Consider the following 61,118-nt stretch of genomic DNA (forward strand, 5'->3'; position numbering starts at 1 on the left):
GAGAAAGGGATACAAACTATACAGAAGGGGAAAGATTTTGGACAAAAAAAAAATAGAAGGGATGTGCTGAGCATCTGTGGCCATGAAATAATCAATTATTCTTCTTTACAAAGGTAGGATAAATCATGACACGGTTCTGTGCCCTGCCCCATCCTGCCTCCAAAGTGAAATTTCCACTGCAGCTTTATTGTCGTGTGAGGTAAAAGGTTCCTGATTTCCAGCCCACTGTGGAAGTAATTATTGATATATATTCTTATTTGTAGCACACTTTGGTATCTTTGGGAAAAGAAAGACAGCAAATGCATGCAGAATTTGGTGAATATCTGTAGATTTCATATTTTCTGGATGAACAGAAGGAGCAGTAGGCTACTAATCACGTCTATATGAACCTTTACGTTTGCTCCATCTCAGTCTCTTTGGTGCTCATTATTGATTTCCCTTTCTGCTGCTTGATACAATGAAGTAGACCTGGACATTTTGTGATTCCTTTAATAGGCTCAGTGCAGCCAACTGGTTTCAGTTTACACATGTTATTTTGATTTCAAGAAAGTAATGGCAAAGTTAGGTGCATTTTCAGAAAGAAAAACAATTTTTAACTGTTATCTCTAAGACTCCCTAAATAACTTACCTTGAGAAAATTTTTCCTGAGAGCTCTGGGTAGGTGTACTATTATTATATGCAATTTTTTGTTGGAGTTTCTGGTTATTACAATGCTCAATCAATTAAAAAAGTAATCTTGATTGTTAGTACTTTTGCTGGTGTCTTAGGCCCCAGCTTGGCAGTGGTCTCTGATTGGACCCATCCACATGAGACATTCCCCATTGCAACAGAGCATTTTTGGTAAATAAGAAGAACAAAACCATAAACCAATAGAAAGTCCATTATTTGACAGGATGAGAGGAAATTACCTAAAGTTGCACAAGGGGAGGTTTAAATTAGATATTAGGAAAATTGTTTTCATTGAAGGGGTTTTAAAGCATTGGTACAGATTGCTCAGGGAAGGGGTGTAGTCACCATCTGTTGAAGTGTTCCAAAAACATGTGAATATGGCACTTGAGGTGCTAGTGAACTCATGGTGAACATGGAGGTGGAGCTGGGTTGACATTTAGCCTTGATGACCTTAGTGGTCTTTCCCAACCTCAAAGATTCTATGGTTCTATACAAATAAAGCCTGAGTGATAAACCTGGCTCTTCTTTGTAAGGATGTAATCCTAAAATGACTTATTCAGAGGCATAGTTTCCAACACTGGGAGCGGACTGCAATGGGAGGTACTCACATTGTTGCTCCGTCAGGAGGTTGCAGGTTTGGGGCCATATTCTCAGCTGAATTCTCAGCTGAGGCTGTAGTCTCAGTGAGCATCACTTCTTTACAGCCAGGCCCAGGCAATGTCACCTAAATCTGGTCCACTGTCTCTTCTCAGATGAGTGCTTAATTTTTCCCCACTAATTTTCTCTCTCTCTAAACCCCCATACAGCTTTATTCTTATTGGTATTTGAGAAGGATGGTGGGGATTGCTTCAGATGTTCTTCCAACTCCTTTTGGTATCCACTGGATGTTCCTTCCCAACAGGCCTGTCAGGACTGTACCAAAGTGAAAGCTTTTATCACAAGTTGAATATTTTATTGACCCCTGCATTTATTTGCCACACAGATATTTTGGCTTTGGGCAAAGTCAGTCAGAGGCTTTGGTGTTTTTTACATTACTCCCTTTCCTTGGTGATCCAAGTCACGCATGAGAAATAGGGGTTTCAGTGTAATTGGTTGCTTAATGAAGCTTGAAATTATTGGTAGTGTCCACTGATGAATGAACAGTGGACATTGATCCAAATCATGAAGTTTAAGCCCTTTTTGTTCAGCAATTCATTAGCAACAATTAGCATACAGCATGTGGGACATCAGGTGTTCTTCACTACAGCAATCAGTTAACTTTCAGTGCAGGCTGCCAAAAAACTCATCAAACTACTCTGACAGCACAGGTAGAGACTGGTCTCTGTGTGAGCACAAACCAGAGGAGCTGAGGAGAAGGGGGCAGGCACAAGAACCTGATCCTGCATTAATGAGACAATTGCCATGCAAACACCACTTTGCTCATTGATGAGAACTACATCTAATCCAGAGCATCCTGGACATGCCTTTCCTTGTTCTCTTCTGCATTTCCTTGGGCTCTCCTGAGCTAGTAAGTAACCCCAGGCATCCTAAGGTTTACTGTGTCCCCACACTGTGACCCAGTGCAGATGCCTGGCTGGGCTTTGATCTTCAGAAGATGTGTCCCTCCAAACTCATAGGTCAGCACAGCCTAATTTTCATGCCCAGTGTCAAAATTAAGATGAGAGGACTCAGCTTTTCTCCAGTTCAACAGATATGAGAGCGACTATTTCCCAAAATGTTTCAACAGTGCTGAAGCATTTGAGATGTGCACACCAGATAACGTGCCAGTGCTTTTCTTAACCTCTTCCCTTTCCTGTACTTTAACCAAGAATGCATCTTTAACCCCTGTGCATGTTGCTGTCTTCTTGAATGAACACCTTGCTCTGTTGGAAATCTGGACCTTAATTTTGTTTCACACCATACTTATTTTCAGTTAGTGAGAAGCTTGATTCAGCACAGCCTGGTGTACTTAGCTGGCCCCTCTCAAGCAGTACACAGATCAGACCATAAAATATCTGTTAGAAAAATGTCCATTTGTTGTGGTTATACACAGCAATCTCAAATAGAGCTCTTCCCACAAAGCAAACATTACCAAGAACCTCAAAACATAAGATTAGACCACTTTAATTGACTGTGCATGAAATACAGAAAGCTGCCTGTGTAATGAATTTCTTTGTTCCCTCCCGAGGGGAACCACTAATTTCTCTCAGTGCTGAAAGATAACCAGGCAGAAATGACCATGACCAGGCAGCTTCCTGTCCCTGCCCATAACTCTTTCTCCAGACCTTTCTCCTTCCTCTTGTCTCTCTCTCTCTCTCTCTCCACTCCTTCCTCGCACCCTGCCCTGGGCTCTGCAGCCCTGCAGCAGCTGGAGCTTGGCCATGCCAGGTGCCCTGTCCGGATCCACATTTTCCCTGGCAAGTGGGAGTGTTGAAGTTCAGGGCCAGAGCTCAGCTCCAGCCAAACCCAGCTAATTGCTTCTTGTCTGCAGCATTCATGGTCCTGCAGTATCAGTTAGTGGGAGTGTACAAATCTCACTGCATCGGCCTAAAATATCCCCAGACAATCTCTATCAATATTAAACACACTGCACAAGGTTTATCTCAGAGCATATCAAAGTGGTAAAATAATGTCTAATGCAGAAACAACATTTTTTTGTTTATCTACAGGAATTAAGCACTCAATTAATTTAGAGTGGGTCTGAGTTAATGATATTGGAGGCTGGTCAGGCCCAGCCTCTAAAAGAATCCTCTGCTTCAGGGTGCTGCAGGTCACAGATATGTGGGACTCAGGACTAAGAAATGCTACCAGAGTGGTTTTTGCTGTCCCTATAGAGAGTTGTCCAGTAGGAGCCTTGAAAATACAAGTTCCCAGAAGCTGTCCAAGAGAGAAAAGATCACCAGATCTTTCAAAAGACACAAACACTTCCAAAGTTCTTGTGGCATTAGAAGTTGTGACATCTTTTAAGAAATTATGCCATTTTGAGTTTCAATATTTTTCATATGATTTGGCTTCGAGCAGGAGCTCAGTCGGGGAGTTTGAATGTGTTAACATTATATTTGCATGGGGAAAAAAGGAAGCAAAGAAAAAAAACATTATGTCTGTTAATGTCTAAAATCTTAATGTGAGCCTAAAGTCCAGGAGTGTTGTTAAAGATCCAGTACAGCTCTGGAGTTTTGCTTTTCTGGCAGGCAGCCAAGCACGAAGAAAGATGCTGGTGCCTTTACTGAAGCTTCACTATTTCTGAAGCTTTTAGAGAATCATACTTTATCTCCTGAAAACCTGAAACACAAGATGATGGGTAACAAAGGGTTTTGCAACAGCAGAGTGTTGCAAGGTTTTTTAAAAGCCTCATTATAAAGCCCCCTTCCTTATCCGTCAGGCAAGGGGCCATGTGCTCCTGTGCTGGAGGATATTTTCACAGTTGAGAAGCGACCCATTGGAAAAGCAAATGCCTTGGCTTTTCCAGTCAGCCTGTCAGAGGTGGCATGGAGCCAGGTCACAGCCTGCTCTGCACCTGGGTGCTGCAGGAGGCAGTCCCCCAGACCCAACTCAGCTGCTTTCCTTGGAGAGGCTTTCCCATGTGGTTTGGAGGCAGAGTGTCCAGGGCACCCCAAGAGCTGCCCTGCTATTTGGGACAGTGCCCTCCTTACTCACAGCTTACTCACCCCTCAACAAATAAAATCCCTATGGTGTGTGCATCCCAAGGAGTCTGCTCAGGAGGAGTGGAAATGATCTAATCCATCGCTGATCCAGTGTGTGAAGACACACATTGCCAAAAACTAGTCAGAAAACACCCCACCCCACCCCAAAATCAATCTGACAAAAAGCACGTGAGGAGGGAAGAGGAAGAGGGAAGGGGAGATGTCCAAAAGTGCTGTTACCAGAGGAGTCATTGTGAACATGATGCAGGTGTCTCTGGGAAGCAAGAGCAACTGTCAGGGTGGGAGGGGAGGTGGCTGAGGTGCAGGTACAGCACTTGCCCTGCTGAAGGGGTGTAAGTCCATTACAAATGGCAGACGGGCTAAGACAGAAAGAAGCTCTGGTCAATAAGAAGACATGGTCAGACAAGCTCCAAGGCTGGGGAAACAATCCAAAATACTGTCTTTCCATTTTGTACCTCAGAGGCCTCTCCCAGAGAGAGAAATTCTCAACCAAAATAAAGTTGCAACCAAAAAGCTTTATCCTTTGCTTTCCCAGACTGCCTTTTTTCCTTTCATTTACTGCCTTTGAAGAGAAATCACCTGACTTTGAGAAACAGACAGTGTATTTTTACTGCTCCACAGGTATCCAGTGTTATCAGAGTGGCATCTACTTTGCATGTTTACTCCTGGGCAAGCAGGGCAATCCTAGGACATGACTTAGTAGCCACCAAGCTGTAAATCACAGCCCAGCCTGATGACAGAATGGTTTGGGCTGGAAGGGATTGTTACAGACCATCTAGTCCAACCCCCTGGAAGGAGAAGAGACATCTGTAATTAGATCAGGTTGCTCAGATCCCTGTCCAATCTTACTTTGAATATTCCAGGGATGGGGCATCCACCACCTCTCACTGGTGAGAGGTGGAACCTCTCACTGGTTCCAGTGTTCACCACCCTCATCATAAGAAATATTTTCCTTATATCTGATCTGAATCTACCCTCTTTTAGTTCAAAACCATTACCCCTTGTCCTATCACAACAGGCCCTGCTAAAAAGTCTGTCTCCGAATGTGGGAGTCAAGTACAAAAAACTGGAAAGAAAGAGGCAGTAGAGTGACTTTATATTGTCACAGTTTAAGCTTAAATATCTTCCTTACTTTTAATTGGTGGCTAGGGTTTACTGCTGAGATTTTTATTAATGTTCTGGAAGTAGGAGAATTAATTCAAGCCAGCTATGTTGGACCACAGCAATGTTACATTTCTTAGCCTGTGAGATATCTGTAATCCACTATTCCAGGTCTGTCACAAGGAGCACCTACAGCCCCTGATGTTAGTTCTTTAGGGTAAGCTTAGCCAGCTTATGGTTTTATCTCTAAATATCTACATATAAGCTACTGGACTCCGTTGTAATGGTGGCTGTCACAGAAGCACATACCCTGTTCTCCTTCTCTCTCCAACTACAACTGAGATTGTAGACTCCGTTGGGAAGCATCATGATCTGGGCTAAATCTTTGCAAAGACAACCCTTTCTGGCATGTTTAAGAATATGAAGTCTATCGCACTCCTGCTCATTGCCATGTTTGCAAAATGTCTCTGTTAAATGCCGCTGAAGCGAAGGAGTTGAGCATCACTATTTCATTTGACAACTTTTGCAAAAGACCAGCAAAGTGCAGTGCTGCTGGTGAGATCAGCAGCCTCAGAAAGCTTGTTCCGCTTCTGTGGCCCTTAGCATTCAATGAATTCAAACAGAAACAGATGTGGAACTCCACCTCTGACTCACTTTCCTCAGTAGCACTTGTCCTACGCCTGGGCCACTGCCTCTGTCCTGAACGCTGGAGCACCCTGAGGAAGTGACATATTCAGTGTCCAGGCAGCCTGGAAGCCTGGTCTTGCTGCAGTCCCTGGGAAATAACCTGCCATTTGTTGTGCCAGCTGTGTCTGTCCCTGCCAGGAAAGTAACACCTGATCTATATTACATTTTACAGTGCCAACACTGTGCATTAACTGGATTTTGCATAACATATTTGCAAATGTTGTACAAATATTTCATTTATAATCCAGCCTGTGTTTTGGTGTGGAAAGAAAGAAGGAAAATATTTATTACAGAAGAGTATTAGTACAAGTGCTACATAGGTATGGAAGGACATCTGTATTTCTAATTGTCATAAAACATCTTGTCTCCACAAGCTTGTTCCTGTAGGTGCCATACATTTTTATATAAATCATTATGCTTGGACAGAAATCATAATTACACTATTGGAAATGCTGTATTTTTGTACCAGCTTCCTCAGGGCTAACTGTATGGAAACAAGAATAAAGAAAACAACCATTGAAAGCTCAGGATTATTCTTCCTAGAGCCATGCCAAAAATTTCCAGGCTTTTCTTAAAGTTACTACAACTGTTGGATTTTCCATACAACTGAGATGCACAACAAGCACTGCCCATTCTTCTGCCTCCACCAAACATCTCATGGTTATGAGAATTTGTCATTAAAGCTTTGCATTCCAGGTTCTTAAGATGATATACAAATCTTGGACTGTGTTGTTATTAAAGAAGCACGTTTCTGCTGTTCATATCTGCAGGGAAGAGGCTGCACCTGTAACTTCAGTATAAGCTAACCATGCAAAAGAAATAGTAGAAATACCCCTTTTCCTTCTAGTGTTTTTCCTTTGTTCCAAAGAGTTTTAAGCCCATTTCCCTTTTTTTTATAGGGCCTGTCTGATGGTGCTTGGATATATGCCACCCTCCATCCTGGGAACTGTGAGAATGAAACCAAGTGTACACCATGATTTGGAGGTAACTACTGCCCATGTTGTTCCCTTCGGTCACCTGCCTACACCTCTGGTCATCAGGAATTGTACATCAGCAGGTGCCTTCAGTTTTGCCTTCACAGATAACTGGAGAGGGAGTGCTTAGCCACGGAGAGGTCATTTCTAACAAGTCAGATGGACTGGAGTAGTTGTGCAAGGAGAATGCCACATATGCAGACTGCTGGGCTTCAAAAATGCTCCTGGCAGCACTTCCAGACCATGGTGAGGGAGGTACAAGAGTCTCTCTGCAGAGTCTCTCTGAGGCTTGAGGTCTCTGATGGTCACCTCCCTTCTCTTTCACAGCACACAGTGGGACTAAACCCATTTTTTGGAGCTGCTAAGACTCTGGGAGGAAAAGTGAATGCTGACTCTCGTGAGAAGAGCCATCTTACCAGTATCTCAGCTTTTATATCCTGTCCTAATCAGATGGAGAGTGGCCAGAGATGCATGAAAGTGCAAAGCAATCAGGGAGAACTATGGCCTTTATTAACCATGAAGGCTGAAATCATCATAAAGTCTAACCTTAACCTTAACCCTTTGCCTATCCTACGCAATTTTCAGAAACCAGAAAGGTTTAAGAAAAATATTTTATCTTGCTTGCCTGCTTTTGCAGTGAGTGTTGCAGGCACCTACCTGCTATATATGAAAAGAAAACAAAGTTCAGCAAACTGCTGTATTAGCTGTAAAAAAAAATATTCTACAGCTGCTAAAAAAAAATCAGAAAATTCAGAAATTACTTTTAGGAAATTAAATCATCAGTTCATATTTAACAGATACTCCAGGACTTTGCTGTTTTCTACATTCACAGGTACAATCCTACACAAGAGAAAAATATCCTCACTCTTTTTCTTCTTTTCTTTCACAGGTGTTTAAAAATACCTGCTGCCTTTTGGAATGGATTTCTTCTAGAGAGCCAGAAAACACATTTTTCAACTTCCTAAATATTCTGTTTGTTAATGCAATGGTTTATTTTTAATAGGTTTCTCCTTTTCTGAATTAGCATTTTCATTTTCAAAGGCTTTGTCAGCTTCTGGTGTAATGGATTGTGGAACTGATCTTAGCACGTGGACCTTGTTTATATTAGATTCCTAATGAGCAGAGGGTAATGTGTGCCTGAACCTTCAGAACTTTGTATGCTCGTGTGTACACATATATGTATTAATAAAAAATATTATACATACACAAGTCCTCTGTTAAAGGATCTGGGAACAAGAATGAGATTTTGGCTACAGTCATCACTGTCAAGAGCTTGCTAAACATACTCATCTGACAGATTTTGTGCTGCAATATCAGCAGGTTGGTGGCTGGCAGCTGTCAAAATGCAGGTCAAACTAGAAGCATGAAATCTGGATAGTTACCTGAGCTGTCCACATATCTCAAACTAAAATCCAGATGGTCTTTGTATATTTAGGCAAACTTGGTGATGGGCTTAATAAGAAATTTCCCAGAGGGAACACATAAAGTCAGCACATCTGTCTTGGGGATGACAAAATGGGACAGTTTTCTCTTGGGATCTCAACAATTCTTTTTCCAGTCTCAACCATGCCAAAGAAGCACTGAAGTGTGCAAAAACATAAGTAGGAGCCCTGATACTGTGTCTTGTGCTCGTGCATCTCATCATTCTACGTGCCCAAAGTGACAGTGAACCTAGAGGCAGCATCCCGACCTGCTGTGAAGGAACTCATCTGGTCCATGGCATTTCCTTTCCAGTTCTAGTTGCCACCAAAGGAAAGTTCTATTTTTCTGGGGGTTTTTATATTGCCTACCACTGCCACACATTTACCTGTAAGTACTATTTGGGCTGAATAAATTGTGCCTGTGAAATACATCCCTCTCCCTCTGAACTATACAGACAACCTAGATGCCTTCTCATTAGGTCAAGCAGGAGAGATGTGTTGTACTCAGAGCCACTGTCTCCTTATTTGGCCTGACAATAAGGGATGCTTTTGGTTACGGGTGTCCCGGAAATAATGCAGTAACGTCTTTTCACCTGCAGGAGGCTTGAAACTGTGCAGTCCACCTGGGTGATTAAGCAAAAGCCGTGCAAGCAGGAGATCCAACTTCTTCTCCAGGTTTGGAGAGCAGGAGCCAGGCAGCCACCACGCCCTGCAGGTCGGGATCTGCTTTGTTAGGAACAACTCTCACACTTGCCTGCAACCTGTTTAGCTTGCCATTGGCCCCTAGACTGCAGCTTTTTTTCCCAAGAGAGGGAAAGCCCCATGTTAATTATGGATTGAAGTTTGGGCTTAAGACCTGGGACCTTCCTACGGGGGTGTTTCATGTGGTGCTGGCAGGGGACACAACTGAGGGGAGGTGGTACAGACATGGGCTACCAGATTGTCACCTCCATGTCACAGCAGCTCCATGGGATCTGTCACTAAATGGGTCCAAGCCTGCAGCAAGTTGACTGGGAGCAAGTGGCTCAGCTGCCCAGACACTCAACCAGGAGGACCAGAAACACCACACCATGCCTGGGGCAAGGCCATGAGGAGGACTGCATCAACCCTTGCATCTGGAAGTTGCTTCTCTGCTCAAGTCTCCCTGTAAAGCTGTCCTGGACAGCCAGAATCCCCCCTTCCTGTGCCATGGCTGTGGGTGATCACTGCAACGTGTGTCCCAAATTCCAAGGCTGCTGCATCCAAATGGACATTTGTTCTCAGACAATATTAACCTGCCAGATCCACATGTGCACTGACCACTGACTGCAGCAGTCAGGATAACCACAGCATTTGTAACAAGAGGGATTTTCTACTGTATTGCATAGCATGATGATATATATATATATAAATTTTAAAAAACACAGATAATCAATATGGTTTACTCCATAAGTATCTGAATTACACGGCATAATAACAGATATTTTTCTTCTGTGGAAAATAAGATAAAAAGATCTAGCATAGTCCTCACAGAAGAATATTTAATAAATAGGATCATTTCCCCTCAGATTAGTCACTAAGGGATCTGAATGTGATCACCACACCTTACACAAACAAGGAGTCTGAGGGGATGGCAAACATAAACTAGAAAAGAATAGTTATTAAAATTAAAACAAGCACAGCTCTTTCACAAGCTGGTGGTTTAAAAAGGCGTGGAAAAACATATAACAGAGTGTTTTGGGAGTGGTTCACACCAATACCTATGTCCTAGCCCACAAATACACAGGAATTGCACACCTAATACTTTATTGTAACTTTGTTTATTCATTTTCTCTCCCAGAATCTCCTGTCAATAGTCATTCCCTTACCACAGAATTGCTTTCTCAGGAAAAAGAAATTATAACTGGGTATTATTTCTTTAGAAATATATTTGAAAGCAGTCAAACTGCAGAGGAGGTAGAATTATACTTTCAAAAGACTCTATGATTCACCACTGTGTAAACTTCAACACCTGCAAACACAAAATGTCCTGCAGATAAAAAGTCCAGGCAGATATAAAACATCAAGTTCAGAAAGTGTACTTTCACACTAGAGAGCAAACGCAATGAATTGTTTATTGCTCTAGGCTGCTTTTGATGGCTCTATGGCATTCAAGATAGTAAAACTCAGATCTGCCAGAACTCAAAATCCAAAGAGCACCAAATAGGATATTTGCTTACTTAAGCACTGTACACTGACACACAGAAATAGTCTTTACAGTGAGGCATTAGGTAAGGCAAGCACCCAAAATTACTACAGGCTGGAGAAGCTGCAGGAACTTGTCTCAGGTGGCTGTGTCATGTAGACAAGAGAAAAAATCCAGAAAGGGAAATTAGGATGCAGAAAAATACGAAGTGAGATCCACAGTCAGAGTTCCTGCTGATGGTGCTTGCACCCTGCGGTTTGTCTGGGCATTTCAGCCTGTTCTGTCCTCCCCAGACCCTGCAACAGGTGAAGTCACAAGCTTCCTCAGAAGGGGCAGAAATCAGCTTTTGGAGGCACCGTTTTTCTTCTAGTTCCCTTTTAATGCATTGCAAACACACAAGGGAAGGTGTTGTGAATGTCTCCTCTCAGCCCCAAGCCTCCACTTCCAAATCCTAGAGTAGGCATCATGTCACCCTAGACTGATGATGCTGTCCCCTGTCCCTGCTGCCTCCTCTGGCACTGGCTATCCAGCCTGGCGGGCAGAGGGGTTTCATGGTGAGAATTAGCCCTGTTGGACCCTGCTGATGGAGCCATGCACATGCCTGTCCAGACTAGCATCAGGTAACTTCTTCTTTCTCACTGTGAACACAAAGTAAACATACACTCTCATGTGTGGTTTTTCCCTCAGTCCTCTTCTCACAAGTGTAAGATGAAGATTGAACTCATAATGATGCCTGTAGCTCATAACACTACTCACAAGACTTAAAACCACTTTTACAGTCCCCTAAGAAACACCTGAAAATATTCAGAAAATCGCACCCAATCGCCCTATCTCTTAAATGACCCATTAAGAAAATAGACAACAGACAATGCATTTTCCTAATTACTCTGGAAAACAAGGTGCTTTGCAAACCTGCCTGCTGCTGCCCCCCTCATTTCCACCTCAATGGAGGAATGAGCAGCTTCATGGTCTGGTGACAGTGAGGACTTTGCCACCCTGCCTGGGCACCTGCACTGGCAGTAGAAGTACAGCACTGTACTTGAGTGTGTGCCAAAGGTGTAAGCAGAATATAAATACAGCTGCCTCCCACTGCCGTAAATCACAATTACATCCGTACTTGGTATTTTGGCTAGAGGTAAATCAGCACCACTGAGGCAAGCAGCAAGCAGCTCACATTTGAGGACGGCTCTCCTGTCCTTCCTCTCTGTTTCCCTGACACTACAAATTGAACTCTGATTGCTTTGCTCTGCCTGTATCGTGTATAACCCTGTGAGGCCCTGCAGGCTCACACTGCTTGCTGTGTGCAGGTGAATGCAGCAAGGCTGCATATGTATTTATTAATCAAGGAGGTGTGTGTAGGCAGGGATTTGCATTTGCCTTCTGGGACTGTCTGGAACAATCTTTTTGAAGCTGGTGGTGACTACTGTTAAACTATGCTATGATGCTATGATGTGACTTACATTGATCAGAGATCATTTTCAGTTTGAGGATTTTGGGGTTTTTTAAATCTAGATCCAGATGAAGACATTTTTTCTCTGAAGCAGTCAAAAAGTTTAATATGTTACTAAGTTGCATAAAGCAGAAGTAATCAATAGTATTCTAGAGAATGTTTGATATCACCAGATAAGCAATAATGACTATCATAAACACTGCTGAGACAGTATAGTTACATCAGAGGTCAACGAAATTACTAGCAATTCTCATTATTTTAGTTGTAACCAATTTATTTAGAGTTCTTGATCACAAAATCTGCTAATTCATTGCCCTGGCCAATTTCTAATAATTGTAAGAGGAAGAAGGATGCACTTCTCTCTGAGTCAGTCTTAGGATCTCAGGTGTTCTATTTAGATTTGCGAAAGGAAAAATGGGTAATTAACTTTTTTTTTTTTTTTACTGCAAGCATGTGGTTCCTTGGGTCACACTAGAAAGTGTGCTAAATCTACAGGGTGACTTCCAGTGAAGGAGTTTAAAGAAAAGAAGAAATGGCACCTTGAAAATGAGCCCTTCTGTCCTTCTCAGTTCATCTATCTGACAGGGATGGGGGTATGTGTCTGATTTCTACCTGATGGAACTTAGGGCTGAGTTGCCAAGTTGATTGCCAAGTGCCAGGTCACTGCACAGTCAGAGGAGGGCTGGCAGACAGGTTTGTTCATCTCCCAAACCCCTGCAGTAAATTTGCTTCTCAGGAGGAGCACTGAGGGGTTTAGGTGTTCAGTAAAGTACTCAATAACCTAGAAGAGAGATGGAGCTGTGCACAGGGCTTCAGTTCACTGCACCCTGTACAGGATTTGCAGAGAAAAACCTTTATTCCTTTGGATGCTTTCTGTAGGCTCCCAATGCTGTTTTACCTGATAGACAGTGAGAGGGCATGACAAATTTCTCTGATCTAGTTATAACCAAGCTTTTTGATGTCTTTGGTTATTGTATCAAAGGCTGAAGTTTGATGGCTCTAAGTGCATTATTTATTCCTGCCGGTGTTTCCACCAGGCTTTTTCTTGCTCCGAGACCAAATCTGATTGTACTTCTTTAGCATTTAGATGTCTTCACTAATGATCTCCACTGATCTCTCCATATTACTATAATGGCAGCTCTACTTTTAAAAGCCTGTTTGAACTACAGCCAGGCTTTGTGACCTATAACCAATACTTGTTCTCTATCACATTCAGATTGTTGTTATCTCTTACACAAACTCTGATCTTACCTCAGATGGTATCAGCAATCCATGAGCTATATACAAATCACTTTTTTATGGAGTTGGTAATTAAAGGACCATTTAGTAAATACCAGTGAAAGTGCATTTTAAAATCTGATGCATAAAAATTATCTAATAGTGGGATGGTGGTGAAGGGCACAGAGAAAACTTGATAGCAGCAATGGCACTGCACAGTATAAATCTGCTTCATGTGCTTTAAAGAACATGAGCAAAGTTCAGGCCTTCACATAAAGTCCTATTCACTAGTTGGGGCATTTGTTGTGTAATACCAACCCTTTCCCCTCCAAAGGTCAGAAGGCACTTGCACTCATATGGTGTCTAAAGCCTGAAAAACGAGTCTGGGCAAACTAACAGGAGCTGCTAAACTAAGAATCGAATTAAGTCAATTTAATAGGCCCTCAGAAATACCACAGGGTGAGTCTGGTACACAGTGACAGAGTCAGAGGCCTGAAGTGCACAGGTTGAACGTTAAACCCATGACTGCTCAGGGGCTGAGTCCAGGAGGGAAGACACAGCAATTTTTCCCCATTTCCAGAGGCTGAGGCTGCTCTGCCATGGCTGTTCCTTGTTATTGTCTATGCATCTGCTTGGGGTCTTTGCACGACCTTTGGCCAAAAATCTTGCAGATATCTGCTGGCAGCTATTTGGGCAGCTACTTTCAAAAGGGAACCCCTGCTCTGAACTGTTTGCATGGTCACTTTGCCTCCAGCTTGCTCCTGCTGTGCAATGAAAACACCACGTGTGCTGCCAGCAAGGTCTTCCCCCACCAAGATGGGATGAGCTCCAGAGGTTTGAGGAGTACCTGGAGCCCTTTTTCTAGACCTTCCTTGCAGTCTCTCCCTTATTGACTTCATACTGACCTTCTGTTGAAGCTGAAAGTGTGAGCTAAACTAAGGTTCCTGAAGGATTTATTTAATTTAAGCTTGTTGAAATAATTTCAAGGCTTCTTTTACTTGAAAGCAAATAAAGACATATACATATTTCTTAAATCCTCATTACTGCAGTCAGTGAATGTGTTTTATCTCACAGTTATTACAATCAACTCCCTTTATAGGCAAATGAGTCATGAAGATAAATTAGAGAGAAAGGGAAAGACTTCATGTCTGTCTTAACACTGGCATTTGAACTAACACACATAATTAAAGACAAAAAATCGTGAGCTAAAGAGATTAAAAATGAGTTACCAGCATAATCTTTTTAGTCACGCATTCTAACTTTAACTTGAATTACCTCTATTTATTTTATTAGCAACAGATGTATCCAAAGCTATTTTTCATTCACATATTCTGTAAAAAAACCCCACTCGCATACAGGGGGCTTGTGTATTTTTAAAGGCAACAATAATATTTTGTGATCATCTGGTACAGCCCCCAGGAGATGTTTATCAAGAGGTGGTCTGGAATCTGTTGGTGCCACTGTAATGGAACTTTACTTGCTATGAAATTACCCAGATCTCTAAAAATCATTGTTTTCTTTCAGAAAAGCTGTGTAGGGGAGAAGTCTGAGTCTGGAGAAAAAGTAGGCTTCTGGCACTTCACGTACTTCTTCCTGAAGTACTGTGTATATATATTCTGATAGCAGGAAACAAACTCTCCTCACTCTGCCTGAACATATCTGGCTTCTGGTACCTAGAGGTTTGTGCTTTATTTCAGCCACTGATGAAGCTTGCCTAATGTTCATCAATATGATGTTCAAATTTTCAAGATAATTGAAAAATTATTGTAATTTAAAAGTATTTGATAATTCTGAGACTTAGACAAAGAGCAGCATTTATTGCTGTTAAAAGATCAATAACTCTTTTAGTCAGACTGCACAATTATGCAGAGAAGTTACTTTAAAAATTTTAATGAGGTAATTCAGTCTTCTTCTCAAATTATCTTCTGAATTATTGTACCCTGCATGCCTAAGTATGTTATATTATAAAATGAAATAAAGAGCCAGAAATATTTTACAAAATTAAATTATTGATGATCTCCTATCACAAAAAGAAAATATTTACCTAATTCCTTGGTGGCTAAAAAGTACTTAAAATTTTATTCCTCATTACGGTAGAGTCAAAATATCTTTTGGTGTTTTGAGGTAGTGAGACTATATCTGGTGAATACATAACATGTTTCTCTGGGGAAACAGAAAACTTCACAGTTCACAACAGAAAATTCCCCTTTAGGGAGTAAGTCTCAACTTGAATTTTGTTTTTCTCTTCCCAGGTGTAGACGAGCACTTTGAAATCTGGATGAATGTTTTAAATATATTTTAGCAGATTTACATAGGGACATTATCATAGAATCATAGAATCACAGAATCACGGAATATGCTGAGTTGGAAGGGACCCATCAAGATCACGGAGTCCATCTCCTGGTCCTGCACAGGGCACCCCAAGAATCACACCATGTGCCTGAGAGTGTTGTCCAAATTCTTCTTGAACTTTGTCAGGCCTGGGGCTGTGACAAATTCTCTGGGAAGCTTGTTCCAGTGCCCAACCACCCTCTGGGTGAAGAACTTGTTCTCGATATCCAACCTAAACATCCACCAACGCAGCTTCAAGGCATCTTTTCAAGTCCTGCCACTGTCACAGTTGTATAGATGTAGTTGGCCTTTTCTTCATGGCTTTAAGAAGATTCCTTACATGTAATTGCCTGTTTTTCCCATACCCAAAATTTCCACACCCCTAAATGCAGTGCAGTCACATGAATGATGCCGTCTGCATCCAGGGCTGTGGAGGGGACCAAGGTCTCAGGAGTGACAGAGGGGATGGAAAGTGAGTAAGAAGGTCTGGTGTCAATTGGTCACTGAAGAGCAGAAGCTCTGCCAGTGATGGGGGCTGGCTCAGATCATCCCACTCCCCACATCCCCTTCCATGTCCCACTGCCACCTTCTTGCACGTGGGACAGGCACCACACCAGAAGGTTTGTTGGATGCTCAGTAATTGAGAGAGTGGGAAAGATGAGTCAAGGAGAGGGTGAGCAGTGAATTTTTATTGCCTGTGCTTATATTCCAGAAGAATCCTGGTTGTGATTATAGATCAAGATGAACTAATCAAATGTTAATAGCCATGAGTGATGATTATTTGCTTCAAGGTGCTTATTCATTGATTAAAGTTTAGCACAGTGCCTGAAATAGAGCTAGTCAGGAAGCATGAAGTCACTAGAGCTGTTGAAAATACACCAGTAAAAGTGAACAGAGGTGAATAAATATGCCACAGCCACCTTTGTGTACAAAAGCAATTTTCATACTAGTGAAGGCTGCTTTACAATATCAGGCTGGTGATTGTTTCTTGATGGTTTTGAATACACATCTAAGGAAGAAAGTGATCTTGAAACCTAAGAATATACATCCTAGTCTATAAAAATTAATACTCTACAATGCCATTCACAGCCTACCAATCTGATTCTTGCCAATTTTTACCAATATGTTGCACAATCTCTTTATGAATCCCCAGCTGGTACCATTCCATTGCTCTAGATAACCACCTGTTCAGTGGACCAGAGAGAGGTGGAGAGATTACAGTGTTCCCTAAGGGACTCACTGGGGACATGGGATCATGATGTTTTACATTCAAGACCTACTGTGTAGTGTCATGGGTTTAATGCTTCTGGAAATACTTCCAACAGAAGAGGTTTCAAAACAGGAAGAACCCAGAGTGCCCTGTGATGTAAAAGGGGCAACAAGCACAACCTGGAGACACAGGCAATCCAAACCCAATAGGAGGGAAAAAAGGGTTCACTCCGAAGGTGGTCAGACCTTGAAGCTCACAGAGGATATGGAAATTCCATCCTTCAATGTATTCAAACTAGAAAAGTCCTGGATCTGCTTTGGGCAGGAGGTTGGACTCCCCCTTCCTTGCTGCTTGGGAGTATGTGTTTTCTCTCTTTCCTCTTTCATGCAATCCTTGGAGATACTTTGATCTGGGTTTGGTTGTTTGGAATTTGTTTCAGAGGAAAGCTCTCTGACGCCTGAAACATTTTATAGTAAGTTTTATAGTAAGTTTCCTTTTTTTTCCTACTTATGATGTGCAATATTGTCTATTTCTGTGTGCTACATGGTATTTTTTCATTTCTATTATTGATAAAGTCATGGGCAGGGAGGGGGGAAGGAGGAGAAAACCACAATTAGCAGTGTAAATTAACTGTTGACTCTAAATTCAGCCTTAGATAGTCAAAGATACTGTTCCAAAATAGAAAATTGTTCTTAGAAAATACAGTGGCACCTACAGCTGAGGTTTGAAATTAGTCTATACCATGTGCACTCTTGCCCCACAAATGGACTGCCCCAAAAATGAACTACTGAGTCTGATATCTGGGAGTGTTTGGGTTGTTTTTCACAGTTTTTCGTATTTCAGCTTGATGCAACCCAGAGTTGTAACCATATAATTATGAGAATTAAAATGTGTGCAAAAGTAAATTTATGTGATTCAAGCCTCGCAAAAGGGTCTGGTACTCTCTGGAAAGCTCATCTTTGTGCCTGCAGAGTGGAGTGCTAATCAACACAGATGATGAGTTAATGGCAAAAATTTCAGCTGACAGGAACACTTAAGATGACATGTTCTACAGTATTTTAGAGAAGCTCTGTTGATATCATTAAGATACAAGAACTATGTGATTTTAGATGTGGCTAAGTGGTGGTAATTATGACCTTAAAAATTACAATCAGTCTTCTGGTGATAATGCATTCTTGCCTTACAGAAATTAGGTTCTATTTACCTCTCAAAATACATTCATAAAACAAATAAATAACTAAAAAGTCTGTACTGGATACAGTATGTACATGTATGTACATACCTGTATTTAAATGTGTGTACATACATGTATGTACAACAGATAATATTTTTTTTTATTTTTACAAAAGCATTTTATTTTAATGTTAGGGATTTTCCCTTCATTTGTGTTCCAATTTTCAAATGCATCAGCAAAATAAGTAACAGTGAAATCAGTAAGGAATGAAAGACATATGTGTCTTTGGCAATGATTATGACTGATTTAACTCATCATTTGAGCTACCAAGCAGATATAAAGTAAAACATGTAACTGTGACTCCTGATGGCATGACCTGAGAAGTTTGACTTACTTGCATCAGTAGCTGGTAAAACTAAAATCAAAACAATTGTAGCATAATAAAGGACTTGGCGATGCCACTTTTACCTTTGGATATTTTCTTCATGTTCTTTGATCATTGATCTATTTTTGTCCATTCTTGGGGCTACTTGACAATTTTTGGTTTTGCTGACATGGGTGTGATCTCTAGTGAAAGCCTTTCTCAGGGTATTCCACTGTATTTCTCAGCAACTTTCAGTGTTTTCTCCCTGGTAAATTTGAAAGTCTGTGCCAGTCCTGTGACTTTCTATACCTTCACATTAATGATCACGAACATTCTGCAAGCTCAGCAATTATTGCTACAACTCACTCACTGAAGCAACTTTAATCAACCAGAGAGATTCCTAGCAAATGGTTTCAACAACAGAAGCTTCCATGTTCACCCTTCAGTGTTGTTCCCTGGTTTTTATAGTGCATAACAAAAAGGGCCCATTAGAAAGCATTTCCTTACTATTCAACTCTCTGTTCTGAGCAAAAATTGACATTTTTTCAAATAACATTTTATCTGCTTGGAATAAGATTTCCTTTACTGTAAAGTTTGCCGCCCCTTTAATTTCTGCTGATTTCTGACAACTTTCAAATTTCTCTTTGAAAGCATGGCTATCACATTTAGGAAAGGAGAATCACTCTCAATACAACAAATCATCTTCTTCCTTCCAGGCTTCTTGCATTTTCAGCAAATCAATTGGACTCATCCTCCTGCTCTCAAGCCAGACTTCATCATCTGCTCATTTTGTTTTTTCCAAATCCTAGATGTCTGCAGGTCTGTGTGAGTTGAGGTAGAATTATTCTGAGGTCTTTTATTTGTTTCATACAGACACCAAGGACTAAGCAGTTACGCAGTTCTGACAGCCATTGTTACCTCTGCCGAACCTTGGTAACATCCTAGGAATTTTTTCATTCCTTACTGCAAGGGTTGAGTCAGCAGCAATTCACACTTTTATATCATCTCTCATCATTAGAGCTGCTCTGGGTAAAACCACTTCAGCCTCCATTGCTCTTTACCAAGACTGTTACAGCTCCTTTTAGCATTAGAAATTCGCTGGCAGGCTTGTCTGTCAGCAAGTTATCTAGATACACACAAGTTTCCTGTTGTTATCACAAAGGATGTTTTTGCTGCTTTCCTCCAAACTTGGCTTCCAGATTCTGAGGGAGGTGTCCTTTGGTGGAGCTTTTTATTCGTCAGATTCCCTGTGACCTTCTCACTGGAGCCAGTAGAGCTGTGGGAGTGGGTATCCATATCACCCACAAGAAACAAAGACTTTTCTTTCCCCAGTAAGTACAAACAGCTGTTGGTATGTTGCATTTTCTTTTTCAGAACACATACCACTCTACAGTCTTGTTCTGTCCCCTTTTTGCTCACTTTGCTCTGGCATGGGAGCTGCAGCAATCTCAGTGATAATGAGCTTCTGTGTCAGCAGATGAACTCTCAGAGCAGCAGGGATTGTGTTGTTCTTACTTGGTACAGTGTCTGGCACTTCTGTGTCTGCTTTACTTTGTAAAGTACCTGTTCTTAGAAGATCCATTATTCCGTCTCTCATACTGTTGCTTAGTGATTTTATAGATGTTTCTGCATTTAGTCACTGCTGTCAGAAATCATAGAATGGTTTGGGTTGAAAAGGACCTTTAAAACTCACCCAGTCCTCCCCCCCCTGCAATGGGCAGGGACATTTTCAACTACACCATGTTGCTCGGAGAAATCTGACCCTGAGTGTTTGCAGGGATGGGACATCCCTTACCTCTCTGGGCAACCTGATACAGTGTTTCGCCACCCTCATTGTAAAAAATTTCTTCCTTGTATCTAACCCAAATCAGCTCTCTTTTAGTTTAAAACCATTACTCCTGTCCTATCGTAACAGGCCCTGCTAAAAATTCTGTCCTCATCTTTCTCATAGTCTCTCTTTAAGCACTCAGAGACTCTCTCTGGAGTCTTCTCTTCAGGCTGAACAAACAGAACTCTTTCAAATGTTCCTCATAGTAGAGGTGCTCCAGACCTTTTTTGTAGCCCTCCTCTGGATTCACTCCAACACGCCTACATCTCACTCATTTGGCACAATTTAGTATTGCAGTCTCATTCGATTCTTTGGTCACACCCAAGCATGGAATATGACTGCAGAATCGGGCAACTCAGAACTTATATCAATATTTAACGTGAAACAGCATTAGGATTTTCTGTAATTGTGTGAATTTTAAAGGTCTTCTGTGCTTACTTGGAAGGGGATGGATGGACAGGCTCTCTGCTTTTTTTACTCACTTCACAGAGATGACATTTGCACTTTATCAATAAAAACTCTACAAACTGTAAAACGCACGGAAAAAAAAAAAAATCACAACCATCAGGTATTCCAGAGCAGGAATAGTAGCTAAGGACTAACTACTACAAATTTTGACAACCAGTTATTACTTCAGGCACTGTCTTTGGGAAGACACTTTCATGGAGAGGTTAACCCTTAGTTCCCTGGCTCATGGATGGAGCACAGCTTGATTCTGGTAGGAGATGAGGATTGTATGCTGCTGTAACCTTTGGCTCTGTGGATGTCCTCCTCTCCCACACTCACTGTGAGTTACTAACATGGGGTTAAGTGAGCACAGGCTGTTCCATGTGCTGCATCCTGCAACAGGCATGCTGCCACCTGCCTTCTGCCATCCCTCCTGAATCACAGAATCTATTAGGTTGGAAAAGACCTCCAAGGTCATCAAGTCCAGCCTTTGACCTAACACCACCTTGTCTACTAGACCACGACACTCAGTGACACATCCAGACTTTCCTTAAATGCCTCCAGGGACAGTGACTCCACCACCTCCCTGGGCAGCCTGTTCCAATGCCCAATCACTCTTTCTGTGAAGAACTTCTTAATGTCCAACTCCTCTAGCTCAGGTTAAGACTATGTCCTCTTGTCCTATTGCTGTCTGCCTTGGAGAAGAGAGTGATACCCACCTGTCGCTGGGTATCTGTTGAAGGGTCCCGGTCCAAGGGGGGAAGAAGACACACAACACACACGAGGATGATGAGACAAAGAGATGTCTGCCTGCTCAAGGCAGCAGGCAGCTTTTTTATTCAGTTCTCCCACCTCTACTTTCCCATACACAACACATATTCTTACAACAACATCCAGGAATGCAGCACCTGCACTTAGCCACACAGCTCAAGGCTGTGTCTATGGGAACTATCTAATAGCTCCACTGCTCTCACGGGAAATGGCCCAACACTCTGCAACACTCCAAATCCTTCAAACTTCATTTGTGGGGCTGTGACTTCACCTCACACCCACCCAGCTACACCCTCCTGCCAGGGAGTTGTGGAGAGTGATGAGGTCTCCCCTGAGCCTCCTCTTCTCGAGGCTGAACACCCCCAGCTCCCTCAGCTGCTTCTCATAGGACTTGTGCTCCAATCCCTTCAGCAGCCTTTTTGCCCTTCGTTGGACATGCTCCAGCACCTCAATGTCCTTCCTAAATTGAGGGGCCCCTAACTGGACACAGCACTCAAGGTGCAGCCTCACCAGTGCCAAATACAGGGAAAAATCACTTCCCTAGTGTTGCTGGCCACACTATTCCTGATACAGGCCAGGATTCCATGTTCATCTTCCTGTCAAGCAGAACCCCCAGGTCCCTTTCTGCCTGGCCGCTCTCCAGCCACTCTGTCCCCAGCCTGTAGCGCTGCACGGGGTTGTTGCGGCCAAAGTGCAGGACCCGCCACTTGGTCTTGTTAAACCTCCTGGTCTGGTGCGGCACCGAGCCGGTCCCGAGGCGTGCCCATGGGATGCAGCATTCCCGGTCCCCCCACGAGCACTCCCGGTCCCGCTCCCACCCCGTCGGGCCGGACCGGGGGCGGGGCCTGGCCAGGCGAGACCCCGCCCTCTGGCCGCTCCCATTGGTGGATGTGCCGCCTGGCCCCGCCCAGGGGCGTGACCGGGGCGGGCGGGACGGCGCTGTCCCGATCCCGGCGCCAGAGCCTGGACGGAGTCGTCGCCGCCGGAGCTGGGAGAGGGACCGCAGGGAAACAGCCATGGCAGAAAAGTACGACGTGGTCGTGATCGGGGGCGGCATCTCAGGTGGGTCTCGGGGGCATCACCCGCCGGCCCTCCCTGCGGGCGCGGTCCCGGAGCGCGTCCTGCGCCACCGGTGCAGTGAGTCTGGGGGCGGCGGGAATGGCGATGGATAACGATGGATAACGCCGGTGGATAACGAGTGTCAGGTCTCCAGGGGCTTCAGGTGCGCTTGGGGAAAAGAAGGAGGGAAATGATCCAGATAGCTGTTTTAGGGCGAAATTGCTGCTCGTTGCGTTGGTTTGTACTTCGTGCTCAGCCAGAGGGAGTCTGTAGGAAAACTGACTTTGCGGGGTCCACAGGTGCGGGAGAATGCAGGGATACAGGCTGGGGTTGTTGCGGCCCGAGACAGATTGCTTTTTGACACTGAGGGTTTTTTAGGTTGCTCTTGCTGAGCTGGCAGGTGTTTTCTTTTGATAAATACTGCAGAAAAACATCTGGGAATATCTGGGGTTTGTCGCTGTGAAAAGAGCTGTGCCAATTACAGGCAGCCCAGTTTCCTCCTCAGACTTTACTAGGCACCACTTCCCAAAATACTCTTCAGATCTACTTTGACACTAGCAAGTGCGTGGTGGCCCCTCATCCTTTGCTTTACAAAACCCCAATAATTAATTATTCTTATGATACCTAAGATAAGAATGTTTTTATGTTGGAGAAAAATCCATATTTAGTCTGTCTGTCAAGTCAATACTGCGTTGGCAGCATCAGCCAGGTTTCAGTTTTCAGACAGTCCTTGCTTCACTAATGGTTCCGAAAAGGTGAGTTTTGTGACTGTGTGACTTCAGCTCTACTACAGCCATTATTGCTGTAGGTAAAGTTAGGTTTTATTAGTACTGTGAAGGAGTCAGAGGCTTTCCTTTCCTTAATCTGCAGTGAATTAATGTGTGAAACAGCAAATGGTTTACTTAATTACATTATTTCATTTACTAAAAGAATGGCAATTGTTTAAATAATTATTTGTGAGCATGTAATTGTGCAAATAATCTGTAGTTTCATCAAACAGAAGGAAAAAGTTTGGACCTAGATTTTCTTGCTTTTTAGTTTTACCAGATGCCTGGTAATTTTCCTGCTAGAAAGAGACATTTGGTCTTCATCCTTAAGGTTCCTGTAATGCACAGAGTGTCCTTAGGGAATTACCACCCGTTCTGTGTGCAGCTGATGGCAATGTCATCTTGATATGGTGTTTTAGGGCTCTGAGAAGCTCTCATTCCCTTCAGGGTGCCTTACTCTTCCAGCTTTCCAGCCTGTTGCATTGTTTTGGAAAATGCATCGAGCATTTCTAAGTGGTATTTTGCCTCACTAGCACAAGAATCAGTAAGCTGCTTCACAACACTTATGCCTTGGACCAAAACCTAGTGTGGGGACTGAAATGGAGCCAAGCAGGAAATTTCAAGGCATTTTCACAGTCCCTGAAAATTTGTCAGTGGCATGAGGAAGACAAATAAACACGTCACAGCACTCATGGGGTACAGGAACATTTTTCATGTCAGTGGAAACCCTTCGTCAGTGGCACAGAAATTGGTGTTTGCTTGTTATGAATTAGAACATTGTTTTAAGAAAGCAGCCTTTGAAAAATAGACGATAAATGCCTTATTTAATAATTAATCCATCTTTACTCTACAATGCCATTCACAGGTGAGGATTATAACTCTGATCAGCTTCTGGTCTGTTTTGCTTTTTGCACTACCATTCATGTACCAATACACCTACACCTCACTTCTGCAGGAGGTTAGACAGTGCTGCTTTCTGGTCTTAAAAAAAAAAAAAAAAAAGGAATCTGTATCTAGAATTTTGCTTCTGGTGGGATACATAGTAAAACATGCTCCAGTATGGACAGGATTTCCTCTCGGTCTCTCTGACTCCAATCTTGACTTGCTGTTTCTGTCTTTGAAGTTAAATTTGCAGTTAACTCCTCTGTCTTCTTTCCTTCTTCTGTATTTAAATACTCATTACCTGGTGCTTGCAAGAAAGGATAGGAAACTTCGGAATAAACTAATTATTTACTAGAAATAGAGATGTGTATGAGATACAAGCAAGGTGCTTGTTATATTGAGTGTGAGCTTCCCGGTGGTGAGGTTATGACTTTTAAAAATATTTGTACAGTATTTATGAAATTAAGCTCAAATCCTAACTGGCACATCTGCAGTTGTCTATTCCTAAAAGCAAAGCATGGTCCTGAAGGCCAAGTTCTGAACAGCCTAACACACTCTTCTCATCCCTGCTCTTGGCCTGTGTATCCACAAGTCTGTACGTGGTCACTCCCAGGGACACAGAACTGACTCTGCCTGTAGGAAGCTGCAATCTAGGGATGGAAGGAGCTTCTGCAAAGAATGATGCTCAGTGAGGAAGCTCTTGGAAGAAGAACTCAGCTCTAGTGGCTTCTACTGCTGAGATTTTCCTTCTGTACCCCATGGAATAATGTTCAAACTGTCCAAACTTCATCAGTAAGTGCGTTTGGACCCCTACAGAGAGGGATCTGCAGAGCCTGGGCTAGATTCCTCTTTTCACACAGACTTACATGTTAAAAATGTGGATTGTGGCCAGTAAAAACCTCAGGCACATTTATTATGTCACTCTTAATAGATAATGTCCCCTGTAATACAATTAATATTAATTATAGCATTTTATTCTAAAGCATAATAAATAAACTGATGCCTGAAATTAAAGACTTTGCCCATACCCACAGGGAGTTTTTATTTGTATGCCTTGAATATTGCTCCCATTTCCTATTATGGGGTTTTCTACTGAACTGAAGAGTGTGTGCTGGTTTGGATTGATTTTGACCTTTTCCTTGTGCGTTTTGGTCTAGGCCATGCTATTCCCTCTTTTGTTGAAACACAGCAAGCTGATGACACATGATGTGTCATGGATGAGTGTGTGATTAATTGTCAGGATCATAACCCTGACATCCCACCAGAGAGTCCTCTGCTGCCTGGTTTAAGGGTGAGGACACTTGTTGGTGTTGTTGTGGACTAAACTACTGTGTTGGCAGCTTCCAGAAGTTGTCCCTTTTATGCAGCATATCACTGCCATATCTCTCCCAACACACTGTCCTCATCCCAACTACATTACCTCTCCACAAGGAAAGGCCACAATTACAGGGAGATTCAGATTTTGGCTCCATAGCCCTTGGATACAGCGTGCCCGGGTACTCTGAGATACAAGATGGGTTGTAAGGAGGTCCTGGATGCTCAGCCACTGCTTGGGGACTGCTCATTAACAACTGGACAGCACTAAGTGCTCAGAGTTTTGACTTGAACCTCATATATTTCAGCTTGTCAGTTCTGGAAAATGGCTGCTGCCTACGTGTGACCTGTAATTTCTCAAAACTTTCTAATGACCTTATCAGGGCATATTTTCACATGGATAACAAAATGTGCTGTTGACTCAAAGGCTACCTCCTTGCCAAATTTCAAGTTGCTGCTAGAACTTCCAAAACAGGAATTAAAAAAAAACCAAAAAAACGAGTTTTCAGAATCAAAGAATACTTTTTCCCCTAGATGTTTAGAAATAGCCAGTCAATTTTGACCAAGATTTTCCAGCAGAAAAGAATCAGCCTGATAAACACAGCCTGAAAATTCAAGCTGAAAGAGCTCCAAATTTGTCAAAAGGAAAGAGTGTAAGCAAAATACTCCAGCTTTTTTCTGTGGGAAGTTTGGGGTGGATTCATGTGCCAGCCTCACCTTCCACAGAAGCCAAGTTTATCAGGAGATGTCATGGAGAATTAATAATGTTTGTCTGCATAATGCAAACCAGAGAGGCCTCAGCTATGGAGAAGTATGTCCAGAAGCAGGCAAGTCCAAGAAAACTTGTATGCTAATATCTTTTGGAAGGAATTTCAGCACATCGTGTTACAAGTCCAAAGCACAAGGGAAAAGCAGGCGTAATTGAAACTTACGCTTAAGATTATAATTCTATGACATGGATAGTTATTATTGCCACATAAAAAGACGTTTGTTCTTATCTAGAAACAAGGAGATTGCGTGATTATACAAAATGGTTGCTTAGATTTTTCCGGCCAGGAAACAGAACTGTTTTCTATTGCACTTACAGAGGAGTCCAAGGGCCACAAATTGTAGGAAAATCTGGGATGTAAAAATAGTAGTGATTAGTCTTTATATTGAAATAAAACATATGATATATTATTAAAACTTTTTTCCCCCTGTCCATGGAAAAGAACTCTGTGTTGGCAACTCCATCTCCACAGTGTGTGATGGACAACTTTACCACTAGAGCTACCTACGCCTTGGCTGCGTTCTCTGAGTGAAAGACAATAATGAGGAAATGCAGATTTTCCTTGCTGGCTATCATGGCAGCACAACTTATGTTGTATACTGCTCTGTTTGTTTTGACAGCATGCCAAGCTGCTGGTGGGTGGTGGTGTCAGATAAACTGTCAAACACACAGTTGCTGGTGTAAGATAGAATCATTTCCACTTGTATAAATCTGGAGTAGTTTCCAGTAGATTTTTCTTTCTGCTATTACTTCTGAATTTGCCTGAGATTTGACCTGTAGGACAGCTGGTTCCTAAAATGTATCCTCTGTTTGTCTCTTTGCATTTCCCCAGTGCTGGGCTCTGTCTACCCAGTTCCTTCCAGCTTTCTCTCTGGATCCAACTAGAAAGCTTATCGTCAGTGATATATTGTCATCTAGAACCAGAGATTCCTAAAGACCATTTTTTGGGATGCAGAAATAAATGGGAAGGTTTCATAGAGCTCTCAATTCCCATTGTACTGCTAGAAAACTGTCATTATGACAAAAATTTACAGCAGGGAACCCATATAAAGTGTAATGGATGTTTTATAGAATACTTGCAAATAAGCAGAAGAACCAGTTTCCATTTGCCTCCTTCTTCATAATGTGTTCTAATGTTTTGCTGCTAAAGATGCAAAACCTTATGATGTTGGGCATGGGTTTTGATTAACACACTCCTTTGTGTTATGCCCAGTGCTATGTATTTAGTTTTGGCCAAAATATGGTTGTGATGTGTTCATTATATAATTCATATATATATATTCTGTATCATATTAGTAGATAATATAATTTAAATATTCACTTTTCATCATATCTTTCACTTGAATTTCTATGGTAAATGCCTCATTTATAAACATTTCCTAACCTAGGGGATAATCTGAGTACTGACAGCTGGTTCTGTTCCTGGGTGAAGAATGTGTCATGTTTGGTTTTGGCAAAAAGAAAGTGTACACAAGCATGATTCATAGGTTAGCAAATTCAGAGCTCTAAAGAGGGTGCTGTTAAGTTATGGCTTGTCCTTGAGGAGCAGATTTTGCACCATGCCTCGGGCTTAGGAGAAAGGTATTGAAAGGTAGGAAAGAATACTCCTGTTAGCTGGGTAGGTTTGAAATCTTACAAGTGTTATTTACCTCAAGGAGGAAAAGAAATAGCCAGGTAGTTAGGACAGATCCCAAAACATCCCAACATAACAAAAACAGGCATGGGACAGGCATTATGTCTTTCCTGGGAATACCAGTGATTATGTTCTTGAAATTTGTGGCAGTGACATTGATCATAACTCAGCAGCAACATTTTTTCACGTACTTATTTAGTTGAAGATCACTTTTAACTAACAGGAATTTATTCTGCATAGACTAAAAAAATGATCAATAGTTGTAAAAGGTGGATAATTACCTTAGATCTTTCCATTAATCAGGTGGCATCAAACCATTGTTGTCTTAACTGGTGCTATTCATTTTAATGTGTAAAGGTGCTACATTTCTGACTAATAATGCTTATGCTTGGTAACTTCTTCTGCCTTTGTTTTGGGAGGAGGGCGTTACTTTGGGGAAGAGATGTTTACTTCAATGGGCTTTGGACATGAAAATCTCAGTGGGAGTGTATGGAGAGTGGATTCATCCCCAGGGTACAATTCCCTCTTCCTGCCCACTGTGTTTCTGTTAAAACTGTCCATGAGAAACTGTCTTTGTGCTCTTCAGAACAAGGCTTGCATCTGTAGAAAGCATTTAGACAGTAGTGCCATTGAAACCACTAAGTGGCTTGGCCAGTTGGACAATGTACTGTGTAATAGAAAATATTTATTTTCTTTTGCTTAAAATCTTTACTGTGGTTTTGTTTTGGGGGGGGGGGGGTATGTTTTTTTGTTTGGTTTTTTAGTTGTGGGTTTGGGGTGTTTTTTTCATTTGTTTGTATTTTATTCCTAGAAGGGAAAAAAAGAATTGATGAAAAAGAAATTAAAAACATTTACCTGAAAATTGCAAAATACATGAACTCAGTCTGACTCCAGTGTCAAGTATTCTATAAGAAAGGATGTGGAAAAAAATATGGAAAGATAAAACACAGTTCCTGACAAACAGAAAATTGATGATGTTAGGGTATTAAGCAATATTGAAGAAGAAATAAATGTAAACTTGTGATTCACACTGTGTATTTTTGTTCTGTGAATTTAAGACTGTAACTTAATTAATAGTGTTGTTGTGGGTGTTTTATATTTTCAGTGGCAATTTAAAATCTTCAAATCCTTAGTCTGTGAAAGGAAACAGTTCTTTCATTCTCAGCCTTCTGTATTTTTTTGCCCATTGTTGACTTCTCTGGTCAGTCTGATGTAACTGAGCACATTTTAACTGTATTTGGAAACTTCTTTAAATACTATGATGTGCGCAAAAATTCCAATGACAGTAAAATCAGGGATGAGGGAGAAGGAGAAGAGCGAGGTGAGGAGGGGGTATTTTACCCTGTGGTCATGGCAGAAATATTTTGCTTCTCTCATGACATGTTTACTTGGCAAAAAGACTTCTGGCTGAAAAAATGAGAGCTGATTCTAAGGTGGCCACTGCCAGATTTAATTACTCAGTTGTGTTTAGGAAAAGTTAGGTTTTCCATCAGTGAAACAGTAAAAATAATCACAGCATTAGGATACCATTATTTTGGAACTTCAATAAGGATATATTGATAATTCTCTCACTTTAACGATGTCTATCAGAATAATGAGCAGAAAAGTCTTAAAATTATTTCCCTGCTTAAGATCAGAAAAATGTAAGGATTTTCCAGGAAGATTTTTTTTTCTACATGCTACTCAATTAAAGCTCTCTAGAACACTGCAGTAATAAACTAGTCTTCTTCCACACAATATAATTATCCCACGCTATGTGCAGTAGGGTGGATTAACAAGGATTTTATGAAGGAATGCTTTAATAGGTTGGGTTGGTACACTTTCAGCTTGATAGTGGATCCAGAAAAGGCAAGTGCACTTTGTCAAAGAAGGTAGCAAACAGGTAAACAACACATCTAGAAAACCAGCAGTTTCCTTTTCAATAGTAACAGGTAACTTTCTCTGCCTTCATCTTGGTGTGCTCCATATGGCACATAGAGAGTGGCCTCAGTTTGAAAGGTTAAAAGTTTAATGGTATCAGACTGTCATCACTCCATTGCCCTTGAGTGTTTTGTAGAGGTTCAGCATAGACCATGTGAGAAGTTCTGTCTCTTAGGAGGGAAAGGTGCTGGTGATTTTTGCTTCTGACTGTGGGAAGTCAGTGAATCTGCTTGGTGCTGTGGATTTGCAAAGCCTAGGTTTTGAAAAGGAGAATTACCGTTTACTAGTATAGAGTTACTATCAAATGTCCAATAAAGTAACTTTTTAAAAACTCACATTGTTTGTGCTACAGAACTCATATCTGCTCATATGCCCTGTATCAACCCCAGTATTGAGGCAACTTGGAATTATTCTCATAAGTCTACCCTTATAAATGCTTCCCTACAAAATGGGGAACCCTTTCCCACATTACAGGACTTGTCTGGTGATCAAGGTTCGGTCTGTTAAGTTCCAGTGTTGTGCAGTACCTGTAGAGTTGAACTTTTCTCTCCTATGAGGTAAGATATGGCCTTTGTTGTATTTTTCATCAGGCTACATACAAAATTCAGTGTTGTTCAGCATCTGTGTGTTTCAACCATGAGGTATGTTTTGTAGTCTGCAGATTGGCATCAGTTCACCTTAAGTTTTTGGGGTTTTTTAACTGTATATCCAGTGTTTTGATGAACTTGTAAGAGCTTTGCTTGCTAGGATTATGACAATTTTCTGAAATGAAAGTGGCAGCACTATGATTTGTAGCAGCAGTAATTCTGAGTCCCTTAATAGTGCTGCAAAATCAATAGGAACAGAGGTTTCCTGCGTGGTATCTTCAGACGGGGGAGCTGCTGGTGAGATTGCCATAGAAACCCTTGTGGAGGATGTCTCGCCTTGTTTATTCTCATTTAACAGTAAGTGAATTTCTACAGCCAGATACTGCAGATGAGGCATGGTTTTGGCAGGCTCCTTCCATCTTGCTGAGGCAAGTAGTATACTTCTAATTCATAGAATTAGAGTGATATCTGGAAGGAGTGCAGCCAGTCATTCGGGGAGGTTTGCAGCTTTATCTCAAGGCTACACTTGGAGGAGCTGGAGATGTCACTGGGGCACAGACACAGCCTTGGCTGTGACAGGCATGTCTGTGCTGCAGTCACACCAACACACACCAGTGTGTTTTAATTACCTCACCTGGGTCTTGACTGTGACCCAAGAGGTCTCAGCTCAGTTCTGGGTTCAGCTCGATATGGTGTGTTCACATAGAATGGTTTGGGTTGGAAGGGACCTTAAAGACCATCCCACTCCAACTCCCTGCTGTGAGCAGGCACATCTTCCACTAGGCCAGGTTGCTCAAAGCCCCATCCAACCTGGCCTTCAGTGCTTTCAGGGATGGACATCCACTGCTGCCCTCTCCCTTGGCAGTTCCTGAAGGTGCACTGTGAACTCTGGGGAAGTACCGGAGATGATGGAGGGGACATGAGAGACCAGCTGAGGGGAGCTGAGCAGGAGGAGATGGGGCAGGGAGCTGGAGAGGAGGTCTCATTCCTTCCTCTCTCATTCTCACCCCATTGATCAAACAGTCCCTCTCTGGCATCCCAATGTATTTCCTTCTCTTTCCCATTTTTTTTAACTCTGAAGCCTTTTTTCTTTTTGGACAAGTCTCTAAGGTGACACTTGAGTTAACAATAATGAAACGGACAACCTGTAAGTCTGGAGTGCAAGAAGTACAGTTTAACAGGCAAACAGGTTAGAGAACCTTGGCCACATTACAACACGTTCGTCATCCTTTAGCAGACCTTCTTTATTTGGATATATCACGTAATTAAGCTATAATCCAGTAGTAAGCTTAACTTCCAACTCAATCCAGTGCAACCATTATTATTTCCAAACAACTGTGACAGCAATATAGCTATTGAATACATCATGAAATGATGGTCTTAGGCACTGAGGATTTTCATACAACCTTTTTTCATACCTAGGCCAGATTTTTTATTGCTTTATGTTCCATAGGATTACACATAAATGCACTATGCATTTTTTTCAAGACGTATATCTGCAGTAAACTTTCTTACAAAAGAATTACCCACTCAGGCCTGAGTGTCTGGTGGTATTCACACAGAATAGAGAATTCAACCTTTTATTTTATGCATGTAGGAAATCCATTATTTGGTGACAAAACCTGCTATATATTTTGAAAAATCACTTTTGCTCATATAAAAAATATAAATATTGGTAAGAAAATACTGCTCTTTGTGTTTCCAACATTATAAACTCATGGTTTCTATGTTGAGGAAGACATGAATACCATCACTGAAAGAATTAAAGAATCAACTTTAAAAAAATTGTAATATATTTCTCTAGACTTTCTTGGAGGAAAAAAAAAGTTATCAAAACTACTGAAATAAATTAGATCAATTTATAAGATATCCACTCCACTGACAAATGGTTTGCATTTTTAAAAATTAGAATATCAGGCAAATGGAAGAATTAAGTATAATTCTGCCCCAGCAGCAATCTAAAGAATGTGTTGCAAGGATGTAAAGTTATTTTCAGATGAGTATGAAAGTTGTATGTATAATTTCTGCCTATGTCAGACATTTGAACTTCCTCAGTTCTGGTTTCCAGTGAACAGCGTTCACTTCCCCATTAAAAGATTATGTGCACGGAAGTTTATAGTCTATTCTGTATTGTCCTTGGAATAAATGAGTACATATTGTCCTTAGAATAAATGATTCCTCTCTTCTGGTCCTTTCAGACATGCATTCTTTGTAGGCTCACCGTTGATTTTAATCAAATTTCGAGTTAGTGTAATAAACATGAGTATAATATCATTATTCCTTCCTGTAGGGTATCTTGGAAGTTCTGATCAATAAGGCTGGCTTTTGTGTACTTAAGGAGGGGAAACAACTTCAAAGAAACAATGCTTCAGTGCCAAACCAGCCTGCAGGGCAACGGGACAATCTGATTTCACCAACTCATGATTGCTTTTTACAATTTCAGATCCCATTTGTCAAAAGCAAAGAGCTCTCCTGTCCTATTGAATTTTCAGTTGTCTCTAGTGGCTCCATCACAAAGTCCCATAATTAGATGATTTTTGCTGAGACCATAATTCCTTTTATAAAGTGTCTACATACAGCCTCTTTGATTGTCATGGTCAAACTCCATTGCTGAAAATGAATCCTGACAGTGAAGCAGACTTTCCTTCTGCATGTGAACAAGGGTGGATAGGAGTGGAGAGTTATGTGTGAGAGAAGGCATTGGAAGACTTTCTTGCTGCAACATTACTATTTTTGTCACTTTAGCACTGCAAATCCCACAGTCTGGGTGCTGCCTTTCTATGCATTCCACAAATGAAGAGTAAGATGTCTGTCCCTTATTAATTGAGATTTTACTGCTTTTAAAATGACGCAATACTGATCCAAAGGGGGAACTTCAGTCTGTGAGCACTGCCTATGGAGATGGTTATAACAGGCAACTAAGCAGCAGCCACATGATTTCTGTGGTGAGACACCAAAAAAGTTTCTAATTTCTCTCAGGAATTTTTGACAGCAGTTTATTGAAATCTCTGGTTGAAGCTTTGGTTCAATTTTTTACCATTAATGTGGCTGATTGCTGCCAATTGTTTTAATGTATGTTCTCTTTTTCTGGTAGGTTTGTCAGCTGCCAAATTGCTGTCTGAGTCTGGGGTCAGCGTGGTGGTCCTTGAGGCCCGGGACAGAGTTGGAGGAAGGACATTCACTATCAGGGTAAGTGCTTCTTGAGATGCTGGACCCTCACTTGTGCTGGTCTATGATGTGGCAAGCATTACTCCCATCTTTGAAAAGACCAATTCTTTTGACCCAAGGGAACTACAGCCTCAACTCAATCCTCAGAAGATGACAGTGCAACTAATCTGAAGGTCATCAGTCAGAATGAGTTCACCAAGGGGAATTCATGCTCGATCAACCTGACAGCCTTACAAGAGGCAGTGACTGGCTTGGGAGATGAGGGAAGGACAGTGAATATTGTCTACCTAGACTTCAATCATTCAGCACTGGCTCCCATAAGATCCTCACAGATAAAGTGATGTAGTATGGGTTGGTAGAGCAGACAGTGAGATGGACTGAAAACTGGCTGAGCAGCTTACTCCAGACAATGGTGATCAGTGGTACCATCACTTTTGTCAAAGTGACAGAGCTCTGTTTGGACAGGTTGCACTGCAATATATGCCAGTGGACTTCTCTTTATAGGAGGTGCTTTAAAATTGGACCTGGAAGCCACTTTCAGAGCCATCCAGTGGGATTTGTGTGCCTAACCAAAGTGTATAGTTCCATTTTAGCTGCCCTAGGATACCTTGCCTGGCATCTAGCTGCAGATCTTCTTTGGGTCATGACTCAAATTTGTCACCCTCACAGAGAAGTCTTGGATAGCTTGGATTGTCTAAAATGGTGTTAAACATCTATATTAAGGTGAATTCCACCCTCACAGTCCTTAGCCTGTGTCCAAGGCAGGATCTGCTTTCCTTTTCACATTACATAGGGCAACCATCATCTGAGAACATAAGTGTCAGAGCACTTCTCCTCTTATTCCCATCTCACTTTTTGTGCTGTAACAGGCATGATAACTTAGAGCCCTATAAGAAGAAGGGTGAGCAGGACCAGACATCATTACAGCTCAGACATACATTTTAAGGCGTCTTAAAATTATCCAAAATAACACTCCTTCCTCCAAAAACAAACTGCATCTTGATTGCCATTAAAAAGCAAATTAAATAAATGGAGAGTCACCTGTGGCACAGGGTAATGTAATACAGACATTACCTCTGTTTCCCACCCTGGAAGTGAGGGAGGTTTAAATTATGTGAGATGCCATTGCTGGGCAACCAGAGATAAACAGTGGTGTTCCAGCAGAAATCATTGTGTGTGAAACATGAAGTATAAACACCATCCTTCTGTGACACTGAGAATGCCTGGCTTAAAATACTCACTGTAAACAGTGTTAAAAAGAGTTACTGTCCTGGGAAATCAACCTTCTGCAATAGTATGCATCCCTGAAACTTCCTGCTTTCTTCCTGCTTCCCAAGGGAGTGCAATGCTGGACTGAGAGGTGCATTGAGCACCTTTGATGACAGGCATGGCTGGAGGCTGCTGGCCAGATGGCTCCAAGGTGTGCAGTGCTGGAAAGGAGATTAATCTCCTTGAACACTGCGGTGCAGTGCTCAGCACCTGCAGCATTAAGTCTAAGCAGGTGTCTGCAGAAAGAAAACAAGCCTTGGTGCTGGAGATGGTTTCGATTTGTGAAGTGTTTTGCTGTGACAAGAAAAGTAACATGAATTCTGAAAAAAATGCAGATTTAACCAAAGTATTGATGGGGTTGAATATTTCTTCATATCTCATGTCTTTTGTGAAACTAAAAAGCCAATACTGAAAACTAGTGAAATTTAAAAGAGAGTTAAACCCAATTGCACGCTTGTGTGTCACAAAGTGAAGGCACTGTGAGCTCTGTGTGTCTGTCATTACAGAGCTCAATGCTGCCTACTTTTAAGTCAGTAAATACACAGAATCATTTAGGTTGGAAAAACCTCTAATATCTTCAAGCCCAATCTTTGGCCAATCACCACCTTGTCATTCCAATGCCCGACCACCATTTCCACGAAGAAATTCTTCCCAAATGTCTTACATATAGATTCCATGCACATTTTAGCGTGGGATAATTTCTTCTACTTCTAGATGCTCGTATTGAGGACCTTCCTGCACAGCTTCTGATTCCTGTGTTCTTTTGACAGAATGAACACGTTGGTTACGTAGATGTTGGTGGAGCCTATGTGGGACCTACCCAAAACCGGATTCTCCGGCTGGCAAAAGAGCTGGGTGTTGAGACCTACAAAGTGAATGTTGAGGGCCATATGTTCCATCATAAGGGGGTAAGTATTGCATCTTCCATGTTGAGATAACCAACGGTATCCATGAGCTTTGGCAATTGCTGACAGTCATTAACAGGTTTTCATTTAAAGCTTATATTTAATAATCCAGAAAGCAGCTGTTTTAAGTGTTGTTATTCTGTTTTAACTTACTGGGATCAATGGTTCTTATACTATTTTCAAAAGATTTCAGAAAATGGAACTGAGAGGAGTTAAAAAATTTGGGATACATTTGGCACATTATCTCCGAGCAAGCCCCTGCCATGTCTTACCATAAGCTTCATGTCTGAGATGTGAGTCGAGGTGGCTGGTCTTGAGTAGGTACTGGTGTGTCTAAAGCAAACTAAAATGAAACCTGTCTTCAGATCACAATTCCAGCCCTTGTCTGAGATCTTTTAACCACTGTTTTTTTGCTCAGGTCCTAATCAGAACCTACTGCCAGAACAAGTGCAGAGTGAGAACAGTAGGGAGAGATAAAAAAGGGCTTAAGATTCATAGGTATGAGATACAACCGTCTGTCTCCACAACTCACAAACTATTTTAGTTTCCAAAGACCAAATTTTCAACTTTTTTTTTTTTCTTTTAGTTTTGGTACTTAGCAGGCTCTGGCAGAACAAGACTTGAGTAAGAGTTGACATACTTGATAAGGTCAAGGCTATGTGATGGATCCTTAATTGGTTTCATTTCTATTACCTTCCCACTTTTTCTTCCAAGAATTAGGGCAATGTATTCACGCTGCAAAGTTTTGTCATCTGGTTCTGCAAGCACCTCTTACTGGGGAGATTGGTGCCATGCTTATAAAATAGTCACATGTTAAATAATTGCATAGTCACTCCACAATAGTAAAAAAGTTATTTTTCATGCCTTCATGTAAAATCAGTGTAATTCTAGAGCAAGAGGGCTGGGCTGATTTGTACCAGCTGAATGTTTGTCCCACTCTATTTAATTTAAGCTCGGGCATGGATCTCTTAGCATCCTAAAAGGCCCTTATCTTCTTTATGTTAAATAAAAAGCTCTAATGGGTTACATGAATTTGAGCCCTTAATCCATTTTGACACTGAAGCTGCAGCTTTTTATTGTCCCACACAGCATTATGCACGTCCTTGCTAATGACCATGTAATTTTGTACAATTTCTTTGAAGTGAAAGCATGTTTCTAAGCAAGAGGCAGCATTATGAGCTATTCAGCCAGATCACAGGCTATGGATCAATTCTGGATTTGGCACTGTGGTCCTGCTGAGCTAATCAGGGTCCCAAGTGAGCTGTAGTTGTTGGACAGCAAAAGGGCTTTAAGGTCTGCCACCATGGACAGACTTAAGCACTGGACAAATCATAATGATGCTTTTCCTCCAGTACGTCTCATTTCTCCCCCATCCCCTTCCCATGAATTGTAGGGTTTGTCTTTTATTTTCTTTTCCTAAGGTTTTCCACAACTGCTTCTCCTCACTCTTTCCTTGAGACATTGTGTAGTTTGTGTAGCCACCATGCCCTTTGATTTAGGGATGTGTTGTTGAACTCTGTCTTACATCCCACTTCTACAACACCATCTGTGCAGTCCTGGCTGTTGGCTGGGTGGGTCGGTGCCCAGGGCTCCAAGGGATTGTACATTTTACCTGCTGCACACTGTTATCATGCTGGATAGTGAGTTGGCCAGGTAGGGATTTGTGCTCTCCTAGCTGTAAATGTGCCCTTCATATTCCTTAAAGATTCTGCAGGAACACGAGCATCTGTGGTATTTCCTAAATGACAGAAAATGTTAGAGAAGACATGATTCGATATTAAAGGATCATTGCCCCAGAAATTAAATATTAGTCTGAAAGATGGACATGTTGGGCTAAGACACCATCAACTGTGGGCCAGCTGCTGCCTTTCAGGCTTTAGTTAGACCTTTCAAACTTCCCTCCTTGTGTCTCATCTGTTATTTCTGTCAGCTGGTGGCTGTCCAGGAGTCTGTAGCCAGGGCCAGACAGGAAGGTCTCTTCCCAAGGGCTTTCTTCAAAGTCTGCAATGTTGTGTGGTTTGTCAGAGGCAACAGAGAGTGTTTTGAGCACTGACTAAGCACGGCTTTAGATTTTGTTGTGACAGTCATACAACTATACGCCATCTCCAGCACCCGCAGATTAAGAGATTTTTGATCTCCTGTTTACCACAGCAATCAGTTCAGTTTGGCTTTTTCAGAAGATTTCCAGGGTACTGCTTGGATTGAGTTAGGGTAAAGTGGTAAATTGGTTTATCCTAGCAACGGAAGCAGCCAAGAGAAAGTGGAAATCCCTGGAGGGATTTAATGAGCTTCTTTTCTCTGAAAGGAATTTTTCCCATATGTGTGTGGAAAAACTCCATGTACTGCAAGCTTTAAAAACCACGTTGCTTCATTTGTGCAGGTTTCCTTTATAGTTACAGTTTATTTGAAAATCCAAATATGCAACTGTTGTTTATCTTTTTTCTTTTTATTTGTTCATTCTTTCCCATGAGTTAGGGTGGTAACATGAACTGCTTCGGTGTTAATCAGGAATTTTTTTGTATCCTGTTGTTGCAAATTTGTAACTTCAAGCTGCAGTGTTTGTTATGAGCCACAGACTTTCTTTCCATCAGAATTTCTTTGTGGCTACTGTCCTGTAATTCACCAAGAATGCTTTAGGACTGAGAAAAGGCAGATGTGCTGGAGTTTTCCCTTCCCTGAAGAGGCAGACAGCATTTTATTTTTACAGAGGTCCTTGAAGGTCACTCTGTCGTTTTCACCTTCTTTTTAGAGGAAGACCCTATAAAGTAAAGGTATTAGGGCCTTGGTGTGGTGTTAAGCTTCTCATGTAATTGCAGTCCTCTCAGATCTGGCAGTAGCACCCAGCTCCAGTGTATAGAACATTAGTAAATAAGGACTGATTGTGATTATTTTTTGCTTATGATTCTTAGAGCAAGGTAGCACTTGAAAAAAGATGAGCATTTCTATGCAATGATTCACGCTGGACATCAAGTCTTTTCTTTCCAACATCTTGCCTTAAGCTTAGGGTGCAGCAGGTAAGTCTGTGCAGATCACCATAAATCTACAGTTCAGACACAAGAAACCACAGACTGTCCCAGGCATTGCAATGCTCTCAGGGTTGGACCTGCTGGAGATGCTGAGCAGAGGAGGAGCAGAGGAGGAGCTGAGGCAGAGCCACTGCTCTGCCTGTGTGTGCTGTGCATGGCCCAAGGCAATAACAACTCCTGCTCTGGGGCACAAGGGATGCTCTTCCTGAGCTTCCTGATGTGTACCTCATCCCCTGCACAGCAGGCAGGAGCCAGACTTGCCTTTCTCAAGAGTGCAAAAATTGTCAGCTCCTCTGGCACAAATTGAAACTTGAGGTGGTGTCACAGCTGGGGTGACTTGGGATTAATTCCTGTAGTTATGGCTACAAGCTCCAGAGTAGCCCTGGGCAGGGAAAAGACAGACCTTGCAGAGCTCATCTTCCTCTGCTGCCTTCTTGAAGTATGGTGCTTGAGGACCTTGTTTCTTTTGGATTGGTGTGAGGTAACTAATCCAAGCAGGCAGCAGGACTCAAATCTGAGCTCTGTAGGAAAGCGTTCGACGCACTAGGAAATGAGAAAAGATAGTTAGATAAACTCTGTGGGTCAGTCAAGCAGCCATGTGGGAAAAAAGCCAGTAGGTTATTTGCCTTTCAGTTAAGAAAACAGTTGTCCTCAAAATAGTACATCCAGAACACCATAAACTTGTTTAAAACCGGAATATTGCAAGATCTTGCCTGTTTGCAGTGAGCTCCTCTGTGAAACATGCAGCCAGAGCTTCTCTCCCTAGCAGGGAGACAATATTAAAAACAAATTAATAACTTACCAGCCCCAGGTCACTTGGGCTAGATTTATTCCCTGCTGTGGAGATACTTGTGCAAGAGAGAAAGTTGAAAAACTGATGTGTCTAAGGCTGTTTGCCTTGCGCTGTCTGATGGGCAATGGGAATTTCTTTCCTGAGATTTGTTAGAATTGGGCTTTCCCTTGATCAGCTCCCATGTCTGGTAGGTGCAGCCCCACCTCACAAGGGGTTAGTGTGTCTGTGAACTATTTCAGGCTCTCTGAATTTGGTCTTAGCCTCTTCCAGGTCTGGTAACACTGTTGAATTTTTCCAGCTTTTCCTGCCATTGCTCTCCAGACTTACTAAAATTATGGTTTCTTTGCATGCAGAAGAGAACAACAAATAATACAACTTTAGACTGTTAATTATCAGCTGGCATTTATTAGTTCTCAGTGAATAAACTATGTTTTCCCATTGATCTCCCTGGGCTATGCCATTGACCAAAGATGTGGGACTAATAATATTTTCAAATCAGCAATGAAAGGGTTGTTCTTTTTTCAAAGAGCAGATAGTTGAATATCGCATGTGGTACATGTCATACCAGTGGCCAGGATGGTAAGATTTCTTGATCAATCCGGAGCAGTTTGTGGTCATAGTGGTCTAATGCTAGTATAGAGTGGAAAAGTTGGAGAAAAATACTAGCTAGCCAGACAGTGGGCAAGTTCTCTCATCAGTTGCCATATCTACAGCAATCAGGACAGTCTGGAAATTTCTCAACCTGTTGAACTCACTGGAGTTTATGCTGGGGGTTGGAAAAGCTGTTTTGATGCAAATCTTATCATAGAGTTTCTGAGAGAGACTTTTCTTGGGCTGTTTTTTTCCAGCAGTATAAGGAGTAGGTTTGGCTGAAAGCAAGAGGAGGAGAGGAGCCTTAGAGGAAGTTAACTTTTTACTTTCTTTTTAAAGAAGTGCTTCTTGTTTTAAGTTAAGTAAGCTAAGGATAGGAGGAGGGTTTGCAAGTTACACCACTCTGTATAAGCACAATCACTTATCAAAAAGCCTGCTGTGAAAGGAGGTGTCACTGAACAGTGAAAAACTGGGAAGTTTTCACTGCTCCTCCTGATTGGCAGGCTTATCTTTTCCCTTTGCCCCCTTGCAGTATTGACATGACAGAACTTCAGTAATAATTTGTCTTCACCTGGATTAGGGTGGCCCGACAGCATTGCTTAAAGGCAGGATTATTGGTGTTAAACCATGTTAAGGAAGACACATGGATGGCACCTGTGTTCCCAACCAGAATAAAAAGTTTTGCAATAAATGAACTTTGAAGGAGTGATATTTGATGATCATTTTTAAAAACTAAATGTCTTTATGTGTATTAAGAAGAAAACTATTAGCAGTATATTGCTGCTTTGTGTCAGGATATCGTTGTTTGATACAGAATTGGTTTATGACAGCAAAAGCTGTAACATGCAGTACACCCCTTTGCATACATTTTTGGTCCTCTTTTCTGTGGCTGAACACACAGTGCTCCAAACTGGCAGCGAGAAATTTTCCTTAAGGGAAAGGAAGAGGCAGCATCCTGTGAAGGAGTCCCCTGCTGGTGGTTCACGGGAGAAGTTTGTCTGCTCTTGCCAAGGCAGAAGTGTTTTGCATGCACATGTGCACCTGGAGAAGGCTGAAGCAGCAGCATCCCCCCTACACCTTCCTCCAGTGTAAATCTCTAAAACAGCATGAAATGGAGATAAAAGAGAGAAAAAAGTATATGGTACATAAGGTTAAGATTGCATACCCAGAAATCCAGGGGTAACCAACCACCTCCAGAGTCATCCTGGTGACTTGAAAGCTCAGTGTTTGTTGGAAATTTGAAAAAAAAAAAAACCTTAAGCACTTGCATCTCAAGCTGAACTGAGTGCTGAGATCACAGCCTGGTGCTTTTCTGCCCAGAGCAGAGATTATTGTGTCTAGGTGGAACAGGAGAGTGGCTTTGCTGCTCCCCTCACTGAAGATGATGAGGAGGAACAGCACAGACTGGCCCTGGCAGACTCCAGAGTTGGGGCACCACTGTAGCCCTCTTCTGAGGACAGAGGGACCAAGCAGTGTTGACCAAGTCTTGTTATGGCCCCTTGCCCACATACACTTGTCTCTTCTATTGCACCTGTCCTGGAGCTGACAAAAGTTGACCAAAATGTAGGAATTTGGATATTTTACTGCTTTTGCCAAGTCTGAAAGCTGACTATGGTCTCTGAGTTTCATCTTGCGCCTTTTGTCTTTGTTATGATCTTTGCAGAAAACTGTTCTGAAGAACATCAGAAATCCATAAGTAGGTACACACACAGACACACACAATTATCAGAGAGAAGACCAATAAGTTCTGTCTTGACAAGTGAGGGGAAGGTGCATTTGGCTCCTGCTTCGTGTTCCCTGTCCCTGAGTCACCATCTCATGCCTTTGCAGCACTGCAGCCTCTCACTTGGACTGTGGCTCCCACCTGCCAGGTGTGGTGGGCTGTCACGGTGTACATTGCACTGAAAAGCAGGTGACAAACTGCTCAGCACCCCAGGCCCTACCTGTCATGGTCCATCATGTTCCCTGCATCCTCACACAAACTTCTGGCACATCTGGAAGGGCAAACAATAGAGAGGGCTGATGAGAAATTTGCCACTGACTTACGTGGGAGAAGGTTCAAAGCAATTCAATAAGAGAAGATGTTATCTGTTCATCCAGTCCTCTGTCAGATTAAAGTTATCAGAAAGAAGCAGCTGCTGTTAGGTTGTTTTGCTTATCATTATATCACAGGATTATCTGAAACAGTCAATTTGAGATTACAACAGTTTCAGTTGCTGTTGCAGCTCCGCGTCATACACATTGTAAATTCTGACACCATTTTTGCAAGCGTAGGGTATTTTTCTTCCTGCAGCCAGAAACTTTCTTTTTGGTAAATTTTTTTAGGCTAGATTTCTCCCAAGGGACATGGCATAATAAAAAGGTATGTTTGGTTTTGTAGGTGAAGTGTACCATAAAGGAACTTAAATAGTTTCAAATGCATGCAGTTTTGGATCCATGCAGATTTTAGGATGCATGTTTCAGCAGGCAGGCAAGTATTAGATTCATTCAAATGTAATAATGAAGAATGTTCAGGAACAAGGAATATTGCCTCTTTGGCCACTGCTTGAGTCTCCTTAGCCCAGAATTTGACAGCCTGCTCAAATGTACCCCTCCCCATCCCTTCTGAATAACAATAATAATAAAAAAAGGTGTTATTGTCCTTTTTGATATCAGTCCAGCTGTTTTTTCCCCTCCTACTTAGCTAAAACCATGTCACGACTTTGAGAATTTTATGTCCTTTGGTAATGAAGGTATGTTTTGTTTTATTTAATTTGTTTGTGGTTTCGTGTGTATTTTAGGGAAAGTCGCGCAATTTCACGGGTATTTGCCCTTCAACATGCAACCCCTTCGTTTATCTGGATTACAATAACTTCTGGAGAACCATTGACAAGATGGGAAAAGAGGTAGGCTGTGGAAATTGCATGTTTCCTACAATGTTCAGGCCACCATGAATAAATCAGTTTTGGTTTGGTTTGGTTTCTGGCATGTTTTTTATTGCTTCTTTAATATAAAAAAACTCCTCAACAACAAAACAGAAAAGAAACATCCATCAGGAAAGATATCTATATTGCTAGGAACTGTCAGAAATAGTAGGTCTTCCTCACTGAGAGGGAGTGGGACTAGGTGACTTTTAAAGGTCCCTTCCAACCCAAAATATACTATGATTCTTTGAGAGGAGACAGAAAGATCTGGAGGTGTCTCAGATATCTGAAAAAAAAATCAGGTTGAGCTCAATGTATGTACTTTCTCATGACAGGGAAAACCATTCCATGAGCTGAGATGAGAAGGGGTTTTTTTCCCTTCCCTTGTGGCAACCTTCTTGAGTAAAGATGATTCTTTTTTGTAGCTGCCTAAGCTGGGCTTCAGTTTGACTTCACAGTAATTTTATTTTTAAAATTCAAAATTTAAGCAGTATGACTGCAGCCCCTGGAGCATTATACTGTCTTTCAAATATTCATCAGTTACCTTATAATCTATCTACAAACCAAGGACTCTACCTTGTCAGAACCTTCAGGCATAACTAACTGTATTCCTGTGAAGTTCATTGGGTTTATCTGGTTTTGCAGAGTCGAATTCGTGTATGATATTAAACATTTTTTGTAAAATAATACATTTTTTAAAGATTCATATATATGGTAGTGTCCTCACGTGTCATGGTACTTACACGCAAAGAACTATTATTAAGAATTTACCTGTCTAAAAATAATTCAGTAGTATCTAGGCATCTTTTTCTTGCTCTGTAGTTAACAGAGAGACATAGGGGCCTTTGGATACCCATCTTGGAACTGACTGAATCTCTACTGGGGAAAGAATTTCCCCCTCAACTCAAGACAACTAAATTGGAGTAGACACCTCACTTCTGGAGAACTAAAGGCCAGATGAGTCCCATCATAAGGATATAGTTCATTGTTCAGACAAAGCCAGATTTTGTGGTCATGGTACAATTCATGCCCAAAGGTGTGAATGGAAACTATTCCATTTGGTGAATTTATTCCAAATGGATATCCATGTGCAGGGAACAAAATTAACTCCTGGCCAATATATCAGTCAAATCTGTGCTACTAACTATGTCAAGGCAATGATAAAGTTCTGAATAATTTCTTGAATATTTCACCTCTGTCTCCAGATTCCTGTTGATGCACCATGGGATTCTCTGCATGCTGAAGAATGGGACAAAATGACCATGAAAGATCTGATAAATAAGATTTGCTGGACCAAGTATGTATCTCTATCCACTTTGAACTCCAGCTGCAGAATGATAGTGGCTTTCTGGTAAATTCTGATACAGCTGAGTTCAGCAGGGGTACAGGCAGTGAGAGATCAGGAGGTGCTTGAGGTGAGGTTTGAGTTGGCTGGCAGATGGCATTAAAGGTACTAGGGAAGCCCGGGGTTTGCTTCATCAGGCCTGTGCACACAGGAGTGACAGGGTGGGCTCTTCCCACCACACTTTTACTTCAAACCATTGGAGAGTGTGTGCCTTTGACGTCAGGAAAATCAGCATGTAAATAAAACTCCACTTTGTAGACGAATAAAGGTCACTTGCAGGCACAGAAATGGAGGCAGGTGAGGGTACTTCCCTAGTCCCATGTCAGGCTGGGAGCTGAGGAGTGATGTCCTCTGATTCTCAGCTCCTACACAGTATCATGTGTGTCTGCTTTTATTGTGTGAGCTGCGTGGTGTGTGCCACAGAGCAGGCAAGTGCCACTGGTGCATTGGAGAGCATCCACTGCTGCCTGCTCAATGGAAGGGGCAGTCTGAGACCTGAAGAGTGGGGAATGAGCAGCTGTTGGCACTGGAAGCTCTGGATAAGTCAAAATGCTACTCCTTGTTTCAGCAGTAGTGTCTGCTGGGCCTCTGAAACACTTGCAAGGAAACAAGGGGCAGCAGAGGCAACCTTTTTTGTTGCCTTATGCCTCCCTGGTAGGTTTGTGCCTAAGCCAGGCCGGGTGCTCCGTGTTTCTCCCAGAAACCTGTGACCATGCTTGCTCAGCTCTGCCTGTGGCTGTGCCCCCTCCCTGTGTGCCCAGGAAGCTGCCCTTGAACACCAGCCAGCTCTCCTGGGGCTCTTTGCCCTACAGGATAATTTCCTGTGGGACACTGCCAAGCAGGTGCTCGAGGAGGACGAAATCTGCTCTTCCAAATTCCAAGGCTGCAATTCTGCTGTTTGTCTTACTTCTCTCAGGATCTTAAACTCCACAGTCTCATGGCCACTGCAGCCAAGGCTGCCCCTCACCTTTGCATCATCCAACAGGTCCTCCTTGTTTGTGAGTAGCAGGTCCAATGGACCATCAACCCCAGTTGGCAGGAAAGAGAGCTAAAGTGTTGTATCACCTGTAAAATGGCCAGTGTGTTTTATGTGTCTGTGAGGGACCACATTTTATAAATAACAAAAGGAACAATGTTCAATAAATTGAGGTGACAACAACTGGAAATTCTCTTTTATTCCTTCCCTATTTCCATCAGTTCTCGTTATAAGGCAAAGGGAAGTGTGCCCATATGAGCCCTCATATCCCTGCTTGCTCTGCTGGCCCCTGTGCTGTTCTGTAACACTCTCCTCCCTCATATTCACTGTCTTTTATTTGTGTGGCTGTGCTCTGTTCACCCTTTCGTTCTGACTGCAGTTTAGTGCTGTGCCTGCAGCTGCCTGACCAAAACTTTCCATTTGAAATTTATTTTGATGGCTTAAATCCTGCTCCAGCTCCATGTGATATGTGGTATGGCCATTTGGACTTGCTCTCTGTGGCATTGTAGTTTTCTTTACAATCAGTTTTATGAGCCTTTTGCCTCCAAACTCGGTTACTTTGAAGTACCCTTACTGTAGCAAGTGCACTGGCTCTTCCTCTTCTAGTTTTTACTGTTTCTCTTAGTCAGGGAGCTGGTGGAGTACAAGCAGAACTGTGTTTATAGTGATCTCTCCTGTAACAGGCTTCTCTGCAAGGCAGCTTCTACTGCCAGTGGTTTTGTGGCAGTTTTAATGCACGTGCTCAGCTCAAACACATTCAAAAACTCATTAAAATCCCTTCAAGCCAAGCCAAATTTTTCTACACATAGTTAAAAAACACATTGCTTAAACAGAAAAGCCCTCCCACAGCATTTTCTGTATTACTTGGGCCCAGATTGTAAAAGAAGATTTGTTTGCTATGTGTCACAGATCAGCATCTTCTGATCCTGGAGACTACCTTCACGTTTCTTAGGCCTGAACCTGTTACAACTGCTTAGTGTCTTGGTGCTTTTGGGATTATGGCAGAGGGTTCTTGTGTGCAGGATGTTTTCATATCCTGGCTAATGAAATAGGGGTGACTGGGCTTCATACTGAGGGAAATGAGGTTATAAAAGTTTATAAGTTACATATTTTAGCCCAGATAACTTGCAAAGTTCCTTCCTTTAGCAGAAGATATTAAATTCATGTTGTTTTATGAAACTTCATCCAAGTCGAAGTCTTTTTACCTTCTTTGCAAAATTATCTCAGTTTCTTTAGTAATCTGTAGCCAGAAATTAAAGAAATGTGAACAGCCAGACCTTCAGTTCCTGCTGTTGTATCTCTGTTTATGTTCAGAGGACTTGCTGTGGTGACCCTTTCCTTATATATATGGCAGTGATTGCCAGTTTGGTTTCTCTGTCTGATTCTTGGTTTCACAAAAGATCTCTGCAGCAGTGCTGCATGGGAGATGGGGAGTGTCTTGGCTAGTTCAGGCCCTCAGGACCCTTCAGACCTTGGAACTGATCTGCCCATTGAGCTCCCCATGGAGGAGAAATGCAGAAAAGTTTCCAGAACTGATTACCAAATGTATTCTCCTCTTGAGAGAAATATTTGCTGTGATGAAAGGAGTAGCAGCTGGGAAACTATTTAAAGACATAAGTGAGGTGAAATCAGTGGGATTTCAAATTGAATGGGTAAATACTTCGGGAGGGACGTACTGGTAGAAACCTTTTTAAGAAGTCTCACTGCAGACTGAAAAATCGAAGACATATAAATCATCTTGACTTTTCTGACTTTGGAAAAGCAGTCCTTATTGAGAATAACAAAAAAAATCCTGAAAGCAGTCAGGAAGTCACGTTTTCTCACTGTCTTTTTCTGCTCCTGTGTCTGATGCAGAGCTGTTAGAGATTTTGCCACCACCTTTGTGAACGTCAACGTCACATCTGAGCCTCATGAAGTGTCCGCTCTCTGGTTCCTGTGGTATGTGAGGCAGTGTGGGGGCACATCCAGGATCTTCTCTATCACCAATGGGGGCCAGGTACAAAATGTCTCATATTCTTCCTCTTCTCTTGAAGCTATAGGGAGCAAGTAGAGTGTTGTACCCATCAAAGCCCTGCAATTAATGACAAGACAAGAGCATTTGGCACTGGAGACAGTTGTGTTCTCATGGGGTGATACAACCCTTGTCAACTAACCCTGTTTAATGAATAATTTTATTAGCTAGGCTTTGGGATAAATTGGGACTATTTAAACAGCTAGGGGGGGTTCTGCATTCACTTCAGCACAATACTCTTGTTACTGTCGTGGTGCTTTTTTGCCAATTTATTTTCTATGGTTACTTGGCACATTTGAATGTTTTCAAGAGTTCAAAGTAAGTGTATTTCAAAGTGAAATAGGGTGTTTTTTCGGTGTTGAAGCCTCTAACGACAGGAGTTGGAGGTAGATAGCAAAAAGCCCTTCATTTTTGGGTCAACTCACATGGCAATATGTTTTTTGAGCTACTTCAGACTGTTCCTTGATCATGGCAGGTGTCTGGCTGCCTGGAGAACATCATGGTTTCCACGTGATTGTTGTAGATGAAATTTCAGAAAAGGGAGGAGAGGTTTGTCCAATTAATTTGAATGTGGTATGTTGGCACCCTTTATTAGCCTCCTACCTCAGTTAACACAGCCTCAGAAAGCATGTGCAGCATTTCAGACTTAAGCTACCAGCTGGAAGAGTGGAGACAGCACCATACCCTTCCAAGTGTCCTGGGATAGGAAGACATTAAGAGAAATTGCCTGGAGAGAGGCAGTCTCTGTCTACATCTGCCTACTGGGGTAAGAAGCCAGACCTAAGAGTCTTACTCCTCAGAAGCCCCTCAATCATGTTTGCTGTCCCACATCAGCAGTGGCTAGACATTGCAGCAAGAATTAAAAAGAAAATTAGTCCCAGGATACTCATAGCTAAACAAGACTTGGAGAGGAGCAAGCTAGCCTGGGAAGAATACTTCTACTCTCTGTGCCTAGGTGGGAAAAGTTGTCTTTGTTTCTATAAAGTTTCCCTCTTCCTTCACCCCAACTAATACCAGTTGAGTGAAAACACTAAGAGTTTCTGACTTAGTGGCCATGACAAGCCTTATAAAATTTCCTTAGGCAACCATTTCAGTTTTTCAGCACAAGACTTCGTGGACCTTTTCCTCCCTGCCAGTACCAGCATCTTATATGTAAAAGTGAGCTGCTTAATACAACACTGGTGGCTCATAGATAAAAGAGCGTTTAGTGCTTCCCCTGAGCCTCTGCACAGACATCACAGGGAAATGTGTCACAGACTGTGCTTTTTTCCAGATAGCACTGTCTTTGTGTCTTCCCAGGGACAGATAAAGCCCATTGCCTCTTGCACTTGAGACCAGACCCAGTTAAATATCTGTCTTGCTTCTGGGCTGCTGCAGTCTTTCGCTGTACAAATGCAAGTTGGTTTCTTTGTCAGACATGAGGGTTTTGGTAGCACCGTGATGGGTAAAATATTAAAAACCTCTTTTGAATGAAATGATATATTTATGCTAGCTAGAATACCTACATTGAATGTGTGTGTTCTCTAGGTTTCAAGAGCCTTTAAGCCAGATCATTAGGGAAGCCATTGCAAAAGTGGTTTAGTCAGCAGTAGACACTGAGGCTCATGTTTATGCCCTCACTTTTCTGAAAGTCTGGGTCTCTTTATGCACCCTTAATTCTTGCAGATTTGGCCTGGAGTTTCATGATGGTGAGCAGAAGTCATATTCAACATTGTTGTGATTAATGCTGTTGATTTTTTTGATTGTGTTTGTTTTCTGTTTGTTCTTTTTTTTTAGGAGAGGAAGTTTAAAGGGGGTTCTGGTCAGATATCGGAGAAAATAATGGAACGCCTCAAAGGCAGAGTTAAACTGGAGAGACCTGTGATCAGTATTGATCAGACAGGTGATAATGTCCTTGTGGAGACTCTAAACCACGAGATATATGAGGTAATTCGATCAGAATAAAAGTAGAGTACGCATTTAGTAGGGGAATACATCTGCTGTAGCTCTAAGCCAGATGTAATCAGGAAGTACCCATTTGTGTGTGTCTATTTCTTGGACTATGCTGACACTCTGTGAAACCTGCTTTACAGATTCGTTTGTGACTGGGTCTCTTCTTGGTGTTCTGCTACTTAGTTCCTGTCATTACTCTGACTTTTTCTGCCGTAACTTTCATATATTTTTACATTTTAGTTCTGCATTGCAACCAGTTCAAAGCAAGGGAAAATAGCCTTCCTATTTCTAAGTTTGTGGTTTGCAGCACAACAAAAAAGAAGACATTTCAAATACCTTGAGTAAGATTTTGCCTCTGTGCAGGGGTGCTGTGACGTGCTCCATCAGCACATCATCACCCATGGCACCCATGGGGCAGCAGCTCCTCTGCATGCAGTGCCCAGCGTGCCATAGGAGTCTATGCAGGATAGTCAGGATCTGCAAGACCCTGTCTCACTGGTGACAGTGTTTGGAGGATATTTAGAGAATGCTACCAGAAAGGGAAGGGCTGTTTGACAGGGAGCTGGTCCAAAGATGTCCTGGAGGAGGGACTCTCCTTTCCCCAGGGATTTTTAAGCCCAGGAGTTAAACTGCTGTCTGCCTCCATTATGACTGACAGTCAAGTTAGAGGAGATAGGCTTCCTGCACTCAGCAGCTCCACCAGCCTGAGAGCAGCAGTGTTATGATATAGTGTCACCCTGAGCCCTGAAGCAGAGCGTCCTTCCTTGCTCCAGTCAGATATAGGACATGCAAGAGGGATGGAGCCTGTTCAGGAAACCTGAAATCACCATCAGTATAGCTTGTCCTGAAGTAGTGTCCTGTGAACATGCACAAACGTGATTTTTTTTTAACATCTTATAATTTGGACAAATGTGGGTTGTATTTTCCTGGGGATGATAAAAGGCAGTTTTACCTATGCCATAGATCTCTCCTGTCCAATTCTCCCACCTGTTATCAGCCAAGTTTCAACTCTGGTCTGTTTGTTCCAGCTCCTTTTTTTTTTTTTTTTTTTTCTGAAATGGCAGAGTTATTTTGATCCCCTGGAAATATCTGTGTGGGAAAGCCACATAGCAGAGTCAGGTGTGGGAGAGATATTAACAACCATTAAGAGTGTCTTTCAAGGCAGCACCTTGTCCGTGCTGACTGTGTTCTATGTTGCAGGGCAAGTATGTGATCAGTGCCATCCCTCCAATCCTGACAACGAAGATTCACTACAAACCAGAGCTGCCACCAAAGAGAAACCAGTTAATTCAGCGTTTGCCTATGGGGTCTGTCATAAAATGCATGATGTACTACAAGGAAGCCTTCTGGACAAGGAAGGGTAGGTGGGGAAAGTGAAGGGCTTGGGAGCCCCATGCTACGCGAATTTCAAAGCTCTACTGTCTGTCAGTCAGGAAATAAACCCAAGGGAGGGTTAAATGTGCCAAACCCCAAAACAAAACACACATAAAAATGAAAAGTAAAGCTCCTTAGAAAGGGGTACTCTTTCTTTGAGCTTGAATGCCTGCCTTGCCCCAAAGATGAGTCCAGAGCCAAATACAATCCCGAATCTCGTTGTTGCTGAGGTGAGGTGACCAAGAAAACAAGCAAGATTTCCTGGGAAGCACTGCTGAAACCTGCATTGCACAGAAGAAGTGGACCTGCAGCAACAGCTGCCTGCTTCTCCCTGCGAGGGACAGAGTTAAGTCAGCCAAAGAGAATTTGCAGCAGATGACAAGCAGAGCTTAAGGTGTAAGCAAGACCTTTCCCTGGTTTTAATCCTCTGTTCTGCAGGCTTGATATCTCAGAGGACTGGGAAAAGTAGGTTAGCTTTTTGTTCAACTCAAGACATTTTTTCCATGCTGCAATATCATGTTTTTCTCAGCTTTGGCTGATACCATTTGCAGAACTATTTGTGTGAACAGATTAGTTTCCACTTCCTTTGTAACAATGCTGAGAGTGGAGAGAATATTTCTTAATCAAAGTAATATAATTTTTGCATGTTTCAGGGCATAAACTGGCCATTGGGATTAGTCAGAAATATAGTCAGATTTATACATTTTTCTGTATGAGATTTTTTGCATGTTTATCTGAAACATGTCCTAATGTTATACTGTATTACACAGTCCATGTTTCCACTGCATTACTGTTATTATGGGACAACTTTCCTAACAATTTTATCATCAGCAAAATCAATACTGAGTGTAAATTTTAGCCCACGGTGACCAGATGTGATTACACTGCGTTTTGTTTAGGCCAAAGTTGTTCATGGAATGAATCACTGCAGTTCTTGCTAGATCAGTTTATTTTTAATGTTTTTTGCCTGGGCCTGTAGCAATCCACAGGAATTCCTTGCTAAGTAATAATGGAATTTAAAAGACTTTTATAAGTCTGTGTACAAAATTTCTCAGAGTTAGAGAGAAGAGAGTAGAGAGACTGTTACAGAAACACTTCAGACATGTAGATATTATTGGTGACAAAGGAATTACTGTACAATTCCTTTTATGGATAATGTTCCTTGCTTGTTACTATCAGAAACAATGATCATCAACAAGTTTCTCTGACAATCCTCTGGGGTTTTTTTCCTCTTAGGTTACTGTGGTTCCTTCATCATTGAGGATGAAGAGTCTCCAATTGGAATAACCATAGATGACACGAAACCTGATGGATCTTTCCCTGCCATTATGGGGTAAAAGCTTCTAGCCCGTCCTTACAGACATGTATTTCATGTTGTATGAGTGAGTGAAAGAAAGAGGTGAAAGGACCAGGCTACATCAGTGTTGCCCACTACTACAGTCTGCATACATGGAGGAGAGCAGTTCTGACAAGCCTCTTGTGCCTCTCTAGCCCATTTAAGCTTTTTGGTAAAGGTTCTGCTACAAACAGCCTCTCCAAAGGATATAGTTGGGAAGGAGTTGCTCAATTCAGCTGTAGTCCATTTTAGGCATTCAGTTCATGGGGGTTTTTTTGCTGAGGATTTGATTTAGAAATAAATCCCTTCCTTACCTAGCTGTATGAGCCTGTATTTGGTTTATACTGGGCTTTGTTTAGTGCCTGGGCCAAAATGACAGTGCAGTGGTCCAAGGAATCCTCATTTGCTTCCTCTCACTGTTGAGCTGAGTCGGGACAACCACCCCAGCTGGTGGCTGAGCAGGGCAGCAGCTGTGCAGTGAAGAAATCAGGATTCTGAAGTAACTGACAAGTAAAAAAGTTACAGTTTGGACAAACAGATGGGAAAATATGTGGCAACATTGACTGACTTTTAAAAGAGGTGAAACCAAATGAACAAACAATCTTTACAAATGTTTCCACTGTAATCTGAGGTAAGACTGCCAAGAAAAGGCCAATATAAACATCAGGCAAGTACTCCCTAAGTGTCTGACAGGGAAAGCTTACCACTTCTACTGAGCTGTACATGTTTATGGCCATGTTCAAGGCTTAAAAACTTCCATGACCTGAGAGCAGTAAGCCTCCCACAAACACCATAAAGCAAAAGGTTTCCTGCTTTCTTTTTCCTTGTGGATTTATACAAGTTTCTAAAAGAGTGCAGGAACATACTTCATCCCCTGGGTACCTCCACTAAGGTCAGATGAACTAATTGCCAAATCTGTTTCCTTCAAGATGAATAAACAATAATCTCAGTTCTTCCAGGACTGGTCCATGACACCCTGCAGAGCTTGTCAGAGCAGCAGGCTTTCATCACTTACTAACACCAGGTGACACAGGCAGTGGTGTGTTCAGCTGCCTGCTAGACTTCTGAAGCTCAAGAAAACCTGGGGTCTCAGTCTTTTTGGATGAGACCTAAATATAAGAGGGTAGGCAATGCAGGCCTAGTTTGCTGGACACTGCCGTGTCTCTGCCCACTTTGGGTACAACTTTGCTCTCCTGAATCAGTGGGGACAGGGAGTTCATTCCCACAGAGCAAAATGAGGCCAGTGTTGGCAGCTTTGAGAACACTTGCAATCTGCAGATTTCTCATCTGGTAGCTGCCAGGCAGCCCTGCACATCTGCTCTCTGGGAATTCAAACTCTCCCTTTCAATTAACTCCCCAGGGTACCCTGCACAGGCCTTTTCACCTGTGTGACCTGCAATTATTAAGTGCCAAGGTATGATGACAAAACGTCAAGCACATCCTTTTTTTAGAGTCATTTCAGGCAAGAGCTTGCAAATCAGCTGGGGAGCTGACTCTGCATGATATTTATATGCCATTTTTTTTCTTTTCAGTTTCATTCTTAGCAGAAAGGCTGGAAAACTGGCCCATCTCAGTAAGGAAGAGAGGTAAGAGTTCAGAAGCTGTAAATATTTCAGAAGCAAGTTGGTTCTCTGGGATGCTTCCCTGCAGGAATGTATGTGAATATGTTTGTGCATGTGCACATACGCACACACTTGGTGCAACTACCAATACTGGAAACTGGAGCAAGAATTGAGCTTTTAGCATAAACAGGCCTAGATACTAATGCTAATATCCATCCAGTTATGGATATTTCTAAATTTTCAAGTTCTGCCCACTCTTCCATGCTATGGCTTGTCAGCTCTGCATCTCTGTGTGAACTGAGAAGATTTTTCCAAAGGTGTTCCCAGGCTGCATCCCCACTGAATGATGCTTCACCCCAGGGATATAGGGAGCACTGACATGTCTAGTTTTGGGTCTCCTTCACATTCAGACTGGGTGATAAAGTTTTTGAACTTCTCTGTTTACAAAAGTATAGTTTCTCCATTAGTCAGTGAAATGAACAAACAGTACTTTCTAAATGTGGCTTTTGGTACTGTGCAAGTGAAACAGGAGTTCTGCTTAGGAATGTGAGTAGTATTCTTCAGCTCATATTTTGTTCTCTGCTCTAGTAAATCTGTAGGGATTTCATTGATTTATAGTGCTTTTCTTCTGGTCTTACACCAGTGAACATGAAAAAGAATTGGCTCCGCATCCCAAAATAACTGTATGAAGATTTACTTTTTTAGACCTCGTTGCCAAAATCAACCTTCATTTCCCACTCCCCGGGTCCATTTTGGATGTAACTTCTAGGCATCAGCATTTGAAATATGTATGCTAAGATTAGAACTTGAAATCAGACTTTAAAACAAAGCCAAACACAACTTTCTTTCCAATATGTTGCAATAAATTTGTTTAGTTTTTTATAAGGAGAGCAAGTGCTGAGAGATTTTTCCCTCCCTTTTTTTTCTGACTCTGATTTTATTTTCATGTAGGAAAAAGAAGATCTGTGAGGCATATGCCAAGGCATTGGGAATGAAAGAGGCTTTACAAGTAAGAAATGAGTGCTTGTTTTCACCTCTGTTGTACAATAATGTTGCTTCTTTGTTCTAGACAATGAAGCCAAAGTTCCTGGCACCTAAAATGTGTACCTAAAAATGCACGTTGTGCCATACAATCTGTACTCGCAAGGGGAGGGCAGCAGCATCTAGTACAGGAAGAAAAGAACTGCCATTCTCACTCTGTACAAGAAAAGAGAAGGCAGGGCATGTTTTAATTTGTCCTGTCATTTCCCCATGGGAGACTGCTGTTTCTGTAAAAGCAAAAAAATTTGTTTTGTGCAGATGGATAGCATTAGCCAGATGACATGGCACTCCTTTGATAGGTATTCTTAGACTGGTTTTTTCCCTCTTGAAAAGAAATCTATTCTTTATTTCCAATTTCTCTGCTAGTGTTTCACTCTGTAATGTCTGCTGATACTTACAGCCTGTGCATTATGAAGAAAAGAACTGGACCATGGAGCAATATTCAGGAGGTTGTTACACAGCCTACTTCCCACCAGGCATAATGTATTCCTATGGAAGGTAAAACAGAGAATGCTTTTCTTTCTAATTCACATTTCTTAGCTCATGTGCAATGATATACCTTATGCAATAAAATTATGGCATATGTAGAATATGCCTCTTTCAGCTCCCCTACCCCCCAGCTAGCAAGGATCTTGTTATTCACTTGAATAACAGCAGAGTTTCTCTTGTGACTTTCAAGGAAACAAAACACAAAGTCACAAAGGGACTTGCTAGAGGCACAAAACCTTTCCCCGTTAGATTACTTACAGTATTTTGTGCTACACAGTATTTGCAATGGATCCCTTTAAAGCCCAGTGAGACTTGGAGGGCACACATGAAGAGTCTCCACTGACTGTGTAGGTGGAGCAGCAGGTTCAGGTGAAGCCCAGGAGCTCCTTAACGTGTCCAACGTGGGGTTACACGCTGTGTCTGAGCAAACATGCATGTGGGAAGAAGTTGTCTCATGCACACACTCTTCTGTTGTCATTTATCTGAACACTTGGGCCTCTGGCCTGGGGAAGCTGGTGTCATACAGACAAGGAAAACCTAATTATGGGTTAGATGGGAGCCCTTACACCAAGCACATCCTCAGTGGGAAAGGGAGCTCATTCTGGGCTGGCCAGAATGCTTTGCAGCTTTACACATCTGAGTCACTGGCTTATATGACCCTACAGGGTGAATGCAACTCCCTGAATGCCAAGGCCTTCAGCTGCCATCCCCTTTTGGCAGGACTTACAGCCAGACAAGTCCAGCCTCCAAATAGAAGCAGATATTAGTGACCCGTCACTGCAAAAGTGTCATTCACAGAGTTCCTCTGTAATGGCAGGATAACAACAGACCTGCCATGCAGAAGACATAAATCTATCAGCTGCACTGCATTTCTGGAGGCTGTTAGGATTATCCCTTATCCCAGCAGTAAAATAAGGCCTGTATTACTTAGCTCAGAAGGGGGGCAGGCTGATTTATGCCTTAGATTTTCTCTGCCTCAGATCTTGAGTTCTGTGTACAGAAGCAAGTAGGTGGTCGTGCAGGGACAGCTTGTTGCTCTGTGCTCCCCAGCCCAGGGCTGCAGGGATTCTGAAGGACTGAAGCCGAGCGCTCCATCAAAGCCATAAATTGCTTTCAGAAGGATCATCGCCTTCCTGTTACTTGCCATCTGACACTCTCCATTTGTTCTGAAGGATCATTCGCCAGCCTGTTGACAGGATCTACTTTGCTGGCACGGAGACAGCCACCCAATGGAGTGGATACATGGAGGGGGCCGTGCAGGCAGGGGAGAGAGCAGCCCGAGAGGTACAGACCGTTGGTTTGCTTTCAACATCTCTATTAAAAGGCTAAAAAGGATTAAGTAGAGCTTGGAGGGTCTGATTTTGTGCAAAGACTCCTAGAATTGGCAGGGAGTGATCCCAGAAAACATCATGCACTAAAGCCTTTTTTTTTTTTTTTTTAAACTAACTTAGTTTGTTTGGTTTTGAACAAAGCGAAACCAAGAATCCCTCCCAAATCAGAATGTAACTGCACTGGAGACTTAAAATGAAGCTCATGTCATTTACCACCTGTCTAGAAGAAAAAACCTTCCAACCTGATGCTGCCCACAGATACAGTACCTCAATTCCTAACAAATGCATGTTTTAAAAGTAATCTAAGTCATTACAAATGCTCACAGCTATTTCTTATGCAGAAATCTGGAAATCTGAACATTATTCTCATGTTTGATCTATGGCTTCTAATTCTCCTTTTACAAAAGAGTACCATTAGCTCAGCTTTATGAATTTGTAATATGCAGCTCTGATAATGTCTAAATCTCAGAATGACACACATTGGGCTGGGTTCCCAGTCACAGTGAAATCCCTTTACAACAATCTGGAGGGAGGGAGGGGAAAAAAAGCATTAAAGGGTGTACATTACAGTTACAACTGCTGCATGGCAAAGCCACAGAGCTGTTATTTAAGGGAAAATCAGCCCTTTACTTCCATGTGGCAGAACTTACAATCCTCATTACTTGCTCTGTTTCAAGTCACCTAATTTCTCTTTCCTTTTCTCCATGCCTGTGAACAGTAGCTACAAAAATGGGGAGTTTGTCTCTTCTGGAGGCATTTATTTGCTCCCAAGAACCTCCATGATTGTTACAATCAGTTTATTCTCAAGAAAAACTCTTGGTGAGCTTTGTACTGCCTGAACAGCCAAGAGATGTCTTCATAATTCTATGCTTTGAGAGCCCCAGGGTCGTATTTCTCCTCTTTCTAGTTTGTGATCCAAGCACCATCACTTCTAACAGGCTTTGTGTCCCAAGCACATGGCAGTAACCTCACCTTGCTATTTCTCAAACATTCTTGAGAAGAAGCATTTTCAGTTGTACTCAGGAAAAAGAACCAAAAACAAACAAACAAAAACCCAACCAACCAACCAAACAAACAAACAAAAAAAGCAAAACCCAACAAAAGCCATCTAGAGAAGCTGTAGTAGAAATCACTGTACATTTTCTGGTACAAAACACTTTCAGCTAGTTAATGAACATAACAGTTAATGCCTTTTATCAATGTCACGTTGCTCTGACTTCCCCTGCTTTTCCAAAACTGGAAGTAGCACGGGTTATAATTTTTTCTCAAGTGGTACAAATAATTTTTTCTTCTAGATATTGTACAGTATGGGGAAGATCTCAAAGAGAGAAATTTGGATGCCAGAGCCAGAGTCAGAGGTAAAACAGACTTTCTCATTGTCCCCCAGTCAGGCACATACCCCTCAGTCAGGTACATCCCTGTTTGGGTGATTCTGTGGGCCCTATCCCCAGGAAAGGTTTTGGTCACCTCACATACTGATGGCATTAATTTTTCTGACTTGTCCAAAGAATATTATTACCCCTGTCTGAGAGTTAGATGGCCAAGAGCCAAGGACAATGATCTCAGAGCCTGGGGGACTGAAAAATCCAGGAAATCATCCTAGTTCTGCCCAGTCCCAGGCCATGGGTTTAAGCTAAATATAATGTCCTTCTAGTCACAAGGAATTTCATCTTCACTGTCCTGTTGCTCTTCAGGATGACAGAAAACTCATGTTTCACAGCCATGGCCCTTCTTGCCCCCCACCAATTGGGTCCCTGGGAAAAACCTGTGATCTCCTCACCCTCATGGGGGACATTTGTCACCTCCCTGCTCGCGTGTTGAGGGGACCCTGCATTGTTACCATCTCCTCTCTCCCCCAGGATGTCCCAGCTCGACCATTCACCACCACCTTCTGGGAAAGGAACCTCCCCTCTGCTCCAGGACTGCTGTGCCTGCTCAGCTGTACTGTGTGTCTCACCTCTGTGGCTGCTGCAGGGCTGTTTGCCTGTAAAAAGGGACTACTAAATCGAAACTAGCAGGAACCACACGCCCAGTGGAAGCTGAATACTCCCTCTTCTTACCTTTTATCAGACAAGTGTTATTTTGGAAAAGGGCAAAAGTTATTCTCCTTGTGATTTTTCTTTTTGGCCCCGTAATTAATGCATCAAATCCACTGGAGCTGCTACCAGCTAAACAGAAATAAATCAACTGTGGGGGTGTTTTTTCAAATTTGCCTTTTTCTTGTCCGTTTGTTTTGGTTGGACATGATAATATCAATGGTATATTCCTAATACAGGCAAGGCAAAATGCAGATCACACCTTTTCTGAATTACAAAGAGGTCTTGGAGAATGTTTTTGTTTCCACTCAGGACTATTTTTTCACCATACAAGATAACAAATGCCCTTATGTATTCACCTCAGTTAGCAGCTCTGAATATCCGAGGTTATTCCCACAACATCCCCCCGCTGCACAGAAGAGATTAGCTTGCCAATCAGAGGTAGAATTGCCAAATTAATTTCCAAATGCATTTGATTAATTATTAATCATCGCGACGTGAAACTTAACCCCGAGCTGGATGAAAAGGGGTAATTAGCAAAAAGCACATGACTACATGGCAAGGGAGGAAGCATGGCTGGACTTTATTCTGCCCACTGCCAAGCAAACATCTGCACTGACCTATCCTGTGTGGTGCCTGATCTCGTGTGGCACAGCCAGGACGGGGCTCTTGGTCCCTTCCTGCCCCGAGAGCACCTGATCCAGCCCAGCCACGTGCTGTTACAGCACAGTGCAATGAATTAGCAAAGTGAAATCCCCTCTGACTTGCAGCAGGTGCTGGCTGTTTTTTTTCCAAATGGGAGCAGCTTCCTGGCTGCCTGTCAATTCGCTGCCCCCCGTTTTGCTCGTAAGCCGTACCGCCTTCTTCCAATAAGGAGAAATGTGTTTGAGGCTTGAATTACTGCCTTGTAAATTACAGTAATTGGATGCATCTGCCTGTTCCGCTCTTATTATGTACATGATACACTTAAAATAATCACTTTAGTGTTTAACTGAAGTCTGGAATGTATGTTTCACGATGTACCATCATTATGTGGTCTTTTTGCCATGAATTTTGAGCATTGTACGTGTCCATGAACGCAACTGTCATTCAACATGGGTGAAATGTGCCTTTTAATAGCCCTGAAACCTTGATCTTCTTATAAACTTTTCTTCAGATTCTTTCTTGCTTCATGTGTTTTAAGTCTGAGGAAGGTGGTTCTTCTCTAGTGTGTAAAGGCACATCACATGTGGCAGCCACCAAACCCTTGCTCTGCTTGGTATAATTCTTATGTATGTGCCAATAGAAATACCTACCTGCCCCAGATGACTTTGCCCTGGGCCTCTGCCTCAACCACATTCTTATGTCTTCTCACTTTTACGTACAAAAGCCTTGTAGAGACACCAGAAGTGCAGACCAATCTCAGCCAGGCTCCCCACCAGAAGCCTTTTCCAGAGGGAAGGGGTGTTTCAGGTGGCCCCTTGTTTTCAGATGTGAGCAGGGTCTCACAGTGCCAGAGTTAAGCACCACACAGAAAAGGTTGTGCAGACAGTACAGTTCTCCTGAGCTACTTTGTTCACTGTTGCAGCCATTCTGTGTGAGGATCAGCCAGTCACTGCTGGTTTCTCTGGGGGAAAAAATGCCTGGATGGATTATCTATAAGAAGACTATCTACATTTTCAGCTTCGACTTTCCCATCTACCTTGAACTTACACACATACTTCAAATTATTCTCACTGGCAAGGAGAGAACAGTCTCAGTAGGAAGCAGCAATGTTGGATTTTGAACACAGTAAGTGCAATATTAAATGCTTGTTTAAAGGACTTTTGACAGGTTGGTTTAGCATCCACCTTAAGAATATTTTAAGGGGGGAAAAGGGACTAGTGCGAATTGCTGATTGACTCGAGGGCTCCCTGCTGAACATTCTTCCCAGCTCCAACCATTTACAAGCAGGGATTCCTGTGTTCAAGAACTACCCCGTGCATGCAACCTGGTGCAGCCACAGTGCCTCCTTGGGGAGGGAGCACAGACTTGATCCTGATGAACCTTTTGTGACACCATCACACACTTCCCCCAGGGGGTATTTCCACCACCTGAAAAACACTGCTCATATCTGTTCAAAAATAATTCGTCCATATGTGTATTTGTAGCAAATAGAGCCATTCATTTTTGGGCTTACTTTAAACTTGACATCAGAATTTTGGGTGCATGTGCAGAAGGACCCCAAATCATCTGGAATACGCTTACGAGCCAACACTTTCCAGCTTCACTTTTCACCTCACCCATGCACGTTTCTATTGCAGTTAGTTTGGGGTTTGAAGTACAAGTTTGATTCAGCTGAACTCGTCTCATGCTGTTAAACAGGGCCAGGTACAATGTTCCCCACTTCAGAAGGAAACGCACGTCTGACTGCTGTGGGATTGGCAAGCAGCAAGTGAAATGAAAGAGGTTGATTAAAATTGGCATTTCTGAAACTCCTGCAGCTCCCAGGCACCACGCTGCTGCAGAGAAAGGGCAGTGCCTGTCAGAGATTATAGACCAGTTCCCGTCCTGCTTTAATGCCCTTTCTGACAATCAGACCAATTTCCTGTTTAAACATTAAACATTTAGCTTAAATATTAAACAGCCAGGCATCTTTCTTAAACCAATTTTTAAACAGAATGGGAC

General features: G+C 42.2%; 1 protein-coding gene across 1 annotated transcript; it reads left to right on the forward strand.

Moving 5' to 3' along the window:
- The first annotated feature begins 22,411 nt into the window (after nucleotides 1-22,411).
- LOC113998858 (amine oxidase [flavin-containing] A-like) lies at nucleotides 22,412-59,632 on the forward strand. Its single transcript, XM_027741915.2, has 15 exons — nucleotides 22,412-22,515; nucleotides 33,479-33,573; nucleotides 35,592-35,729; nucleotides 42,917-43,021; nucleotides 44,245-44,336; nucleotides 47,215-47,356; nucleotides 49,148-49,297; nucleotides 50,504-50,663; nucleotides 51,914-52,010; nucleotides 53,546-53,599; nucleotides 54,527-54,584; nucleotides 55,017-55,114; nucleotides 56,278-56,389; nucleotides 57,732-57,794; nucleotides 58,296-59,632. The coding sequence occupies exons 1-15, from the start codon at nucleotides 22,470-22,472 to the stop codon at nucleotides 58,449-58,451; spliced, it is 1,566 nt and encodes a 521-aa protein (XP_027597716.1). The 5' UTR covers nucleotides 22,412-22,469; the 3' UTR covers nucleotides 58,452-59,632.
- The last annotated feature ends 1,486 nt before the right edge of the window (nucleotides 59,633-61,118 follow it).

This window comes from Pipra filicauda, unplaced genomic scaffold, assembly GCF_003945595.2.
Source record: "Pipra filicauda isolate LSUMZ 115617 unplaced genomic scaffold, ASM394559v2 scaffold18_size4552066_pilon, whole genome shotgun sequence".
Taxonomy (NCBI): domain Eukaryota; kingdom Metazoa; phylum Chordata; class Aves; order Passeriformes; family Pipridae; genus Pipra; species Pipra filicauda.

Bases quoted from the DNA above. Each gene is read 5' to 3' on its own strand.
- LOC113998858 (XM_027741915.2), top strand. From the start codon at position 22,470: ATGGCAGAAAAGTACGACGTGGTCGTGATCGGGGGCGGCATCTCAG. The intron at 33,574-35,591 runs GTAAGTGCTTCT...TTCTTTTGACAG, and splicing joins GAAGGACATTCACTATCAGG to AATGAACACGTTGGTTACGT. The intron at 57,795-58,295 runs GTAAAACAGACT...TCTCTCCCCCAG, and splicing joins TGCCAGAGCCAGAGTCAGAG to GATGTCCCAGCTCGACCATT.